This window comes from Nomascus leucogenys, chromosome 25, assembly GCF_006542625.1.
Source record: "Nomascus leucogenys isolate Asia chromosome 25, Asia_NLE_v1, whole genome shotgun sequence".
NCBI lineage: Eukaryota > Metazoa > Chordata > Mammalia > Primates > Hylobatidae > Nomascus > Nomascus leucogenys.
The window spans coordinates 27827763-27898486 of NC_044405.1; the positions used below are offsets into that span (position 1 = coordinate 27827763).

General features: G+C 51.3%; 2 protein-coding genes across 4 annotated transcripts in view; one reads left to right on the plus strand and one right to left on the minus strand.

Moving 5' to 3' along the window:
- Positions 1–27270: 27270 nt before the first annotated feature.
- Positions 27271–59286, minus strand: WDR4 (WD repeat domain 4). 2 transcript variants are annotated; one of them, XM_030806309.1, is made up of 11 exons: positions 59110–59286; positions 56138–56203; positions 53042–53130; positions 42950–43106; positions 41817–41929; positions 38231–38291; positions 33649–33747; positions 32564–32628; positions 31571–31754; positions 30253–30322; positions 27271–28206 (listed from the first exon to the last, which is right to left on the minus strand). In XM_030806309.1, the coding sequence occupies exons 4-11, from the start codon at positions 42962–42964 to the stop codon at positions 28013–28015; spliced, it is 801 nt and encodes a 266-aa protein (XP_030662169.1). In that variant the 5' UTR covers positions 42965–43106; positions 53042–53130; positions 56138–56203; positions 59110–59286; the 3' UTR covers positions 27271–28012. The 2 variants fall into 2 exon arrangements, with proteins under 2 accessions (XP_030662169.1, XP_030662168.1); XM_030806308.1 differs by having other exon boundaries at positions 52990–53130; positions 59110–59276.
- A 1847-nt stretch (positions 59287–61133) lies between these two features.
- Positions 61134–70724, plus strand: part of NDUFV3 (NADH:ubiquinone oxidoreductase subunit V3) — a 17294-nt gene continuing 7703 nt past the window's right edge. The window contains exons 1-2 of one of the 2 annotated variants that reach the window (XM_003280671.4): positions 61134–61269; positions 64557–64677. In XM_003280671.4, the coding sequence (XP_003280719.1) occupies positions 61222–61269; positions 64557–64677 (169 nt within the window). In that variant the 5' untranslated portion in view covers positions 61134–61221. The remainder of the gene's footprint in view (positions 61270–64556; positions 64678–70724) is intronic. The other variant, XM_012501829.2, reaches the window with a different exon arrangement.

Sequence of the window (70724 nt, forward strand, 5' to 3'; positions counted from 1 at the left end):
AAGAGGAGGTAGAAAAAGAGATGGGGTAGAAGCTTATTCAAAGAGATAATAATGAGAACTTTCTAAACCTAGACAAAGACATTAATATTCAAGTACAAGAAGGTTACAGAACACCAAGCAGATCTAACCCACAGAAGAGTACCTCAAGGCATTTAATAATCAAGCTCCCATAGGACAAAGAAAGGATCCTAGAAGTAGCAAGAGAAAAGAAACAACTAACAATAGAGCTACAATATGACTGGCAGCAGACTTCTCAGTGGAAACCTTACAGGCCAGGAGAGAGTGGCATGATGTATTTAAAGGGCTGAAGAAAAAAAAAAAAACTTTTACCCTAGAATAGTACATCTGGTGAGAAAATATCCTTAAATACTTTCCCAGACAAACAAAAACTGAGGGATTTCACATTCTTTTAAATGCTGTATAGTAGCCCATAAAATGAATGTACCATATTTAACACATAATGTTTAACACATTATTAAATGCCTAGGGGCATTATTAAATAATGAAGCATGCCTATAAAAACTAGAAAATAGCCTCAAAGGGGTGAATCTAAGAGGAGGTAGACAAAGAAACAGGGGTAGAAGTTTATTCAAAAAGATAACAACAAAGAACTTTCCAAACCTAGAGAAAGAGATCAATATTCAAGTACAAGAAGGGTATAGAACACTCCTCACCAGACTTGTCCTACAAGAAACACTAAAGAAAGTTTCTTCAATCAGGAAAGGACGTTAATGAGAAGAAAACTTCTGAAGGTATGAAAGTCACTGGTAATAGTAAGTACATAGAAAAACATAGAATATTATAACACTGTAATTATGGTGTGTAAACTACTTTTAAGTAGAAAGACTAAAAGACGAACCAATCAAAAATAATAACTACAACAACTTTTTAAGACAGACAGTACAATAAGGTATAGATAGAAACAACAAAGGGTTGAAAAGCAGAGCGATGAAGTTAAAGTGTGGAGTTTTCGTTAGTTTTCTTTTTGCTTGTTTATGCAATCAATTTTGTCATCAGTTTAAGATAATACATTATAAGACAGTATTTGCAAGCCTCATGTTAACCTCAAATTTAAAAAAATGCAATGAATAAGAAATAATAAAAAATGCAAGAATGAAATCATACCACCACAGAAAATCACCTTCACTGAAAAGAAGACAGGAAGGAAAGAAGGAAGACCACAAAACAACCAGAAAACAAATTACAAAACTGCAAGAGTAAGTCCTTACTTATCAGTAATACTAAACTCTCCAGAAAAGACATAGAGTGGCTGAAAGGATTTAAAAACAAACAAACAAAAACCAAAAAAAGACCCAATTATCTGTTGCCTACAAGAAACACACTTCATCTATAAAGACACACATAGAGTGAAAATAAACAGATGGAAAAAGATACTCTATGAATGTGGAAACTAAAAGACAGCAGGATAGCTACAGTTCTGTAAGACAGAACAGATTTTCAAGAGAAAAACTAAAGAAGAGGCAAAGAATGCTATTATATAAATAATAAAGGGGTCAATTCAGCAAGAGGATATAACAATTGTAAATACATATGCACCCACCACTGGAGCACCCAGATACATAAAGAAAATATAATTAGAGCTAAAGAGAGAGACCCCAATACAACAATAACTGGAGACTTCAACACCCCACTTTCAGTATTGAACAGATCTTTCAGACAGAAAATCAACAAAAATAATCAGACATAATCTCTGCTATAGACCAAATGGACCTAATAGATATTTATAGAACATTTCATCAAACAGCTGCAGCATATACATTCTTCTCCTCAGCACATGGGTAGTTCTCAAGGAGAAATAATATGCTAGGTCACAAAACAAGTCTTAAAACATTCAAAAAACTGAAATAATATCAAGCATCTTCGCTGCCCACAATGGAATAAAACCAGAAATCAGTACCAAGGGGAATTTTGAAAATTATACAAATACATGGAGATTAAACAATATGCTAGAACTGCTTGAACCCAGGAGGCGGAGGTTGCAGTGAGCCAAGATTGTGCCACTGCACTCCAGACTGGATGACAGAGCAAGACTCCATCTCAAAAAAAAAAAAATTTAAAAAAAACAAAAACAATATGCTCCTGAGTGACCAGTGAGTCAATGATGAAATTAAGAAGAAAACTGAAAATTTTCTTGAAACAAGTGATGACAGAAACACAATATGGGATAAAGCAAAGCAGTACTAATAGGGAAGTTTATAGCCATAGGGTCTACATTTAAAAAAAAAAAAAAGATGCTAGGTGCAGTTTAATCCCAGCACTTTGGGAGGCCAAGGCGGGTGGATCATGAGATCAGGAGTTCAAGACCAGCCTGGCCAACAGCGAAACCCCATCTCTACTAAAAATACACAAAAATTAGGCATGATGGTGGGAGCCTGTAATCCCAGCTACTCGGGAGGCTGAGGCAGGAGAATCACTTGAACCCGGGAGGCAGAGGTTGCAGTGGGCCGAGATTACACCATTGCACTCCAGCCCAGGCGACAATGCAAGACTCTGAAAAAAAAAAAAAAAAAAAAGAGGAAAGAGAGAGAAAGAAGAAGGGAGGGAGGGAGGAAGGAAGGTAGTTAGTTCAGTTAAACAACGTAACAATGCATCTTAAAGAAATAGAAAGGCAAGAGCAAACCTAACCCAAAATTAGTAGAAGAAAAGAAAACTCAAAGAAGAAACAAATGAAGTAAAATGAAGAAAACAATACAAAAGATCAATAAAATAAAAAGCTGGTTTTTTGGAAAGATAAACAAAATTGACAAACTTTAGCCAGACTAAAAAATAAAGAAGATACAGATAAATAAAATTATAGATGAAAAAGTGGGTTATTACAACCAATATTGCAGAAATTCAAAGGATCATTAGTGGCTACAGTGAGCACTATATGACAATAAATTGGAAAATCTAGAAGAAATGAATAAATTCCTAGACACATATAACTTGCCAAGATTGAAGCATGAAGAAATCCAAAACCTGAACAGACCAATAACAGGTAACAAGACTGAAGCTCTAATAAAAAGTCTCCCAGCAAAGAAAAGCCCAAGACCCCATGGCCTCACTGCTAAATTCTACCAAACATTTAAAAAACTAATACCAATCCTACTCAAACTATTCCAAAAAATAAAGGAGGAGAGAATACTTCCAAACTCACTCTACAAGGCCAGTATTATCCTGATACTGAAACTAGACAGACACATCAAGATAAGAAAACTACAGGTCAATATCTCTGATGAATATTGATGCAAAAATCCTCAACACAATACTAGCAAACCGAATTCAGCAATACATTAAAAAGATCATTCATTATGACCAAATGGGATTTATCCCAAAGATGCAAGGATGGTTCAACATACGCAAATCAATCATCACTGTGCTACATCGTATCAACAGAATGAAAGACAAAAATCATAAGATCATTTCAACTGATGCTGAAAAATCATTTGAGAAAATTCAACTTCGCTTCATGATAAAAACTCTCAAACAACTGGGTATAGAAAGAACACATCTCAACGTAATAAAAGCCATATACAACAGACCTACACCTAGTATCATATTAAATGAGGAAAAAGTGAAAACCTTTCCTCTAAAATCTGGAACATGACGAGGATGCCTAATTTCACCACTGTTATTCAACATAGTACTGGAAGTCCTAGCTAAAGCAATCAGACAAGAGAAAGGAATAAAGGGCATCCAAACTGGAAAGGAAGAAGTCAAATTATTCTTGTTTACAGATGATATGATCTTATATTTGGAAGAACCTAAAGACACCACCAAAAAAAAACACTAGAACTGATAAATTCAGTAAAGTTGCAGGATACAAAATCAACATACAAAAATCAGTAGCATTTTTATATGCCAACAGTAAACAATCTGAAAAAGAAATCAAGTAATCCATTTACAATAGCTACAAATAAAACACCCACAAACTAATCAAAAAGTAAAATATCTCTACAATGAAAATTATAAAACATCGATGCAAGAAATTGAAGAGGACATAAAAAAATGGAAAGAAAGTCCATGTTCAACCCAGCATGGTGTCTCACACCTGTAATCTCAGCAGTCTGGGAGGCCAAGGCGGGCAGATCGCCCGAGGCCAGGAGTTCGAGACCAGCCTGGCCAACATGGTGAAACCCTGTCTCTACTAAAAATGTAAAAATTAGCTGGGCGTGGTGGCAGGCACCTGTCATCCCAGCTACTCAGGAAGCTGAGGCAGGAGAATCACTTGAACCCAGGAGACAGAGGTTGCAGTAAGCCGAGATCGCGCCACTGCACTCCAGGCTGGGTGACAGAGCAAGGCTCTGTCTCAAAAAAGAAATTCCACGTTCATGGATTGAAAGAATCAATATTGTTAAAATGTCCATACTTACTCAAAGCAATCTATAGATTCAATGCAATCTCTATCAAAATACCAACGACATTATTCACAGAAATATTTAAAAAATCCTAAAATTTATATCAAACCAGCAAAGACTCAGAATAGCCAAAGCTAAACTGAGCAAAAGAGAACAAAACTAGAGGAATCAGATTATCTGACTTCAAATTATACTACAGAGCTATAGTAACCAAGGTGCTGGGATTACAGGTGTGAGCCACCACACTTGGCCTTGGCTCCTGTGTTTTTGTTTCTTTTTTTTAATTTTTAATTCTTGTGGGTACATAGTAGGTATATATATTTATGGGGTACATGAGATATTTCGGTACAGGCATCCAATGCATAATAATCTTATCAAAGAATATTGAATTTCTATCTCCTCAAGCATTTATCTGTTGTGTTACAAACAATCCAATTATACTCTTTTAGTTATTTTGAAATGTACAATTAGGCTGAGCACTGTGGCTCATGCCTGTAATCCCAGAATTTTGGGAGGCTGAGGCGGGTGGATCACCTGAGGTTGGGAGTTCAAGAGCAGCCTGGCCAACATGGCGAACCCTGTCTCTACTAAAAATACAAAATTAGCTGGGCGTGGTGGTGCGTGCCTGTAATCCCAGCTACTCAGGAGGCTGAGGCAGAAGAATCGCTTGAACCCAGGAGGCGGAGGTTGCAGTGAGCTAAGATCACACCATTGCACTCTAGTCTGGGCAACAAGAGCAAAACTCCGTCGCAAAATAATAATATATATATGTATATATAGGTATATAGAGTACAATTATTATTGACTACAGTCACCCTGTTGTGCTATCAAATACTAGGTCTTATTCATTTTGTCCTTTTTTTCCCCCCATTAACCATCCCCACCTCCCCTACCCTCCCACTACCCTTCCTAGCCTCTGGTAACCATACTTCTACCCTCTTTGTCCGTGAATTCAATTATTTTGATTTTTAGATCCCACAAATAAATGAACACATGTGATGTTTGTGTTTCTGTGCCTGATTTATTTTCTTTAACATAATGACCTCTAGTTCCATCTATATTGTTGCAAATTACAGGATCTCATTCTTTTTAATGGCTGAATAGTACTCCATTGTGTATATGTACATTTTCTTTATCCATTCCTCTGTTGATGGATACTTTGGTTGCTTCCAAATCTTGGCTAGTGTGAATAGTGCTGCAACTGACATGGGAGAGCAGCTAACACTTGGATAGACTGATTTCCTTTCTTTGGGTCACATACCCAGCAGTTTGATTGCTGGTAGTTCTATTTTTAGTTTTCTGAGGAACCTCCAAACTGTTCTCCATAGTGGTTGTACTAATTTACCTTCCTACCAGCAATCTATGAGGGCTCCCTTTTCTCCATCTCCTCGCCAGCATTTGTTATTGCCTGACTTTTGGATAAAAGCTATTTTAACTGGAGTGATATGATATCTCATTGTAGTTTTGATTTGCATTCTCTGATGATCAAGGATGCTGAGTACCTTTTCGTATGCCTGTTTGCCATTTGCAAGCCTTCCTTTGAGAAATGTCTATTCAAATCTTTTGCCCATTTTTAAATCGGATTATTAGATGTTTCCTATAGAGTTACCTGAGCTCCTTATATATTCCGGTTATTAATCCCTGTCAGATGGTTAGTTTGCAAATCTTTTCTCTCATTCCGTGGGATTTCTTTTTATTTTTGATTGTTTCCTTTGCAGTGGAGCTTTTTAACTTGATGTGATCCCATTTGTCCATTTTTGCTTTGGTTGTCTGTTCTTGCAGGGTATTACTCAAGAAATTTTTGCCCTGACCAATGTTCTGGAGTTTCCCCAATGCTTTCTTTTCTTTTTTCTTTGAGACGGAGTCTCACTCTGTCACCCAGGATGGAGTGCAGTGGTGTGATCTTGGCTCACTGCGTCCCCCACCTCCTGGGCTCAAGGGATTCTTGCGCCTCAGCCTCCAGAGTAGCTGGGATTACAGACGTGCCACCATGCCTGGCAATTTTTTTTTTTTTTTGTATTTTTTTGTAGAGATGGGGTTTCACCATGTTGGCCAGGCTGGTCTCGAATTCCTGACCTCAAGTGATCCACCTGCCTCAGCCTCCCAAAATGCTGGGATTACAGGAGTGAGCCACCGCCCCTAGCCCCCAATGTTTTCTTGTAGTAGTTTCATAGTGTGAGGTTTTAGATTTAAGTCTTGTTTAAAAAATATATATATTTCATTTTTTTTGAGACAGGGTCTGGCTCTGTTACCCAGGCTGGAGTGCAGTGGCACAATCACAGCTCACTGCAACCTCCACCTCCCAGGCTCAGGCCATTCTCCCACCTCAGCCTTCCAGGTAGCTTGGACTACAGGCACATGACACCATGCCTGGCTAATTTTTGTATTTTTCGTAGGGAAGGGGTTTCACCATGTTGCCTGGCCAGATTTAAGTCTTCAATCCATTTTGATTTGATGTTTGTATATGGCGAGAGATAAGGGTCTACTTTCATTCTTCTGAATATGAATATCCAATTTTCCCAGCCCCATTTATTGAAGAGATTATCCTTTCTCCAACGTATGTTCTTGGCACCTTTGTCAAAAGGGAGTTCACTATAGACGTATAGATTTGTTTCTGGGTTCTCTGTTCCGTTCCATTGGTCTATGTGTCAGTTTTTATGCCCGTATCTTACTGTTTTGGTTACTATAGCTCTGTAGTATAATTTGAAGTCAGATAATCTGATTCCTTTAGTGCAGATGCCATGTTAATCTGATGGTCAAGGTTAACATCACCACCACCAGTGGGCCACATTAAAGCTGTGTGCCCTGGCAGGATGCAGTGAGAGCTCCGCGTCGCTTTCACCATCTTCCTGCCCAAGAGGCATCACCTGAGCCTCATCGTGGGGAATCGTCAGCCCAACCCGCAGTGAGGGGCGGGGGGCTCCACAAGACACCTGGCCCGTGATCATCCAAGGGCAAAGTCCTGAAAGTCAAGGAAAGATGGAAAAGCCGTTCCAAGGAACAGCTCGGAGAAGGAAGAGACATGACCACTAAATGCAACAAGGGATCCTGGAAGGGACTCTTGTGCTGTAAAGGACGTCGCTGGGGCCATTGAGGAAACTCGAACAGGGCCTGTGGATCAGATAATCGTGATACATCAGTGCTGATTTCCTGATTTCTGTGTCCAGGTGTGGTTACGTAGGAAAGCATCCCTGTTTGTAGGTAGTTCACACTAACATATTTGGTGGTGGGTTATCATGGTGGCAACTCAATTGGTTGAGGAAAAAAACAAACCCTTTGTGATATTCTTATGAGTGAATCAGCGAGTGAATGAATGCTAACCCCTCACCACAGTACAGGAAGGTTACAACAAATGCAGTCATAAAGACTGGCTTCAGCCATCCTCTGCAGCCAAACCCATGTGACGGGCCTACAAGTCATCCAAAGTGTGCTCATTCATTCATTCAACATACATTCATTCATTCCTTCCGCATATAATATTAAGCACCTCTTGTGTGGGGGGGACTGCACAAGGTTCAGGGATCCAAGGACAAAGAAAGCCATGTCTTCTCTCAAGGAGACAACAGCCTAGTCCCTTGTAAGGTTTGACTGTTTTTTGTTTTTGTTTTGAGACAGAGTCTCGCTCTGTCGCCCAGGCTGGAGTGCGGTGATGCAATCCTGGCTCACGGCAACCTCCACCTCCTGGGTTCCAGCAATTCTCCTGTCTCAGCCTCCCAAGTAGCTGGGACTATAGGCACCTGCCACCACGTCTGGCTAATTTTTGTATTTTTCAGTAGAGGCAGCGTTTCTCCTTGTTGGTTAGGCTGGTCTTGAACTCCTGACCTCAGGTGATCTACCCGCCTCAGTCTCCCAAAGGGCTGGGATTACAGGCATGAGCCACCGCGCCTGGCCAGTTTGTTTTGTTTTTTGAGACAGAGTCTCACTCTATCATCCAGGCTAGAGTGCAGTGGTGCGATCTCAGCTCACTGCAACCTCCCTCTCCCGGGTTCAAGCGATTCTCCCACCTCTGCCTCCTGAGTACCTGGGATTACAAGCACCCACTACCACACCTGGCTAATTTCTGTATTTTTAGTAGAGATGAGGTTTCACCACGTTGGCCAGGTTGGTCTTGAACTCCTCACCTCAGGTGATCCACCCATCTCGGCCTCCTAAGTGCTGGTATTACAGGCGTCAGCCACCGTGCCCGGAGTAGGGGGTTGACTTTGGAGGCATGCCAGTTCCAACCCTGGCCCCAGCACTTTCCTGTGTGTGACCACAGGCAGTCGTGGAGCGCCGGGCGCCTCACTCATGGTGTGACAGTGATAGCAGCTTCCCTAGGTGGCAGTGAAACTTCAGTGAAGCGGCCGTGAAAACACTTCCCACGGTGGCCGGCAGGTACTTCGTCCTAGGGAAATATTTTTCTTCTCATTTCCATGGAAATGGCCTTCAGAGTTCTCAGAATCGCTCTCCCCAAAACCTGAAAATCTTAAAGGGGAAACTATTTTCAGAACAAAAAGAGCCACCTCTCATGACTGACACTGCCCCTTGCTGTGGTCCCCTGATGAGAACCAGGGCACTGGTGGGTAAGGTGTGGGCAGTGCCTGCCAGAGAGACAAGCCCAGTGTTTCCAACGTGAAGTAATACTTAGAAACTAAACAGGAGTTCCAAAAATTTTAAATTTGAAGTAGTTTTTTTTTTTTTTTTTTTTTTTTTTTTTTTTTTTTTTTTTTTTTTTTTTTTTTTTTTTTTTTTTTTTTTTTTTTGGAGATGGAGTTTCACTCTTGTTGCCCAGGCTGGAGTGCAATGGCATGATCTCCACTCACCGCAACCTCTGCCTCCCAGGTTCAGGCAATTCTCCTGCCTCAGCCTGCCGAGTAGCTGGGATTACAGGCATGCGCCACCACACCTGGCTAATTTTTGTATTTTTAGTAGAGAGGGGGTTTCACCATGTTGGCCAGGCTGGTCTCGAACTCCTGACATCAGGTGATGCACCCACCTCGGCCTCCCAAAGTGCTGGGATTACAGGCATGAGCCACCGTGCCCGGCCCTCCTGCTTCTTTTTAATGCTGTGTATATTTCTTTGGATGAATGTGCTGCAGTTTGATTTTTCATGGACATTTGGTTTGTTTCCAGTCTGGAGCTATTGAGAATGGAACTGCCGTGAACATTTTTGTGCGAATCTTTTCAGGGACATTGCTTTCATCCGTTTTGGGTAAACACCTAGGAGTAGGATTGCCTGGCCATCGGTGCATTTATGACTTTATTAAAAACTGCTGATTTTGTCTTTTTTTTGTTGTTGAGACAGTCTTGTTCTGTTGCCCAGGCTGCAGTGCAGTGGCACAATCATGGCTCACTATAGCCTCCAACTCAAATGATCCTCTCACCTCAATCCCCCAAAGTGATGGGGTTACAGGTGTGAGCCACTGTGCCTGGCCCAAAACTGCTGGTTTTCTGAAGTGGTTGTGCCACATCCTTGCTAACTTGTTCTGTTTCCTTTGTGCATTTTTTTTTTTTTTTTTTTTTTTTGAGACTGTGTCTTGCTTTACTGCCTAGGCTACAGTTAAGTGGCATGGCTCACTGCAACCCCTGCCTCCCGGGTTGGAACGGTTCTCCTGTCTCAGCCTCCCAAGTATCTGGGATTACAGGCGCCCGCCACCATGCCCAGCTAATCATTGTATTTTTTTTAGTAGAGACAGGGTTTTACCATGTTGGTCAGGCTAGTCTTGAACTCCTGACCTCAAGCAATCCACCTGCCTTAGCCTCCCAAAGTTTTGGGATTACAGGTGTGAGCCACTGGGCCCGGACTGCAATTCTTCTAAGCTGCTTTTTTTTTTTTTTCCCCCCCCGGCTTCAAGTGATTCTCCTGCCTCAGCCTCCTGAGTAGTTGGGATTACAGGCATGCGCCACCACGCCCGGCCAAATTTTGTATTTTTAGTAGAGATGGGGGTTTCACCATATTGGCCAGGCTGGTCTTGAACCCGACCTCAAGTGATCCACCCACTTTGGCCTCCCAAAGTGCTGGGATTACAGGCATGAGCCACCGTGCCCGGCCCTAGGCTGCTTTTAGCCATCAACGTGTACTGAGAGCAAGGACATCTAGAGTCGAGTCAATAGTGGAGACACACCACGGAAACGCAGCCACCAGACTGCATCAGAGGCACCTGTCCTTGCCCTGCCTTCCTCTGACCGTCTAGTGAATGTGCAGGGTGGGGAGCGGGCCAGGGTTAGGTGCATCGTTTTTAGTTCGATTGCATAGCAGTCTGAAACAGAGGAGAATGCTTCTTCCAGGACCGCGTGTCATTCTGTGTCTGCTTTGAAATTTGCCATGCCTTTTCCCCACACTTACACGTGCCGTCTGCCAGCCCCCTCCAACTGCAAGACTACTCAGTATCTGATGCCTCTGCCACCCTCGCTGGGGCTGTGGCCCCGAGATTTGCTCTGGATGCCTCAGCGGGTCCCTCAGGACCTGCAGGGACAGTATCCAGCACAGCATCAGGACAAAGTGCTCTTGGCTTCTAGTTCTAGAACAAGCGGCTCGTGCCAATCAACCCTGCTTCCAGCTTTTTCTGTCTTTATTTTTTGACCTGAAAATGTGCATTTACCTGTTACTGGGGAGACTGGCTAGCCAGTCAGGGAGCACGAATCCTAAGTGCACACACATTCCTCTGTGCGAATAGACCACAGCTTGCTTTTCATCGTCCTGGCCACATCAGGAAACAGCACCCGCAGCAGCTTTGCAGACCCCTCCCCTCAATTGCTCTTGTATTCAACCCCCACCCCCTGCAATTTCCCTGTAAGGATGACCCTGACTTCTGACACCTGACGTTGGCTTTGCCTATTTCTGAATTTGGTTGCAGAATCACTCAGCATGTTCTAAGGGCAGAGAGTCATCGATGTCGCTGTGAGTACATGTTGCCTTATCGAGGGTGCTGCCTCCCCGTGTCAGGCTGTGGTGCTGCTGGGAGTTGCTTTGCATGTGTCACATCTGACCCATGCTCCAAGGAGGGAGTCTGGCCACAAAATGAATGGATGAGTGCTCTGGAATTAGAACTTCAAGTTCTCTCGAGTCTCTACTAAAAATACAAAAATTAGCCGGGCGCAGTGGCGGGTGCCTGTAATCCCAGCTACTTGGGAGGCTGAGGCAGAAGAATTGCTTGAATCCAGGAGGCAGAGGCTGCAGTGAGCCGAGATCATGCCACTGCACTCTAGCCTGGGTGACAGAGCAAGACCCTTCTCAAAAAAAAAAAAAAAAAAAGGAAGCAGATGTGGCCGGGTGCGGTGGCTCACGCCTATAATCCCAGCACTTTGGGAGGCCAAGGCGGGCGGATCACAAGGTCAAGAGATCAAGGCCATCCTGGCCAACGTGATGAAACACCGTCTCTTCTAAAAATACAAAAATTAGCTTGGCATGGTGGCATGTGCCTGTAGTCCCAGCTACTTGGGAGGCTGAGGCAGGAAACTCCCTTGAACTCAGGAGGCAGAGATTGCAGTGAGCCGAGATTGCACCACCGCATTCCAGCCTGGCAACAGAGCGGGACTCCGTCTCAAAAAAAAAAAAAAAAAAAAAAAAAAAAGGAAGCAGGTATGGAAACACCAATAACGTGGAGAAGTCTCAGAAGCATCACACTGAGCAAAAAAACCAGACATGAAGACCACATGCCACAGGACCTCATTTCTGTCACGTTCTAGAAGAGGCAAGTGCATCTGCAGTGATAGAAATGGGAACAAGGGGTGCCTTTGGGTGTGCAGGACCCTGGGCAATTTTTTTTTTCAGGGCCCCTGACTGTATAAACAATTTAGTTAAAAAACGTATCATGGGCCGGGCGCAGTGGCTCACACCTGTAATCCCAGCACTTCGGGAGGCCAAGGCGGGTGGATCGCCTGAGGTCAGGAGTTTGAGACCAGCCTGGCCAACATGGTGAAACCCCATCTCTATTAAAAATAGAAAAATTAGCCAGGCGTGGTGGCACACGCCTGTAACCCCAGCTACTCAGGAGGCTGGGGCAGGAGAATCACTGAAACCTGGGAGACAGAGGTTTCAGTGAGCCGAGATGGCGCCACTGCACTCCAGCTTGGAGACGGAACAAAACTCTATCTCAAAAAAAAGAAAAAGAAAACCTGGCAGATACCTCCTTAACCTTGTGCTCAAGGTCAACATTGCCAGTCATGAGACACTTGGACATGTGGACCCCTGGTGTGGTGCCCTGGGAAGGACACAGCGCCACTGCATGCACTTCCCGCCGAAATATGTAGCCTGATGACATGACGTCAGGCCAAACGTGGAGACACATTCCGCAGCACTCACCCCTCAGAGGTGTCATGGCCACTGAGGCCAGGACGAACTGAGGGACAGTCACAGCGTGGAGGGGACTAAGGCGACAGCAAAGGGCAGCCTGGGAGCCTGGCTTGGGTCCTGGGACAGGAAGATGATGGTGTGGGGACACTTTTTAAAGTATGGAGTCACTTGGCCTGGCTGTGTTTGTGCATGAACCAGCAGAGAGGGAAAATGGTCAGGTCATAGCGGGAGGGCCGCAGGGGACATCCAGGGGCAAGTGAGACCGGGAAGGACTCCTGCCTGATTTTCCTGCCTTCCTGAATTTGTGTTTGCAGAGGTGGGGAGGGGGGATGTAGTTTACATACAGCAAAACAGAGAGACCTCAAGATGCTGTTGGGTGAGTACTGTCAAACGTGCACACCATGTAACCGTCACCCCAGGCAGGACGTGGAGCGTTTCCATCACCCCTCAGGCTTTGCCCTGTGCCCCACAATCGTACTTCCCAGTGCCACGCTTAGACCGGGTAGGCCGGACGCCGTGCCTCAGGGCTGGGGTTGACCAAGGAGGAAGCAAATACTTCAGCAGCCCTACTCGGGCCGCGCTCTAGTATTTCTTTGGGATTTTCCAAGTCCATCTTTGGTGCTTGGGAATGGTTGGTCCCCATCTTTCCCATGTAGGGCACTCTCTAATCCTCTATACCCTACCTCCCAGGGTCAACCAGTCCATGCCTGTCTTGGGCTTCAGCAGTGTGTGTGTGTGTGTATGTGTGTGTGTGTGTGTGTGCATGTGTGCACACATACCCTTTGGTGTTCTGCTGTTCCACCTTTCTGGTTAAGCACCCAAAGGTGGTGGGGTAGTGGTGGGGGTCCTTCACCCTGTGCACTCCAGGACACACCCCCATCCCCTCTGTAGGCTCCACTCCACACCACCTGCCCACCTCCACACCTATGACCTTCTCCCCTCTCGCCTCTGATCAGGATGGTGATGTTGTGGCGAGGTCATGCTCTCCCAGGTCCATCTCCAGGCCTGTAGACAGAAAGACAGACCTTCCTCGCACAAGTGAACCTCTCTTCTCGCTTGACCCAGAGCCCTGCTGGAGGCGGCCCGGGAGGCAGGGGTGTGGGCGACACTGGGAATGCAGCCATCGTGGCTGAGGAGTCCAGGTGGGCCCATGACCGCAAGTCTCCTGCTTCTACTAAGAATTTTTTTTTTCTTTTCAAGACGGAGTTTTGCTCTTGTCGCCCAGGCTGGAGTGCAATGGCCCACCTCGGCCTCCCAAAGTGCTGGGATTACAGACATGAGCCACTGCGCCTGGCCGTATCCAGTTATCTGTTGATATCAGTATGGATTTGGGGACATTTATGCTATTATAAACCAGTGCTATGGTCATCGACTCATTCCAGGTTTGGCCACTGGGATCTCCCTCAGGCTGGCCCCTGGGTTCTTTCAACAATTCCCCATCTTTTTCAAGCACATCCTCATTTTCTGCATCTACAAAGTACTCCAGGCTTAGCTAGGATTTTGTCTGCCCCAGTCCTGGAATAAACCAGTTCTCCAAGGATTGCCAGTTTCATACGTTGGAGAATAGTGCTAGAAAACGAAGATCTGAGTGCAAGGTGAGCTCACTGTGGCTGGGATATCATCGTTTCTAAGCCCTTTGAGCTTAAAGACCTAGAAAAGATGTGCACGTAATAACCCAAGCAGGCAGACTTCTGCATTTATTCCTGTATCTACCTGCATATACACATGGTAAAAACCACGGGTTTACACAGATACCTTGGAGCCAACCCAACACCAAGGTCTTTCCTTGGCCTCCCTCTGGCTCGCACTGTCCACTGTAGATTAGATTTACCCGTGTGGTCAATCCTCATGTGCACATACATTTCAGAACTGCTAGCCTGGACCCCTGTGTGAAAAACATTCACGATCTACGGCAGGGGTGTCCAATCTTTTGGCTTCCCTGGGCCACACTGAAACAACTGTATTGTACCACACATAAAATACACTAACATTAATGATGACTGATGAGCTAAAAAAATCGCAAAAAAATCTCATAATGTCTTACAGAAGTTTACAAATTTGTGTTGAGCTGCATTCAAAGCTGTCCTGGGCCACATGCAGCCCGCAAGCCTCGAGTTGGACAAGCTTGATCTCCAGTATTCTGTCCAGTTCTTTTTGTCTTTAAACTTACGGCATCCATCAAAATCCTGTTTTCCAAAGTTACTTTTTTTTTTCTTTTTAGATAGTCTCGCTCTGTGGCCCAGGCTTGCGTGTGATCTCAGCTCACTGCAACCTCCACATCCTGGGTTCAGGCCTCCTGCCTCAGCCTCCCCAGTAGCTGGGACTACACCATGCCCAGCTAATTTTTGTATTTTTAGTAGAGATAGGGTTTCGCCATGATGGCCAGGCTGGTCTTGAACTCCTTACCTCAGGTGATCCTGCCTCAGCCTCCCAAACTGCTGGAATTACAGGCGTAAGCCACCGTTCCTGGCCCACAGTTACTCGTTTCTTTCCTTCACCCTGGATTCAGGGTGGTGGTTATTCCTTTTGAACAGTGAAGTTCGCTTGTTACTGTTTATATCCATTTGGAATTTCTCCCACAACCTGGTTGATCTTCATTGTTTATTTTGGGGGGCTGTGAAACATCACTGTGATTCTAATGGGGCGCTTCACAGAAAGTCTCCTTAGAAAAATGTTGCCCCGCCCCATCCCTGCTACTCCATTCCTGTTCCCTACTTTCTGCCCCACTCCCATCCACCCCTACAGGCAACCACTCTCTTTAGGTCCTGGTTTATCCTTCCTTCCTCCAGAGCACCCGAATAACTGCTTCTCTCCCCATCTCTCTTACCTGAAGGGCACACGCTGCAGACACACATCTGCACCTGCTTCGTGCTCAGCAGCAGGTCATGGGAACCACCCCACATGGTCACTCATCTGTCACGGCTGCACAGTGCTCCTTGTGACACAATGCACAGCCTATAACCTTTTGGGTGTTTGCATATTGTTGGACGTGCATCTTCAGGGCAGACTCCACCAAGCACTGCTTCTGGGTGTGGGTCAGACTCGGGACCTGGGAAAGGTCCCTTTGGTAAGGACCCTGTGGTCCGGTCCAGACCGGGGTGAGGTGTGGAGGAGGCTCTACACAGCCATTTGCAGCTCAGCCAGCGCCGGGTGGCGGCAGGGAGGCCTGGGCTTCCGCACTGGCTTCTGGCGTCTTCTGGGCACCCACGCTTTGTCCATGAATGGAAAGCAACGCTGACGGCTGCCAAATGCGTCCAGGACGTTTCTGAAACTCCTGTTCCTCTCCCTGTCCCTCTGTTCCTCTCCCTGTCCCACTGTCCACCTCAGTGACCTCCTCTCTTTGCAGCTCTCACCCCACACTCTGCCACTGCCACATTTTCCTCTGCGCCCAGCCTCTGCCTCCACCTGAAACTTTCCTGGAAATCTCAAAATGTAATTCCAGGTCCCGCTGCCCTGGGCAGCACATCCCCCTTCAGAATAAAGGGCACCAACCGTCCCCTGGCACCTGCCCAAGCCATACTCCTTGCTCCCCTCCCCTGTCCCTGCAGCCCAAGGGTCCCCTCGGCCACCCCAAGTCCCCACCTGGGCTTCCGTCGCACCCCCGCTGCCCTCCCTGCCCCTGGCCAGCAGCACCTTCTCCACCAGGGCCCCTCTGCTCACAGCGCCCCCCGCCCCCATCTCCCCAAGGGGCGGGGAGCCAGGGCATGGCCCTGAAAGCCTAGCCCTGGCCTTGACCTCCCCGGAGCGCCCTCCCCGCCCTCCGCCCTCTGCCAGCCCCAGCCCCTGCCCTGGCCCCGTCCTCTGCTGTTGGCCTTGGGGTCGCGCCCCACGGACTGGGCTGCGCGTGGGGGTCCTGGCGGCCTGGGCCGTCCCGCGCCTACGGGGATGGGCGAGGTCCTTCTCGGGGCTTCTCTGACCGATTATCCAGTCACCTGAGGGTGCTGCTTCCCCGTGGCCGCCCCGGGTTTCTGTGCAGCCGAGGCCTCCGCCTCCGCGGCCGAGTGATCCCGAGAAACTCCGGGGTCCAGAGAGGCGCGGGATCTGCTCCCCGGTCCCAAACGCACCGGCTGCGCCTTAGGAGGGACGGCCTCCACCCACGGCGCTGGCGCCCAGGGGCCGCTCCTCGGACTACAGCACTTGCTCGTCGCCCTGCGCCCTGTTAAGTTCTCATTACCAGCAGCCTAGACTAGGGCCGGGATCCTTCTGGCCTCCTTCCACAGCCCGCTGCACGTCTCACCCACTTCCCCGAGGTGCTGTCATTGTTTATTTAGCTGGGACCCTCAGCCTCCGTGGTTTAGAATCGTCAGAAACCCCGGTTCATCAGGTCACTATTGATTCTGGTTTGCATAATCCTTTCTCAACTGTGTGACTGTTCCCTGTCAAACTTGTTTGCTTTTGAAATGGAGTCTCTGTCACCCAGGCTGGAGTGCAATGGCACGATCTTGGCTCACTACAGCCTCCACCTCCTAAGTTCAAGCGATCCTCCTGCCTCAGCCTCCCAAGTAGCTAGGACTACACACACCACCAGGACCAGCTAATTTTTGTATTTTTAAGAGATCGGGTTTCACCATGTTGGCCAGGCTAGTCTCAAACTCCTGACCTCAGGTGATTACAGGTGTGAGCCACCACGCCCAGCCACACAGAGGTTTTTAAAGGCAAAATGAAGTCCGGGCACCATGGCTCACGCCTGTAATCCCAACACTTTGGGAGGCTGAGGCAGGCAGATCACTTGAGGTCAGGAGTTCAAGACCAGCTTGGCCAACACGGTTAAACCCCATCTCTACTAAAAACTCAAAAAAATAGCCAGGCGTGGTAGACACCTGTAATTCTAGCTATTCAGGAGGCTGAGGCAGGAGAATCTCTTGAACCTGAGAGGCTGAGGTTGCAGTGAGCCAAGATTGCACCACTGCACTCCAGCCTGGGCAACAAGAGTGAAACTGTCTCAAAAAACAACAAAAAAAATTCTGCTTTCTGGCTGGGTGTGATGGCTCATGCCTATCATCCCAGTACTTTGGGAGGCCGAGATGGGAGGATAACTTGAGCCCAAGAGTTGGAGGCCAGCCTGAGCAACATAGCAACATCTCATCCTACAGGTTTTCTTTCCTGTTCCCATCTCTTTATCCTCCTCAGCTGCTTCCTCCACTCCGTTCTCCTGCTCAGTTTGCTCTCCAGGGTTTTTCATTCCGCTCCTTAGCAGAATGTGTTCCTGTTGCTTTCCACGGTCAGTTCTCACTCCCAAGGCCACTGTGTTCTTCTCCCTAATGGTGCCCTCTCCCAAATCTGATGGAAGCAAGCCCCTGCCTGCTCTGGAGGTCCCCAACCCCCAAACGTGGTGGGTGGGTCGCTTGGTGCTGCCACTGACTCCTGCCCCCAAGAGCTGCCTCTCGTTTCAAGCTGATGCACTTCTTGCTGTGACCTCACAGGAGGAATGGCATGTCCCACCTGTCTCGAGGGGTTGCTGTCTGACATCAGCGCAGGTGTAGAGAGGAGGGGGCAGGGGTGAAGGGCCATCATGGTGCAAACCCCACTTCCTCCGAGGAGGAGCTGAGCAGAACAGGAAGTGTCGGGCCTTCAGGTCCCACGCCTCCGGCTGAGGCTTCCATACATGACCCAGGGCAGACTGGTAGCGAAGTCCCCATGCTCAGCCAGGAGCCACCGCCAAGGCCTCCAGTGCACCAAGGGGTGACATGCAGAGGCCCCGCCGCGTCCACGGTGGTTTTTCAGTGGGCAGCACTTGCCTGCCCCGGCCTGGAGTGGCCCTGCTCATGGCCCCAGCCCAGGGGTGTCTGGCAGGAAGGGGTCTCCTTTGAGACCAGTAAGGGGAAGTGCCTGCCATCCGCGAGTAGAGCCTCACAGAGTGCTGGGAGCGCCTGTGGCTGAGGATGGGGCTGGCCTGGGAGGATGAGGGGCTTCGAGGCCACGGAAAGGAGGCGGCTGGGCAAAAGGAGGGTTCCTGGGGCCACCTCTGTGTACCTGCTGTGCCTGCCTGAGTTAGGCCCTCCTGTCTGCACGCCACCCCTGCTGGCTGCAGTGACTCCATCTCCAGACCAACTCTGTGTATGAGCATGTGTGGTGTGTCTGTATGGTGTGTAAATAGTATGTGGTATTTGTGTATGTGCGTATCTATGTGGTGTGGGGTTTGCATGGCGTCTATATAGTGTAGTGTGTGTGTGCATGTATGATGTGAGTGGTACGGTGTGTTTGTGTGTGCATAGCAGTAAGTGGTGTGGTATATGTTTGTGGTGTCTGATGCTGTGTGCATGTGTGGGGTGTTTATGTACATGTATGGTGTAAGTGGGACAGTTCTGTATGTGGTGTGGTGCGTGCATTTGTGGTATGGTGTGTCTGTGCATGTGTACATGTATGGTGTGAGTGGGATGGTGTATGTGCGTATGCATGTGCATGTATGGTTTATGTGTGTGTGGCATAGTACGTGGTATAATGTGTGTGTGGTGTGTGGTGTATGTGTGCACCTGTATCTGGTGTCTGCACATGAGTGGACGTGTGTGCCTGTGTGGTGTGTGTATAGTGTAATGTGTGGTGTGTATGTGTGCAATGCACATATGGAGTGTGCATGTGTGGTGTGAGTGTATGCATATGTGTGTATGTGCACATATGGTGCATAAGTGCATCTGTGGTGTGGTGTACTGTGATGTGATGTGTGCTGTATGAATATATGTATGTGCATATATATGGTGCGAGTGTGTGCTATGTGATGTGTGGTTGTGCGTGTGTGCATGTGTGTGTGGTATGTATGAGGGTATGTGCATATATGGTGCATGTGTGTGGAGTGGTGCGGCATGTGAATGTGCATGTATGGTGTGAGTTTAGTGTGTGGCACATGTGTGGATGTGTGCTATGTGAGTGCATGTGGTACTTGTGTATGTACACGTATGGTGTGTGTGGAGTGTGCACATGTGATGTGTGGTACATGCATAAGTACATGTATGGTGCGTGTGTGTAGTGTAGTGCAGTATGCTGTGGGTGTGTGTGCATGTATGGTGCACGAGTGTTGTGTGATGTGGTGTGGCACATGCGTATGTACGTGCGTGGTGCACGTGTGTGTAGTGTGGTATAGTGTAGCATGGTGCATGCTCCACACTCCTCTGGGACCCTCAAGCTTTCCTGCCTCCTCTGTGGGGACCCCTGGGTGAGGTCTTGCTGTAGAGGAGGGCACTGCTGTGCGATTCTGGTCCAGATGATTCAGCTGGTGACCCTGGCCTCCCCATGCCAGGCTCCTGGAGGCCATTCCCAAGGCCCTGGGGGGAGAATTGAAGCCACGCCCCTGGGTCCCGCACCCACCTGGCCCCTACCCCTGAAACTGCACTCTTGGGGCCAGCCCTCCCCACACCACCTCCACCCCTGGCACTACGCCTTGCACCACTGCCCCCATACCCAATCCCCCCTCCCCCGGATCTGGGAGCTGGGATTCTGCCCTGCTGTCCCCGTCCGGGGCCCCTCTCCTCTGCAGGTGCCTGAGTTGGGAGAAGGAGGGGTGGTTGTGAAGGGGAGGGTGAAGGAGATGGCCCAGGAGCACAGCCTGGGGGCAAGTTCCCAGGGAGGCACTCGCTGTCACCCACCTTCCTCGTGACAGTGGCACAATGCCCACAGGCTTGGGGCTGAGGCCAGATTCTGGAGGCCTCACAGAAACAAGAGCTGCTAGAAGCTATGGCCCATCCAGCGTCACCCCAGCATTTCACCATGAGCAGCTTCACGAATCCATGCCCAGCTCACTGCGGAATCCCTGGGCGCCAGCACTTCAACTCCACATTTTAAGAAGGAACTCCCGCCCCATCCAGCTCGCTGCAGAATCCCCAGGGCCCAGCGTTTCACCATGAGCAGCCTTGAGACTCCACATTTTGGGAAGGGGCCCCTGCCCCATCCAGCTCACTGCACAATCCCCAGGGTCCCTGCCAGCCTGGCACGCAGCGTGCCCCTCAGTATTCTGGGGATGAGTGGGGAAGTCCCTTTGCTCGGAAGAGGTCCCTGGCTGCGTCCCTGCAGGGTGGTGGCTGAGCCCATGCCTCAACCCCAGGGCCAGTCCCCGCCGTGTGCCATCCTGAGCAGGGCCACAGAACGGATGTCCCACATGGCCAGGACCCCTGTGGCCACCTGACCCTGGGGGGCTGTGGCCCTCAGTGAAGCGGGTGACCGGGCGGGCTGTGGGGTTTGGTGTCAGCTCCGCAGCGTCACTGCCGCTCAGCATATGAGTTTCCACTCCCAGCACTAAATGAACAGCTGAGCAACTGTAGATGCCCCCGAGTGCTGGGAGAGGGGATGCTCAGCCACCCAAGGGCCTTTGCCCCAGGGGAGCAAAATCGGGGCATTTCCTGGTGGGTGTGGGCTGGGCTGGAGAAGCTGGGCCTCCTGGCAGGGGCTGGCATGCTGTCCAAACACTGCATGGGCAGCCAGATACTCCTCACCTGGGCCTCGGGCTTCTCACCTGAACCACAGGGTGGTAACCCCTGCCCCTCAGGCAGCAACAATGTGACCTGCCTAGTGCACAGTGAGCCTGAGGCAACACGGCCACCACCAGGAGACTCCCTGGGGAAGAGACCCCCTTGCAGAAGTTCTGCACAGGGCCTGTGGCCGTCCAGGAGATGGGAGGGGCCCTGTCTACACCCTGTCTGGAAGGGGAGTGGGGTGAGCGGGCCACTTGGCCTCCTTGGTATAGGTAAGGCCAAGGCAGCTAGAATTTGGGACAGAATACCCGCAAACGGAAGGGGAGCTACAAAGACGGAAGGAAATACGCACCAGGGTCCCATCGGGGTCTTCAGATGAACACCAACCTACACATTCTGTAAAACCCCAGGATGCCAAAGAGTAGCTTTTGGGAAAGAACAATCCTCTGGAGGGTAAGACAATTCCCACCTTGCACAGAAATCACCCTCGTCCTTCCAGCCAGTGTGCAGACACTTCTGAATACCCAGGATTCTGCAGGGACAGCAGGAAGGTCACACCTTGGAAGGACTAAATCATCCCAAGGAAAGGCTACTCCAGCCTCACTCTAGTGAGCTTAAACCTGAAAAAGACCAAATTAATCTACATGAGGCTTAACAGCCTGCCAGAAAGCGTAATATTCTTTAAAGTTCACACTCAATAATGTAAATCTCACCATGTTCCTAGTCAAAAATTTACTAGACAGACTCAGTAGCAGAAAAACATATCCCATAAGCAGAGGACAAATCACAGATGCTCCTCAACTTACGATGGAGCTACATCCCAATAAGCTCATCGTTGGCCGACAGATCACATGCAAGTGGTCCACAGATCGCACATAAGTGGTCCACAGTCAACAGAAACAGACCTAGATATGACAGCGATCATGAATTAGCAGAAAAGGAACAATTATCTTAAATTTGCTCCATATGCTCAAGGGTATTTTTAAAAGCATGATTATGATTAGAAGAGAAATGGAAGACACTGGTGTGCTTTTTTTTTTTTTTTTTTGAGACAGTCACTCTTGTCACCCAGGCTGGAATGCAGCAGTGCAATCACGGCTTGCTGCAGCCTCAAACTCCCAGGCTCAAGTGAGCTTCCCGAGCAGCTGGGACTACAGGCATTGCCACCACACCTGGCTGATTTTTTTTTTTTTTTAGACGGATTCCTGCTCTGTCACCCAGGCTGGAGTACAGTGGCGCGATCTCGGCTCACTGCAACCTCCGCCTCCCAGGTTCAAGTGATTGCCCTGCTTCAGCCTCCCAAATAACTGGGACAACAGGCGTGTGCCCAGCTAATTTTTTATATTTTTAGTAGAGACAGGGTTTCACCATATTGGCCAAGCTGGTCTCAAACTCCTAACCTTGTGATCCACTGGCCTCGGCCTCCCAAAGTGCTGGGATTACAGGCGTGAGCCACCGCGCCTGGTCTTTTTAATTTTTTTTAAAGATGAGGTCTCACTGTATTGCCCAGGCTAGTCTCAAACTCCCGGGCTCAAGAAATCCCCCTGCCTCAACCTCCCAAAGTGTTGGGATCACAGGTGTGAGCCACCACCCTAGCTGGAAGACATTTTGTAAAATACCAAAACCAAATTTATAGAGATGAAAAAACACAATGGCTCATACAGAAAATGGCCATGGCTTAACAGCAGCTTAAAAGAAAGATCAGTCAGCTTGAAGACGTGGAAACAGAATCCAACGAAAATGAAATGCACACTGAAGAAGATAAGCAGAGACTCACGGACCCAGGAGTCCAGAGCAAGCAGCCCATTCGAGCACCTGGGACTGCAGGGGGCAAGGGAGGAGTCTGAATAGCTGGAATATTTCCAAATTGCATAAAAATGACAATCCTACAAATCTTCACAAACCCCCAAAACACACACACACACCGTAAAGCTTCTCAAATTACAGAAAACCAGGGATAAAGAGAAACAATCAAAAGCAGCCAGAGAATACACACATGATGACCATCATGTATCAGCCAAGAGACAGAAACATTTAACACGAAGAATGATTCAACAGGAACAGAGGGTTCCACTAACATGTAAAGAGACTTCCGAGAACAGGGGTGCTGAGGCCTCGGGAGAACCTCCACCGCCAGGACTGAGACAACAAACCTACAAGCATTGAGTCTGGATCTCGGTGAGAACGTCGGCTGAGACGCAGCTCTGACCTGAGTGGGGCTATGATGTGCCGGGTTGCGCAGTTGGCTGAGGTGCAGCAGGCCAAGGCCTCCGGGGTGGGAGTGCCAGCGAGACTCACCCAGAAGCTCTCCCTGGGGCAGGAGGGAGGCAGACCCCCTGGGAGATGGACAGAGGCAAGGAAGCTTAGCAGGAATCCTTCCCACCGTGGTGAATGAACCTGGGTGTCGCTAAACTCCTGGAGACTGTCACTGAGAGCCCCCGCCCCCACCATGAGGCTGGCAGGCACACACACCACGGAAGCCAGGAAAAGCAAGCACACTGGAACCAGGAGGGCAGGCCCCTCCCTCCTGTGGAGTCCCTCCAGCTCCTGCCGGTGACAGAGCCAAACACTGTGCCAACCTGCAAAGGAGGGTACAGGGAGGGCCCAGCTCCAGGGTCACAAGGCAGGGCTGAGAAGGGTGCACTGGGCACAGAGAGGCAAGACAGGGATAGCTGGAGACACTGTGTGGGGGCCACACACATCTGCACGTGCACATACAATCACCCTCCCACTGTGAAGCACAAAACACGGCTCAACAAATCTAAACAGAGGGGTCAGCAAAGTATATTCTGAGACCACAATGGAATTAAAACCAGAAACCACCACAAAATCTGGAGGAAAACCCTAAATGTTTGGAAATTAAACCATACTTCCAAATAACCCACAGACCAATGATCTCACAAGGGAAATCAGAAAGAAAAACCTATCACGTCAACATCTATGGGATGCAGGAATAAACACAGAAAGCCCTCCTTCCCGGAGGGGCCCTCACAGCTGGTCAGCTGCTGCTGGCTGCAGGCCTCAGTTCTCTGCCATGGTAACTTTTGTAGGCTAGCTGAGTGCCCTCGTGACCTTGTGGCACATTTCCCCCAGGGTGAGTGATCTAAGATGGGTAAGCCAAGGTTTTGGTAAGGTGGCCTCAGAGAACTGGATCAAGGTTAGGTCTGGATCGAAGGTGGGCAGTGTCACTGGCTCCCTGAAAAACTCCACACCACACACTATGGGCCTTCCAAGTTGATCATGAGCCGCCACAGCCGCAAACACTAGACGTGAGGATGCACTGCGTTTTCCACACTGGGGTCGGGGTCTGGGATGAAGAACTGGCAGTATCTTCTAAGAAACGTGCATAACTGAGAGCCAGCAATTCCACGCGCAAGTACACGCCCAACAGAAATGCTTACAAATGTTCCAGAAGACGGGTGCTGGCCGGGGGCAGTGGCTCACGCCTGTAATCCCAGTGCTTTGGGAAACCAAGGCAGGAGGACTGCTTGAGGCCAGAAGTTCAAGACCAGCCTGGGCAGCAGAGCAAGACACCATCTCTACAAAAACTACAAAAATTAGCCAGCATGCAAGCACACACCTGCCGTCCCAGCCACTCAGGAGACTGAGGGGGGAGGATCACTTGAGCCCAGGAGGCTGAGGTTGCAGTGAGCCGAGGTCACACCACTGCACTCCAGCCTGGGTAACAGAGCGAGACCCTGTCTCTAAAAATAAAAAATAAAAAAAAAACAAGACAGGTGCCAGCATGTTCATCACTGCACTATCCCTAACAGCCAAACTGTGGAAACTACCCAAATGCCCATCAATAACAGAATGAACACGCTGTGGAATTTTCACACAATGGATATTTGGCATCGCACTGAGAATGAACAATCCACAACCACAGGCAACAAGGTGGATGAGCCTCACAGAGTGGAGCAGAAGCAGCCAGAGCAACAGAGGAAAACTGAGGTCAGGCCGGCCAGCATGCACGTGGCAGTGCCTAGAAGGGAACATGGGCATGGGGGCTTCTCAGCAGGTGCTAAGTGTCCTGCTTCTCGTGGGTAGTCACACACATGCATTCAGTTGCTGAAATCCCAGTTCTAGCATTTCACATGCACTTTTCAGATGTACAGTACGCATACTGTAATCAAAATGAAGAAAGAGGGGCTAGGCATAATGGCTCATGCCTGTAATCCCAGCACTCTGGGAGGCCAAGGTGGGAGGATTGCTTGAGCCTGGGAGGTTGAGGCTGCAGTGAGCTGAGATCACACCACTGCACTTCAGCCTGGGTGACAGAGACCGTCTGGAAGTAAGTGCTCAGAATTAAATACAATAGATTGGGTGCAGTGGATGACACCTATAATGCCAGCACTTTGGGAGGGCGAGGCAGGAGGATCACCTGAGGTCAGGAGTTGGAGACCAACCTAGCAAACATGGCAAAACCCCGTCTCTACTAAAAATACAGAAATTAGCCGGGCGTGGTGGCAGGTGCCTGTAATCCCAGCTACTCGGGAGGCTGAGGTAGGAGAATCACTTGAACCCGGGAGGTGGAGGTTGCAGTGAGCCGAGATTGTGCCACTAAACTCCAGCCTGGGCAACAGAGCAAGACTCTGTCTCAAAAAAAAACAACAACAAAAAAAAAACCAGATACAATGACCAAATTTTCATCATCAATTAAAGAGGTAGAACAAAGTCCAAGGAATGTCCCAAAAGTAAAATACATAGAAACTAAAAACATAACGGAAGAGAGCAGAGGAAATTGAAGGAATGAGATCCTCCCAGATGGCAAAAAGGGTGGTGACATCTCACAGAACAGACCCAGCTGCGAGGCAGTCACAGGGGACAGGAAGGCGGTGGGTGCTGCTGTTCTGGGTGAAGGGGCAAGAGACAAAACTCTAAATACATGCAGAGCTGGGTTCAACCCATGCAACTGTAAGAGGTATTTCTGGGACGACTTCAGGCAGGTGAACAGGAACCAGTCTGTCAGTCAAGGTACCAGCAAGAAGGCGGCTGCGCCATCCACTGAGACACAGAAACGGCTATTGGCAGAGGAAGCAACCCAGGACCAAGGCAGGATGCTGAGGAATAGCAGGAAGCCAGCCCTGCTGGGGAGGAAGCAGAGCCTCAGAGGAGCCCCGCAGTCCTCGTGGAGAGACGCAGCCCTGTGAGGAGGCTGTTCAGTCTCAGTCCCAGCCACTCCACTCTGCAGCTGTAGCACAAAGCAGACACAGATGAGACGTGGACAGACAGGCATGGCTGCAGCCATAAAAGTTTAGTCTCAGACAATGAAATGTGAATTTCATGATTTTCATGTCATGAAATATATTTTTAATTTCTTTTCAACCATTTTTAAAATGTAAAAAAGCCATTCACAGGCCATCTATCAGGCCGTGGGCAGGATGCAGCACATGGGCCTGTCTGCCAGACCCTATTTTAGGTGAAGATGCCAGCAAGACCAACCTGAACCTCTCCTAAAACCAAGACTTTCAAAGCAGACTATGAACGAGAGAGCATGCCCTGCGCCAGATGCCCTGGCAGCGTGAAGGAGGCCAGGCTGCTTGTACAGGACAGTGGCCCAGCATGGCCCCTGCCTTCTGAAACCCTCGATCCCCAGCAGAGAGGAGTAGGCCTCAGCGTTGCAGACAGCACTGTTTCCAGATCAATGTTAAAAGGAAAACAAGGCACTTATGAAAAATTTGAAGCATTCCAGCTTTTGATACACAGGATTCTGAGTCCCCAGAGATCCCCCACATCAAAGTCATCGCCAGCATGAACCTGTTCCTGTGTGGAGACTTCATCAGGAGCCGGCCCGAACGAATTAGGTGATGCACCCAGAAGCCTACCCCTCGCAGAAGCCTCTTCCCAAATCACGCGGCGCGCACCTCACTCACACACAGCGCGCGATCACGCGGCGCGCACCTCACTCACACACAGCGCGCGATCACGCGGCGCGCACCTCACACACAGCGCGCGATCACGCGGCGCGCACCTCACTCACACACAGCGCGCGATCACGCGGCGCGCACCTCACTCACACACAGCGCGCGATCACGCGGCGCGCACCTCACACACAGCGCGCGATCACGCGGCGCGCACCTCACACACAGAGCGCGATCACGCGGCGCGCACCTCACACACAGCGCGCGATCACGCAGCGCGCACCTCACACAGCGTGCAATCACGCAGCGTGCACCTCACACACAGCGCGCGATCACGCGGTGCGCACCTCACACACAGTGCATGCACCAAGGTGTTTTGCCTTGCTAATCGGTGATTGAAATTCAGCAACATCCCTGTGGCTCTGGAGTGTGTGCCAAAGCCAAATCAAATCATAACAACATCCTCAATCACCTCCCTGTAAACCGGGTGCCAGCCAGGCCCGTGTGCTCACACTTCCTGAAACAAGTTCACCGTCTGCGCCACCGATGCCGGACAGAGCTCCCTGCGACTCCGAAACGTGTTTCTCACTTCCCACAAGGGAGCCACTCTCCAGGGGCAGCTCCTGAGCACAAGGGGTATGGCTGGGGCTGGGGTGGGCTGAAGCATTCGTGGGGAGTTTCAACAGCCTGTGTGGCGAGCAGCTACTGCGGGGCAGCACATCACATGGACGCTGAGACGGCGGGAACAACATGAAAACGTCCACCATGCCAGAAACGTCAGCCCACAGACGCTCCTAGACGAAGACGCAGCGGACATGAAGGGCGGTATGAGAACAGCAGAAACACAGCTGCTGCCACCACAGGCTGACACGCAGCCTCCAACATGAAAAGAAAGTGCTTCAAGAGCTTCCACTCCAGTGGTCTGGCTTCCCTTCAACCAGAAAGGGGGCACAGGCACCCAGCAAGAATATTCTTTCTAGAGCCCAGGGGACAGTCCCGTCCTCTGAGCTGGTCACAACTGACGTCACCTTTTCCTTCTTAAAGGGACATGCCAGGATGCAGGGGAACAAAAAGCTTTCCCTGATTTGAGGTGAGAGGCACCACTGATCGCCATGATCAGCAACTCAACGTCGCCTCCCCCGGCCTCATCTTCTTGGCATGCCCATTGGGCCCAGGCGGGGGACTCCGGTGCCGCTGCTTCTTCTCTAGCTGCTGCTGCAGTCTCTCCTCTTTCTTCTTCAGGTAGGAGGTCATGTTGTCAAACGTGGCCTTGTAGAGACTGCTGAAGCTGGCATCTGCGCCGGCAGAGCCTGTGATGGGGGAACAAGGGCAGGTGCCAGGTGGGGCAGGAACATGGGACTCGGCCACTACAGCGGGCCCCCTGTAGCAGGGAGTTACCTCTTGATTCCTGGAGTCCTCGGTGGACCGTGGAGGGCACCTTCTGGGATGGCTCCCCACGGTGCCCACCTCCTGGGACCCACACCCTGGCTGGACCTGAGGACTGGCTCCTAACAGAACGGGGCAAAGACGAAAGTATGTAATGGAAACCAGGGCACCAAGGCTGGGCCTCCACCCCGCCAGCACTCTCTGCTTGCAAGCCTGGAGAAAGCCACTACTGCACCATGAGCCGCCCTGTGGAGGGGCCCAGGTGGCAGGGAACCAGGAGCAGAGGCCTCTGGCCAACAGCCAGAGAGGCCCCCTGTCCTGCCAACAACCCAGACTGAGCGAGGTCGGGCCCTGCCTGGTGAAGCTGAGGTGGCTACCTGCAGAGACACAGCTCACCTGAGTCTGGACCCGACCCACAGCAACAAGTGAGACAGGGTGGGGTGCCTTAAGGCATCGAGTGTAGGATAGCATGTTCTGCAGCCACAGCGAATGGACACGGATTTCATCTACTTTATCTAAGTGCCAAGGATTGGGGGCAATGACTGACCACAGGCACACGGAGACAGCCTCAGCCTGGCCAGGAAACCACAGGCCCAGCCGGTAACCCGCACACCAGCGATTGCCTGAAGCCTGCCCTTCCGGCAGGTGGCGCAGCCTCCCCGCCCCTCCAGCGACTCTGCTGCTTGTGGGACACTTGAGCAGCAGCCCTCCCCCGTCCCTCTCCCAACAAGGCCCCCAAGTCTGCGCCAGGAACAGGACGCTCTATCTATGGAACATCTCAGGAGAGTGAGCCCAGGCTTCAGCCTGAGACTGTTGTGCAAGGTGACACTCAACAGGTCCGTGCTGTCCGTGGCCTAGAGCATGGGGGCCATAAGCACTGCAGATGCCCAGCCATGAGCACTGCCGCCTGCAGCCCCTGACGTAGCCAGTGACAGGCTCACTCTGAAGTGTTCTTAAAGCAGATCCCAACCATGCTGGGGATCCCAACCATGCTGGGGGGCCCAACCCTGCCCGTCTCAACCCTAAACATCCTAAGCAAAACAGGAGGGAGAGAAGCCTCAGAGGCAGAGCCAGTGTGCCGCCACTTAGGAAGCTTGGCAGAAGGCGGTCGGGCCACCATCGGCGGAAACTCCTCCGACCTCAGTTTGAATCCCTCCAGAGCTCCAAGGAACCTCAGTGCTCACTGGAGTGGGGTTTGGCTTTGCAAGACTTCTTCAGAGCAGCAGCTTCTTGTCATGAATGAGGCACCTGGATTCCATGCTGGGCTAATCCATCCTGCAGACACCATCGCCTCCAAGACTGCGCAGTGCTGGCACAATGACGCACCCAGAACTACGGTGTGTTGTGTCCCCAGAAGGCAGGGTAGAAAATGTTCGTCTAGCTCCTCCCTCAGCCTGGCTGCTCTCCTTCCTGCAGCTGCAGCCACACAAGTTGCTGACTAGATTGCCTCCCCTCAGCTGAGTGTTCCCGTCAGGACAGTAACCATCCTGCCCCTGATCAGCCTCCTGAAGACCCCGGGGCCTCTAGCTGGACACCTACTAAACACCTCCCAGTGAGGCCCTGCACTTGCTGACACACACTGCAGTGGGATCAATTCCCTCAACACCGTGGACCAGGCCTGAGGCAGCACAGCACCCGCTCCCTCTGGGAGCCACCAGGTGCCAGCCCTGTCCTGGGGACCTTCAACGCCCAACTCTGAAGGCAGGTGGGGAGCGGGGGATGCTGCTCAGACCCTGAGCCCCCTGTTCCTGAGTGGCTCTTGTTAGCCTGACTCCCATGGGGGGGCTCCTTCTTCTGCTGTGCGCCACCCACCTCCTGCCCTGCCCCGCTTTCTGGATGGGGACACACGCTTACCCTCCCTCTTTATCCGCACACCAGGTCCCCCGGGCGGGTCACAATGTGTGCTTCTACTTTCTCTGGGGACCGCGCTGGGTGTGACCCCCAAGGGCAGCCTGCACCCGTGCTCTCACCTTCCAGCATGGCCCAGTTCCCACGAAGAACACCAGAGACTTTCTTTAACACAGCGCTCTCAGGAACAGACTGCAGGCGACAAATAGGAAATATTCATCAGAAAGAGGCGTGGAAACCCAGCACCAGGACGCAACACACGCTGGCCAGAAAGGCTTGCAGGGGAGGTCCCCTCCTGGTGCCTGGGGACCCCCATTTGCCTTCCGTGGAGACCTGGGGAGGCAGCCCCCGCAGCTGGCCCATGATGCCAGGGCAAGCTCTTCACATGCAGTTCATCAACCTCAGGGGCCCAGCAGGTACGACAGGCACCCACTGGGGCATCATGTGGCCTGCCACTTATCAGGTAAAAAGAACTGGATGGCTTAAAAGTGCTTCCAGGCCAGGCACGGTGGCTCACGCCTGTAATCCCAGCACTTTGGGAGGCCAAGACGGGCGGATCACCTGAGGTTGGGAGTTCGAGACCAGCCTGACCAACATGGAGAAACCCCACCTCTACTGAAAATACAAAATTAGCCAGGTGTGGTGGCGCATGCCTGTAATCCCAGCTACTCGGGAGGCTGAGGCAGGAGAATCACTTGAACCCAGGAGACGGAGGTTGTGGTGAGCCAAGATCGTACCACTGCACTCCAGCCCGGGCAGCAAGAGCGAAACTCCGTCTCAAAAAAAAAAAAAAAAAAAGTGCTTCCAAAGTGCTCAAATGAGCTTTGGTAAATGGGTACCTACTCCATTCAACTCCACAGCAACCCTGTGAGACGCGGGGCGGGCAGAGACATCGCTCCCATGTTACCAGGAGCAATGCAGACAAGGCACAGGGTTCGCCCCATCCCCCAGCAAGGAAGCAGCTCGGCCCACCGCCCTCGCCCAGAGACCCCACCGTCTCCCCGGAGGAAAGCAGCTCAGCCTGCCGCCCTTGCCCCCTCCTCTACCCGGGGCTCCACGTGCTCCTGAGGGCTCAGCCAGTGCCCCAGGCCCGAGGCTGTGCTAACCCAGCCTCCAAGTGTTAGTCCCACACACCCTAGCCACACTCAGTGCCAACTTCATCGCTAAGTGTGGTGTGGGGGGGCCACACACTCCCCCAAAAAAAGAACTGCTGCAGACATCACCACATAGGACAAGCCAGCCAGGCCGGCCAGGCACCCGGCTCCCTTCACCCAGGGTGGAAGCCCCAGCCACTGCCACTCAGGACACAGACCCTGGGCCCCAGAAGTGGCTGAGTTGAAAGAGGCTCACCTATGGACCCAAAAACCACAGCTGCCGCCCCACACCCCCAGGCTTATGGAAGGGCAGGGCATAGGACATCAGGAAGGTGCCGAGTCTCACCTGCCACTGGTCGCCCACAGGCCTGTAGAGCACCAGGGGGGCTTCCTGGCAGTCCTGTAGCACCCACAGCCCCTGGGTCTCCTCGAAAGCCACATCCCACACTTGGTGCTGGAACGTCAGCTGCTGCCTATACACCAACTGCTGTCTGCAAGCGTCCAGCTGGAAGATGTAGACCACAGGAGTGCTTGCCACAAAGAAACAGAGCACGATTACTAGGACTGCAGGCCCACGGGCTCCGCTCTGCAGCCAGTGCCCCAGACGGCACAGCCCTCGCCAGTGCCACCTCAGGAGAGCCTACGCTGAAAGCCCCAGCTGCGCCACTCCCAAGTGCTGGCGCCAGGGAAACCACGGTGTGACGTACGCTTTTTTAAGTCCTAAGCTCTGGGGTGGCTTGTGGTGCAGCAATAGCTAACCAGCACGGTACAGGCGGGCAGGGCAGGAGGACGCAGGCCCTGGGCTCAGGCGCAGCTCTCCTCTCACACCTACGTACTTCTAGAACGAGCTAAGAGACCTCCGCAGGCTGTCATAAGGACAAGATGAAAAGTGCTGAAAGCACCAAATAGAACACCTTTCCCGACACACAAAAGTCGCTCGGGAAGAAGCGGCAGAACTGCACTCCACCCCTAAACCCACCTTGTCAGCACCGCCAACCCCAGGGGGTTCCCATCCAACCAGCCCCGAGCCGGGAGTGAGGTGATGCCACCACGACTGGCCCAGGGGAAAGTCTGTCATCTCAGAAGGCCAGGCAGAGGCTGCTGGTGCTCTTTACGCCAGGGAAGTTCAACGTCAGGTTGAAGGGCGCTGGCTGAGAGGAGCCCCCACCCTCACAAGCAGCAGTCATCAAAAGTGACATTCTCAGAGGGAGGGTGCTAGACCAATACCACCACCGTCCAAGACCTCTTCATTGAGGACGTGGGCCAGTGGCCAACCCGCTAACTCTTCCCCCTGCAGGTCTGCAGAACCGGAGGCCATAGAGGTGCCGCCGCAGCTTACCCGTCGCACAGGAGCGCCACGCAGTTCTCCTGGCACCAGAACGCAATCCTGGACGCGGCAAACCTCTAAAAGGAGAAGAAGCCCATTAACTTCAGGCCACCTGCAGGGGCCCGACGCTGGGCGCTCTGATCCAACAAGAGCAAGACCGAAGGACGCTCACGCCCCCACATATCAAGGAAGAGGAAAGAGCACTGGAACATTCTGGAATCAGTGAGGAAAGAGGGTAGCCGATTCCGTTTCCCAAGCAGATGACAAAAGCCCCCCAGTGGCTCTGGCACTCCCTGCGGGGCCTGCGACAGCCTCCAAAGCCCACAAAATGGGTCAGTGAGGAGAGGAGGGAGTGGGGGACACAGGGGAAAGGAAGAGATGAGAGCTACACACACAACTGCCCTGTGAGCTCCCACACTTCTTGGCAGAGGAAATATTAAAAATAAAGAAGAGGCCGGGGCACAGTGGCTCACGCCTTTAATTCCAGCTACTCAGGAGCCTGAAGCGGAGGTTGCTGTGAGTCGAGATAGCACCACTGCACTCCAGCCTGGGCAAGAGTGAGACTCCATCTCAAAAAAAAAAAATTTTTTTTTAATGAAGGAAACTTCCAGGAACCCGAGTCCACGTGAAGCATGGAGGAAAAGGCCTGGTCTTCTCTTACACAGCTGCCTGGCAGGGGGCAGAGGCCACACCACACCGTTCTCTAGGAAACGGAACAGACCGTTTAGCGGGAAACTTCGCCAAGGCCTGGGCTATCAGGGTGTCATGAGATTGCTCCAAGCTGGCCCCGCCCCTGCCCCACCTGGCTGGCAGACCCACAAAGGTGCATGCCCAAGCACCTCCATTCCTTCCACTTCAGAGCAGGATTAGAGGCCTTCCTGTACGTTAACTGTTTGCATGCAACGGGGAGACAAATTATTTTCCACTGACATGATGAGCCACCTTCAGAATTTGAAATACGAGATTTCCCTCACACAGGAGGAAGTCTGGCATTGAAAACAAACGTTTCCAACAGCGAAGTGACTTTTCCACTCAAGGCAGGCGATTGCAGGCGTCTACAAGCACTCAGTTGCCCAGGAGTGAACAGAAGCAGCTACCTGGGGGGCCTGCGGGTCCACCAGCTCCTGCAGACTGGCCAGGTGACAGCAGTGCAGCTGGCGGCCGCTCCTGTACTCCCAGAGCCTCAGGGTGCCGTCCTGAACAAACCAAACACAGAGGTTAGCACGCGGTCGCGGGGCTTCCGTCAGGTAGGGTGACAGAGAGGACAGCTGCGTGTGATCGGGGCGCCACTCAGTGACAGCCATGCCACCCACCCTCAGGAATTAAAGGCTCTCTGCTCTGACTGCGTAAATCGCTCATGCAAATCATCAAGGACAACGGTGGGGAACAGAAGGGGACCGATTCCCTGTTTCTCGAGTGCTGATATGCCCAGGCAGATGACAAAGCCAATGAGGCAGATCCCAGCAAAATAAGCCAAGGCCACTAGATGGCCAGGTTGTCATCCGCCAGGAGGCCAGACCACATCTGCTGTGCCCGGGCCAGGAGTAGACACGGGCATGCACACAGGTGCAGACACTTCAGCAATCATGCATTCCCACGGGGAGACACGTGTGGGCTCATGAGTGCGTGGCCACTGCTCCACTTCACTAAGAATGACAGGAAGGACATGGTCATCAGCAACCGTCCCATGACGACTGGTACAACCCTTCAGGAAGCTGACACAGGAACCAAGAGCCTCCATGCTCCAAAACCATCATAAATGGAAAAAACGGTTTCTCTTTTTTTTCTTGGTTTTATCTGTTGTTATTTTTTTGTTGTTTAATTGAAATGGGGTCTATTCCACACTGCCCACTGCACTGCAGTGGCTATTCACAGGCTTGCTCCTGGCTCACTGCAGCCTCTGACTCCCAGGGCCCAGGCAATCCTCCCCTCTCAGCCTCCGAGTAGCTGGGACTACAGGCATGAGCCACCATACCTGGCTTAAAAAAAATTCATTACAGCACTAATTAAGTGGAGAGAAATAAATCAATACTCACTAAATCTAATGAGAGAGTGTCTGTGCACTATTTGTGAGTATTTTTAAATGACTAAATGAAAAAGATGAGAAAAGTAAATACCCCAAACAGCTAACAGTAGATGCATATCCTCTGGGTGCTGAGGTAAGAGTGGATGCATGAATGCACACACGCACGCATGCACATACACGCACACACACACCTTTCTACAAATGTGGCAGATAAACATGGAGACCAACACACACATCTACAGGCATTTCACTCACCCTCAAACCTCTCTATGATGACAAGAAAAACATGTTTAATAACCACGAACCCACTAAGACAAAGACAACAGGCAAGAACAGAAGGTAGCCGCGGAGAGATAGCAAGGAAACCTGGGGGCTGGAGGCCGGGGAACAAACGCAGCAGCCACAGAGAAGCCGGAGAGGTGCCAGGATCTGCCAAAGACCAAACCGGGCCAGGCAGCCTGAAGACCAAGGTGGTGAGGGGAGCTGTCAAATGTCTTTCCAAAGAGAAATGGGACCTCCCTGATGCATCCTCAGCCCCAAACTCCAGGCCAGCAGAAGGCTCTGGGGAAACAGAACCGAGAGGCCCGTCTCCGGGATGCCAAATACTCACTGAGAAGAGAGCCACCTAGCCCCTTCGCACTCACCTCCCAGAGCCCCAGGGGACAGACCTGGTCAAGAGTGAAGGCCGGGACACTGACCACCCAGAAGAGACCGACTGACCCACACGTTCTATGGGGTCCACAGGCAAGGGGGTGCTGCCCACACTCAGACACCTGCTCTGAAGCCCCTCGGGCCCCACCCTGGGCGCACGCACCCAGCCTCCGAGGCCGGCTGGCGCTGACTCCCATCACACACAGGCAGATGGCATCGCCAGACATCCGAGGAAAACCTCCAATGAGAAAGGCAGACGACACACTCCAGAGAAGGGAATCAAACACAAGGCCATGAAGAAATCGAAGAAAGAAAAGTCCATGCTCATCTCAGTGAGATAAGAGACACGTGCACTATACGAGAATGGGTGGCTGTAAAAAAGAACGCGCCGAGGGCAAGAAAGAACTGAAGATTCGAGATAATCCTAATAAAACTCAAGTCTCCACAGAAGGCTGGAAAGTAAAGTTGAGGCAATCTCCCAAGAAGTAAGACTACTCCTAAAGGAGTAGAAATATGAGATTGAACAGGAAAGAAAAAAACCAGAGAATTATGGCCCGGCATGGTGGCTCTCGCCTATAATCCCAGTGGGCGGAAGTGGGTGGATCACTTGAGGTCAAGAGTTTGAGACCAGCCTGGCCAAGCTGGCAAAACCCCATCACTACAAAAGTATAAAAAATTAGCGGGGCGCCGGGCGCGGTGGCTCACGCTTGTAATCCCAGCACTTTGGGAGGCCAAGGCAGGCAGATCGAGATCAGGAGATCGAGACCACGGTGAAACCCCGTCTCTACTAAAAATACAAAAAATTAGCCGGGCGTGGTGGCGGGCGCCTGTAGTCCCAGCTACTCGGAGAGGCTGAGGCAGGAGAATGGCGTGAACCCGGGAGGCGGAGCTTGCAGTGAGCCGAGATTGCGCCACTGCACTCCAGCCTGGGCGACAGAGCGAGACTCCGTCTCAAAAAAAAAAAAATTAGCGGGGCATGGTGGTGTGTGCCTGTAATCCCAGCTACTCAGGAGGGCTGAGGTGGGAGGATTGCTTGAGCCCGGGAGGCAGAGGTTGCAGTGAACCGAGGTCACGCCACTGCACTCCAGACTGGGTGACAGAGCGAGACTCTGTCTCAAAAAAAATAAGAATCAGTGCCGGGAGCGGTGGCTCACACCTGTAATTCCAGCACTTTGGGAGGCCGAGGCGGGCGGATCACGAGGTCAGGAGATCAAGACCATCCTGGCTAACACAGTGAAACCCCGTCTCTACTAAAAATACAAAAAAAAAACATTAGCCGGGCGTGGTGGCGGGCGCCTGTAGTCCCAGCTACTAGGGGAGGCTGAGGCAGGAGAATGGCGTGAACCCGGGAGGCGGAGCTTGCAGTGAGCCAAGACTGCGCCACTGCACTCCAGACTGGGCGACAGAGCGAGACTCCGTCTCAAAAAAAAAAAAAAAAAAAAAAATCAGAGAATTAAAGTGGTTCAACTAACACAAGCTTTAGAAAAAGTGAGCAGGAGGCAGGGGTAGAGAACAGAAGGTAATTATGTAAGAAAATGCCCCAGGTCAGAGGATACTGAAAATCACTGGCTGTGTGGCCAACTCCTCTCCGGGGCCCACCAAGTCACCTCAGCGGCTCTGACATCGCACACTGGGGCAGAGAAGGCCAGGCAGGAGAGCCCAGCTGTCACCCCACGGACCCACGGCAGACGGCTGCAGGTTTCTACAGGAAGCGCCTGGGGAAACCCACAGGAGCAACCAGCTGGAGAGCACAGTGTGCAAGGCCTCCCAAGCTCCGAGGGAAACCGTTTCAACCAGGACTTCTACGCCAAACTAACAACCAGGCCTCAAAGGAGATTAAAGGTATTTCCAGAAAAGCAAAGTCAGAAAACACTGACCTTCCTCGCGCCTTCTGGCAGCTACCAGATGACACGTTCCACTCAAACAAAGCAGTAAGCCATGAGGGACAGATGGGGCCTGGGGAGGCTTCTCTGCCCGTGGAAGATTTTCCTCATTATCATGAAAAAGACTGGAAGGTGCACAACAAACCGCTGACCCTCTGGAGATTACGGCCACAGTTTTCTTCTTCTCTCAAGTCGCGTGGCTGTGCGTTAATTTGAAGAGCAGGAACAGGAGGCTTTGAATGAAGCCCAATCAGAGAAGAAACGTAGAAGCGGCCGGAGGGTCCGTCAGCCATCATGCCACACCACACAAAGGACCAACACAGACAACACGGGGAAGGGCAGCAAAGAGGAAGGTGGTGGTGTGTGGGCAACAATTCCGCAAGAGGACAGAATCAGACCCTGTGAGGAATCCAAGGCCCTCACTTTGGCAAAATCACTAACAATCCTTCTAACATATTCCGCACAGGAAACACGTCTCTCATCACTAAACTGTAAGGCTTCCAGGACCCAACTGCTGGGACACAGAAGTTGTACCCAGCAAGCAAAAATGCACTGTGGTAACCTGGGTGCAGGGGCTCGAGCCTGTGGTCCCAGCTACTAGGGAGGCCGAGGAGGCAGAACGCTTTGAGTCCAGGAGTTTGAAACCAGCCTGAAAAATGTAGCAAGACCCCATCTCAAAAAAAAAAAAAAAAAAAAAAAAAGAAAGAAAGAAAAGAAAAGAAAAAAAAATGCAGCCCGTAATGGGATGGACTGAGACTCCTCCAGGAGTCAGAGAGGCCCCCGGTCTACTGTTTCTACCTGAGATCCTGATCCCCAACACTACCGTCGATGGAGCAGCCGCCCTCTCCGAAAGGAGCCTTCCACACACCCGTTCTAGTTCATCCCACGGACAAACACACACGCACCTACTCACGCCCCACACACAGTCCTGAGTGAGCGGCCACAAGCGGGGAGCGAGCCGCAGGCAGCTCTAAGATTTGAAAACAAGCACCATCTAGTGGACAGCCACAGACAGCCAGGGGCCAGCGATCCAGAGGCGCCAGTTCCAGGAGGCGCCCACCCCACCCTCCCTGCAGGCTCAAGAATCCAGAGGTGAGTGACGCTGGGCAGAACACTTACCCCAGAGGAGGACAGAAGCAGCCCGGGCTGAGTTGGCACCACGGAGATGCGGCTAACAAACCTGTGAGGGCGAGAGACAGCAGCAGAGTCAGCTAGCCCAGCGCCCGCAGGGACGGGGAGGCCTGGGGAGGCCGCCTGTTCATCTAAGGAAGAGAAGCCTCTGCCTAAACCCCCTGATCCAATAAAAACAGCCAACATGGGAAATATCCGTTAACCCTAACCTGGTTAGGGTTAACCAGGTGAAGGCCCCTGGACACGGTCGGGGAGGTGAGTGAGGTCATTCCTGGGTCCCCAGCAGCACAGCAACCTCTAACCCAGGCCGCTCCTCAGCCATGCCTGCCAGGGACCCAAGCACCTCTGTGCCCCACTGCAGCCCCCTCTGCAGCAGCTCTGCTCAGCGGCACCTCCACAGGCCCCCCAGTACCCACCCTGGCCCAAGGCACCTGCACTGTGATGAAAGGAGCCTTGAGGGAGACTCAAAGACACAGCACAGGGAGGAGGGTGGAGGGAGGAGGGAGGAGGGCGGAGGGAGGAGGGAGAAGGGCAGCCAAGCCCACAGACAGATTCCTATCAGGGTCCTGACGGCCCCTCAGCAACAACTCTGAGTGACCTGGCCAGAGAGCTGTCTCTGCTGGGCCCGGCCCAGTCCTCCTGTGAGGGGTTGGCCTGCAAGCACAGGACTCAAAGTCACAGGGACCCTCCCATCAGAACAGCCATAAGAGTGACCCGAGCAGCCCAGCTCGCCTAGAAACCCATCTTGGCTCAGGCACCTACAAGGGTGAGAAGGCCCCTTTTCTTCCCGCTCTAACACAGTGGCCTCAAGCAATCCCTCAGGTATGGGGTTCCCAGGGACCCTGGAATGGGGTGGCCCGTGAGCCTCACTTCATCTCCGCCAGTCATGGCCTCTGCTACCTTGGGCTAGCCATCACGTGAACCGGGCCCAGTCCCGCAGCCACCGCCCTGCACGGCACCACAGCACTGACAGCAGCCCACGGCCCAGGACAGATAGGGCACAGGACGCCCCATGCAGAGGGCACGAGTGGCCTCACAGTTCTCAAGTTTGAAAGGATGGGAAACCACAGTTTCCAGGGGTTTGAAACAAAATCTCAAAACATAATTCGTCCAATCACTGCAGTATCTACTGAGCACCTACTCATGCCAGGCACCACGCTGAGGGCTGCACACAGCAACAGGCCCAACCGACCCACAGAACCACTCAGACGCAGCGGGAGACAGCCAGTGAACCAACCGATACTGCAATGTCAGCAAAGGGCACAGAACAGCACATCCAGCAGAAACACAGCTCCAGCCACACACGGGGGCCATGGGGCTTTGTTTTCAATTTGCCAGCCACTGTGTTGAAATGTAAACGGGCAGGCCGGGCACGGTGGCTCACGCCTGTAATCCCAGCACTGTGGGAGGCCGAGGCAGGCGAATCATGAGGTCAGGAGATCAAGACCAGCCTGGCCAACATAGTGAAATCTCGTCTCTACTAAAAATACAAAAAAAAAATTAGCCGGGCGTGGTTGCAGGAGCCTGTAGTCCCAACTACTTGGGAGGCTGAGGCAGGAGAATCACTTGAACCTGGAAGGCGGAGGTTGCAGTGAGCCAAGATCATGCCACTGCACTCCAGCCTGGGCGACATAGGTAAGAAAGAGAAAAGAAAGGAAGGGAGGGAGGGAGGGAGGGAGGGAAGGGAAGGGGGAGGGAGGGGGGGGGGGGGGGGGGGGGGGGGGGGGGGGGGGGAGGGAGGAAAGGGAAGGGAGGGAGGGAGGGAGGAGGGAAGGGGAGGGAGGGAAGGGAGGGAGGGAGGGGGAAGGGAAGGGGAGGGAGGGAGGGAAGGAAGGGAGGAGGGAGGGAGGGAAAGGAAGGGGAGGGAGGGAGGGAAGGAAGGGGAGGGAGGGAGGGAGGGAGGGAGGGAAAGGAAGGGGAGGGAGGGAGGGAAAGAAGGGGAGGGGGGGGGGGGGGGGGGGGGAGGGAAAGGAAGGGGAGGGGGGAGGGAGGGAGGGAAAGGAAGGGGAGGGGGGAGGAGGGAGGGAAAGGAAGGGGAGGGGGGAGGGAGGGAGGGGGGGGGGGGGAGGGGAGGGGAAGGGAGGGAGGGGGGAGGGGAGGGAGGGAAAGGAAGGGGAGGGGGAGGGAGGGAAAGGAAGGGGGGAGGGAGGGAAAGGAAGGGAGGGAGGGAGGGGAGGGAAAGGAAGGGGAGGGAGGGGAGGGAAAGGAAGGGGAGGGAGGGAGGGAAGGGAGGGAGGGAAGGGAGGGAGGAGGGAGGGAGGGAGGGAGGGAAGGGAGGAGGGAGGGAGGGAGGGAGGGAAGGGGAGGGAGGGAAGGGAGGGAGGGAGGAAGGGAAGGGAGGGAAGGGAAGGAAGGGGAGGGAGAGAGGGAGGGGAAGGAAGGGGAGGAAGGAAGGGAGGTTGGGAGGGAAGGGAGGGAGGGAAGGGAAGGGAGGAAGGGAAGGGACGGAGGGAAGGGAGGAAGGGAAGGGAGGAAGGGAAGGGGGGAGGGAGGAAGGGAGGGAGGAAAGGGAAGCGGGGGGTGGGAGGGAGGGAAGGGAAGCAGGGGGGGGAGGGAGGGAAGGGAAGCGGGGGAGGGGGAAGGGAAGCAGGGGGAGGGAGGGAAGGGAAGCGGGAGGGGGAGGGAAGGGGGGAGGGAGGGAAGGGGGGGAGGGAGGGAGGGAGGGAGCAGTTGAAGTTAATTTTAATACTATGTTTTTATTCAATATATCTAAGTGATGAGGCATTTCCCTAGAAGGGTGAGAAGCGTGTTCCCGTCAGCAGAAACCTCCCTCACGTGCCTGGCAAGGCAAGGGAGCTGCAGAGACACCAGGGAGAGATGGTGAAGGGGAGGGGCCGGGGGGCTGCAGGCCAGAGAACTCCAGAGCTGGATCACTAGCGAACTACATGCAAGTCAGAATAAGCTATCCTGAGGCACACACCAGTGACTGGCCTTCTTAAACAGGAAATGTTTGCATCCATTCAAAACCAGGAAAACACAGGCAACCTCGGCATTGAATTCCCTCCCTCCAATTTCTTCTACTGCCTCAAATAATATATTTTAAAACATTTCAGCCAATTACACTAGGCGCTTTTCCTTTGTGTAAATTCTAATGAGCTTTTTGCGTGAGAGAAAAGGGGGCATTCAGAAACACCTCCATATGGGTCCTGGCAGAGCTTGCTGCCACAAGACGCCACCGCCTGGCTGCAGAGGCCGCTTAATTCTTGGACAGCTGAAATCACTAAAGTTCATCCTGCCCCCAACACACCCACCGCCCACCAGCGAACAACTCCCGGGCATGGTGCAGGGGTCTCCACGCTGAGACAGGGGTTTCCCGGAAACAAGCCCTCCCATTCGGTCAGAACCAATGCGAAGTCACCAGCACAGACTACGGGTAACAGTGCAGAGTGAACCCCACCCTTTCGCGGCTTCTGCAGGCAGTACCATGGCACCTGCAGTGACCAAACACCAAGCACGGGGGCTGCTGTCACCCGCGTGGGGCCTCGCAAGCTACAACGGCACCTGCTGAGCCGCAAGCTGATGCTGTTTTCAAACAGAGCTTCTTTCTGCTGGAGGGGCAGGAAGGGGCACTCACTCTGTGTGCCCCAAGCAGAAGGACTCGATGCTGTGGGGCGCCGCGGCCCAGCTGACTCGGATCTTCTCGTCCCGGTCGGCAGTGAGGATGAAGCAGTCATCAGGACTCACAGCCTGCATCACAAGGGGCCAGAAAAGAAAAAGCTGCTCACCTGAGTCTTCCGAATCAAGTCCCTCATGGAAGCAGGCAGGGAGGCTGCGGCCTGGCCGCCAAGAGGACAGACCAGCGTGGCTCCTCTCCTCCTCCCGTCCCTACGTCTAATCGCTGGCCCTCATTCTCCCTCCCCAGAGGGTCCCCGGCCACCTCCAGCCCTCACTCCTCAGCGCTAGAGCAGGCTTCTGGGGTGGGGCAGTGCCACCCCTGCCTGCCCATCTCCCAAACCTCGGCAAATCCAGGCCCCACTCCCATTTCCACCCACCCCAGGCCTGCTGCACCCTCCTGCCCAACACTGGGTTGCCTTCCTTGCCTTCCTGTCCCCACACCCATCTGTCACCAAGTCTCAGTGAGGTTCCCTTGCTACCCCACACTCGCTATTGTTCCTGACTGTCCCTGCGTGCCTCCAATCCCAGCTCCACCACTTGGGCTGTGGGCCTGGGCCCTCTGGGGCTCCAGGTGTCTGTCTGTGACACACGGGGCACACAGAGTGGGGTGACAGGGGCTGCTGGGACCAGCGCTGAGGTGATGCTCCTATAGCACTTGGCACAGCTCCGGGCCAAGGAGGCGGAGCCAGAGGCTCGTGGCTGCACCTGCTCCTCCCACACCTTCACTTCCAACCTGGGGCTACCCTACTGGCCACCTCCTGCCTCACTTGCCTTCTTCATTCTCCCTGCTGTCTGCTCCACCTTCCTAAATCCTGTTTCCACCACTCCCCTGCTCCCAAATGTGCAGAGGGCTGTCCCTGCTATGGGGGAGCCCCACTCTCCCCACCAAACGCTGGGGCACAGACCGGGCAGACATTGATTCAGCCTGTACCCCACATACCACGTCCCCCACATACTGCATCTAACAGCACGGACAGGTGCCTGAGCCTTGACAGGGTAGACGTTGACTCAGCATATGCCCCACGTACCAAGTCCCCCATGTACCGTGTCCCGCACCTGCCATGTCCCCCACCTACCACGTCCCCCACCTACCACATCTAACAGCATAGACAGGTGCCCCAGCTCTAGATGGCCACACCCGTGTGGCTCCAGCACCGAAAAGGAGTAGACGTCTCCAGACTTGTCGGCCACCAAGACCTTCTCCTCAGAGGCTATGAAGGTCAGGGCTGTACACCTCCTTGCCACGGTCCTAGAAGGCCAGAGAGACACCCCCATTAGCTTCCAGGAGCAGCACATGGTCCTCGACAGCCTGGCAGGCCACGTGGGCGGTGGCAGACACCAGTACCTGGCCATATGCTCTGTTTTCCAGCTGCTGAAGGTGGTGCCAAAAAAATTAAGCAATGCTAACAACTGGAACAAAGTCAATGCCTTCAACAAATTTACTTTCACAACGTTTTTAAGAAAATTGCTCCTGGCCGGGCGCGGTGGCTCACACCTGTAATCCCAGCACTTTGGGAGGCCAAGGCAGGTGGATCACGAGGTCAGAAGACCAAGACCATCCTGGCTAACATGGTGAAACCCCGTCTCTACTAAAAATACAAAAAATTAGCCGGGCGTGGTGGCGGGCGCCTGTAGTCCCAGCTACTCGGGAGGCTGAGGCAGGAGAATGGCGTGAACCCGGGAGGCAGAGCTTGCAGTGAGCCGAGATCGCGCCACCGCACTCCAGCCTGGGCGACAGAGCGAAACTCCATCTCAAAAAAAAAAGAAAAGGAAAGAAAATTGCTCCTGATGGTGGGATCTAGGTGGTGGATAAATGGGTGACAAAATCCTCAACTTTCCTGTGTGTTTGAAAACTGTCAACAAGAAATGGGGGAACGGTTCCATAACCCCAGAGTCTTCATCGTGCATTGAGGGAGACAAGAGCCCTCTCCATAAATGCCAAGTGTGCTGGGGGCCACTGTCAAGGACAAAGGCAGGCACCAGCCTCCAGGGGCCCACCCAGCCTTGCCGTTCCCCTGACCCACACTGATCCCTGCTGCTCATTCTGCTGCGTCGAACCAGGAGTCTCAGACAGAGAGCCGCGCCCCGTGCCCTGCAGAGGGATGGAGGGGCTCGGCCACCCTCGGGGCAGGACCCAGCCCAGGGCAGCAGCGAGGCAGCACCCTACCCTCCTCGGGAGGAAGCACGGTTATACAGTGTGTGAGAGGACTGCACTCCCCCCAGTCCACATCCAGATCAGCACATCCATGAATCCAACCCTGACCCAGAGTCATGGATACGCCAGAGTTCCGGATGCAGCACGTTTGCACACTGGTTCAGTAAGAACCAAAGTCACAGTTCGCTCCCTCTCCTTCACCAGGGCTCAGGGCTACACTACTTCCTGGGGCTCACACTTCCACATCATTTCTACTGGAATCGTCCCGTATTTATGTCCTCTCCACAAGGCAGGGACCCATATGTTCTATTTAACATAGATATGAGTTGTAGCACAGCTTCCCACACACGCAGTTAGCCACAGGGCCTCACTGCAGAATGGTAGCCAGCCCTGCTTCCCCACCCCCAGGGCTGTGGCAGCGCACACTGCCCAGTACACAGCCAACACCAGGCAGACAAGTACAGAGCGCCCGGCTCACTGCGGCTGGAAATGGAGATGGAAGCTTCAGGAACGCTGTCCTCAATGAGGCCCCTATGTTTCTCTCAGGGGCAGAGGGACTAGAGGACAGAAAAGGGCAGGCAGGACCTTTGGGCCACACCCCAGGCTGGAAGCAGAGTCCGTCCTCCTCTCTCGCAGCTGTGCAGCAGAGCTGCAGAAGGGAGGCAGAAGGGAAGCACAACGGGGTAAACACAGAGAAAACAAGGACAAAGAAAGATAATTACGCTCTGGAGCAAGATTAATCCGAATTCTCAGGGTGCGCTGTAATTTAAACAAACAGCCCTGCACTGCACCAGCGACACAGCCCCCAATGTCCGATGGGCTCATTAAGCAGCTGCCACAAACACAACCATGGTGGCACAGAGGAGCAGCCCAAGAGGACGCCACAGGGAGGGGGGGTTGGACTTGGACTCACGGGGCGAGCTCAGCAGAGGGCACTGCTCCTCGTCCCTTTGTCCTGCCCCAGCCAGAGGCTCCCAGCCTCTCCAGCTGGGCTTATCCTGGCACCGATTCTAGGACGCAGCTGAGCCTTACTTGCAGGCTTGGGTGCTAGGATCCGAGGGAGGTCACAAAATGGGGCAGGTCATTGGACCAATGGCAAGCCGGCCTGTCACCCTAGCTGAGGCACAACCCCGCCCACCCTCTGACCCCCAGCCTGTGCAGGGTCTCGGGTCTCAGCACTCCCTCCACAGTCACTGGGTTCAGGGCCCAGAGACCAGCAGAACCCAGCAAGTAGCCACCCATCTCCACGCCCTCTGTCCTCTGCCAGGAGTCCAGTGGCTGAGCCCTGAACCCCCAGACTGAGTTGGCACTGCCCCGAGGCCCCCTCCAGAGAGCCGCCTGGGCAGCCCCAACAGGGCACTGAAGACACCAGGCGCCATCCACACCCACATTCCAGCAGCCAGGCGCTCTCTCTCCATCCTCTGGGCAGGGCAAATCGGATGGTTTCCCGACTCTGCCTTTCCCACGTGCTGCGGTGGCTCTCACAGGCGTTTGCGGAAACACTGACTCCACTGGGAGGATTTCTCCCTCATAAACACACATGTCAAAATCAATGTATCACTTGTCACCCTGTGTCCTCATCTTCGGTTTGGAAAACCTGGCCTCAGTCCCTCGGGCCAAGAGTCTCCTGACTGCCCAGGTGGCAGGCCCTCTGGCCCTTGCGGTTCTAAACTGCTACCTGGGAAACAATTGTTGCTGCCCACAACTTCCATCTTGGCTGTGCCTCAAAACCCTTCAACAGGAAGCTGACCAGCAGCAGCACAGTAACAAAGCGACCACTGGACAGAGCCTGGGGTCTTGCCCAGCTCAGGGGCATCCCGCAGCGGTGCAGGGCCTCAGTGAAATGCAGATAGGCCACGAGTACATGGAACCTCTAAAACTGAATGGAGGTGGATGTGCTAAGCGTAGGCGGTTTTCTGGGGAGAGGGTGCATCAGATCTAAGAGTCTGAGATCTAAGAGACATAAAAAGCCTCCAGGTGTGGGAAGCAGCCCCCATGTTTGCGGACCAGCCACAGGGTTCTGCCTGCCAGCTCAGCATGGTTCCACTCACCCCAGTCCTCTCCTTGAAAGCAGCTCCTGATAAAACTCGCCCTATGCCCCTCTCCCTGCCCCACTCTCATCCCCCAAATCTACTCTCCTGCCACAATAATCCCCTCCAATTTCTCACTGAGAGAAAGGGTAAAGATTTCACTCCACCCGATGCTGAAAAGTTCACAAACCCACAATTCTAAAGGAATTTTAAAAAGATTATTGAGGAATTTGCAAGGGATGTTGAAAGTGGCAGTAACTTCATACCTGTACCCACTGTCCTGCAGTTCAACTAGAGAAAGGGGAGGCGGCAACGCGTGCCCTACGCCAAGGTCAGGAGAAATCCCAAGCCACACCATCGAGGCTGGATTTTGTAATCTGCTGCCTGAGCTGCATCAAATCACATGGTCCGTCTTCCACACCACCTACAGCAAACATTTCCTACACGAAGTTATACCGCTGACATCACTTTCAAAACCAAGAGCAGGCCGGGCGCAGTGGCTCATGCCTGTAATCCTAGAGCTTTGGGAAGCCAAGGTGGGCAGATCACCTGAGGTCAGGAGTTTAAGACCAGCCTGGCCAACATGGCAAAACCCCATCTCTACTAAAAATACAAAAATTAGTCAGGCGTGGTGGCTCATTCCTATAATCCCAGCTACTCAGGAGGCTGAGGCAGGAGAATCGCTTGAACCCAGGAGGTGGAGGTTGCAGTGAGCCAAGACCGTGCCACTGCACTCCAGCCTGGGTGACAAAGAGATACTCCGCTCCACACACACACACACACAAAAAGTGAACGCACAAGTAAAGGGGCACTGCCAGGAGCCAGCCACTGCTCCTTGCTCACATGCCGCAGGCTGCCCATCCCTCATCCCAAATGCTCGGGACCAAAAGTGCTTTGCACTTCAGATTTGTTCCGGTTTTGGAATATTTGCAAATACTTACTGGCTCAGCATCCCTAACCTAAAAATCCAAAATCCGAAACATTCCAGTGAGCATTTCCTTTGAGCATCTTCCCCATGCTCACAAAATTCCAGATTTTGGAGGATTCTGAATTTCAGATTGGGGTACTTAAACCAGTTGCACTGCCCACTCTTGGACCTGCACTTTTTTTTCTTTGTAGAGACGAGATCTCACTGTGTTGAGGCCAGACTGGCCTCGAACTGCTGGCCTCAAGGGATCCTCTCGCCTTGGCCCCTCAAAATGCTGGGATTACAGGCGTGGGCCATGATGCCAGCCTCCCGGAGTTTTACCAGGTGCTTACATAAAGAGAATCGCACCAGCAAACGACCTTCAAAAGATGAGTCAACACAGCAAGACATCTCCCCTCTTGGCAAAGCACCTGCAACCAAGGATGAAGAGGCCCCGCCACCCGCCCAGGCTGCAGCGGTATCTGCATCCACCACGAGTCCCAACTCATGGAGCTCTCAACCTCAAATGACCTCCTCCAAGAAGCCAACTGCCACAGGCAACCACATTGAGTGCAGAGAATTCTAGATTCCTCCCTCCTCTGGGCCATGCACGATGCCAGGAGCAGAGGCCCCGTCCCTCTGGAGGAGTCAGAACCCCTGGAGGAGCCCTGGGCCTCCGTGCTTCCATCAAGGTGAAGAAGCTCCTCTGTTAGGAACCAGGACACAGTGGGCAGGCTGACTGGACATCCCCTTTCTCCCAAGTTCAAAGTGAGACACTACCTCCGGACAGCGAGCCCACACTGAAGTAAAGTGACATTCCATCCACGTCTCCATCTTTCTGGCAACCTCAGAACTTCACAGCCACAGCACTGTCCAGACTTGAAAGAGTTAGCGTCTTCAAGACACGAGTGAGCTCCCTGCCCGCTCGTCCCCACCACCAGCCAGGCCTGTGGCACACACAGCCAGACCCAGCCTCCCCTACCCTCTGCGGGCAGTGGCTACTCCTCAAATGGTGTCTGGTACCAGACATCAAAAGCCTTGGCACAGGGTACACCCTCTGCATAGTGAAGAATTAACCTTGCCTTTGGCCTCATCTCTAAGAGTAGGGGCCTTGGGCCCCACAGGCAGCCTAAGTACGTGATTTAGGGCAGGGGCCTGGGGCCACAAGGCATCCACTCCACCTCTGGAGGTGCTGGGAACTAAAGGTCAGCCACCCTGACAGCATGTGATCAACCCCAAGAAAACCGCTGGACATCAAGGCTTGGGAAGCTTCACAGTGGTGTTGTCACACATTGGTGCCAGTAAACCCACAGTGTCCACACCTCTGCTGTCCCAGTTGTTCTGGCTCAAACTTCCCAGAGTTTAAAGGTAGGAAGAGGTACAAGGAAACAGTAGCATTTGAGCAGTGGAACAGTGCAAACAATGTAACAACCCAGCTACAGGGAATGACACAGTGTTGTCAACACTGCCCTGGGTGGTGAAACAGGCTACAGGCTAGCACATGCCACAGCTACAATGTAACACATGCAAATCCTGTAACCCACGTGCAGAGAGGAGGAGGGCCTGGCCCCAGTGCTCATCCCATACTCTGGCTCTGGGTGGTGAAATTCAGGGTGGTTTTTGTTATTGCTCTCATTTTGTACTTCTCAGTGGTTTCCAATTTTCTGTATGGACCAAAACCAAAGGATAAAAAAGGCAAAAAGGTAGCATAGGAGGGCACCGAACTGTACTCCAGGGGAAGCAGACAAGTGAGAATTCGCTCCCAACTTCTACAACCCCACTCACCATAGCTGAACAGGAACCCACACATTCCACTGTTGTCTAAGTAACTGGATCACGTCTGAGATCCATGTACACATCAGCACATGGATCTCAGCTCTGCACCTGTTCTTGACCCCAGGGCTTTGAAGTTTTGTCAGCTAAGGCAAGGGTACTGGAAAATGCTAATCCAGTCTCAGTGGTTACCGGTGCAGCTCACCTTACACACCTGTGCCACAGAACGGCCGTGTGAGAAAGGCCATGTGAGAGCCACACTTTGGGAGATGGGCTTATTTTGTAAAAACAAAGTGTCCAAATATAAAGAGCTCCTACAAACCAATAAACAATACCCCAGTGGAAAAACACAGGATATGGGAAAAAAAAAAAGTTTCTAAAACACAAATGATTCTTAAGTATATAAAAAGTTGCTCTTCTGGCCAGGCGCCAGTGGCTCACACCTGTAATCCCAGCACCCTGGGAGGCCGAGGTAGGTGGATCACCTGAGGTCAGGAGTTCAAGACCAGCCTGGCCAACATTGTGAAACCCCATCCCTACTAAAAAAAATAGAAAAAATTAGCCGGTCGTGGTGGTGCATGCCTGTAATCCCAGCTACTCAGGAGGCTGAGGCAGGAGAATCACTTGAACCCGGGAGGCGTAGGTTGCAATGAGCCTAGATTGTGCCATTGCCCTCCAGCCTGGACAACAAGAGCGAAACTCCACGTCAAAAAAAAAAAAAAAAATGCGGACCACCGGTAGAGGGACAGTCAAGAAAACAGCTGTAGCTGGGCTCAGTGGCTCACGCCTGTAATCCCAACATTTTGGGAGGCCAAGGTCAGCAGATCACCCGAGGTCATGAGTTCAAGACCAGCCTGGCCAAAATGGCAAAACCCCATCTCTACTAAAAAGACAAAAATTAACTGGGCACGGTGGTAAGTGCCTGTGATCTCAGCTGCTCGGGAGGCTGAGGCAGAAGAATCACTTGAACCTAGGAGGTGGAGGTTGCAGTGAGCCGGGATTGGGCCACTGCACGCCAGCCTGGGTGACAGAGCGAGACTGTCTCAAAACAAAGAAAGAAAGAAAGAAATTGCAGAGCTTATGGCCTAGCCCAGATGAAATGAATCACAAAGTCTGTGCTTTCACAAGACACCCAAGTGGCTCTTGTGCACTATGCCTATGCCAGAGCTCAGCCAGGGCCTTTACTTCAGGAAAAGAATTACCAGGCCAGGCGCAGTGGCTCACTCCTGTAATCCTAGCACTTTGGGGGGCTGAGAAAGGTGGATCACCTTGAGGTCAGGAGTTCAAAACCAGCCTGGCCAACATGGTGAAACCCCTTCTCTACTAAAAATACAAAACATTAGCCAGACGTGGTGGCACATGCTTGTAATCCCAGCTACTTGGGAGGCTGAGGCAGGAGAATTGCTTGAACCTGAGAGGCAGAGGTTGCAGAGAGCTGAGATCGCGCCACTGCACTCCGGCCTGGGAAAGGAGTGAAACTCTGTCTCAAATTAAAAAAAAAAAAAAAAATTACTATCAGATTCTCTTAGATCATTTCATTTTTAACTTTTGAGAGTCAAAGCCCCCTTTAAGAATCTCATGTGAATAATGAAAGCTCTCTACGGCAGCCAGTGTCCAAAAGGCAAGATGAACTGTTATGTGCTTAACTGAATCCTCCAAACCACAACTCCTATGTTGAAGCCCTGACCTACCTAGGACCTCAGAATATAACTGTATTTGGATAGGACCTTTACAGAGGTGAAACAGAGGTCATTGGGGTAGCCCTGACCCCATCTGACCGGTGTCCCTTCAGGAATAGGAAATGAAGACATAGACACAAAAGGACAACTCTGTGAGGACATAGGGAGAAGACGCCATCAGCAAGCCAAGGAGAGAGGCCTCAGAGGAACCAGCCCTGTCCTGCCAGCCCCTTGATCTTGGTTTCCCAGCCTCTACAACTGTGAGAAAATTATTATTTAAGGCCCCTAGACTGTGGTATCTTGTCAGGCAGCCCAAGCAGACTAGGACAACTACTATCTTCTTTCAACACGGAGAGGTGAAAACCTGTCCATCCCTCCTTCCCACAGGTTGTCCGAGAAACCCAAAGTCAAGGCCAACCTACTAGAAAGCCCCTGCCACCTGCAGAGATCCCTGTGGAGGGGCTCAGGGCAGGACACCTCAAGGCCACCTTGAGGCATTCACCCTGAATCCTGAAAACACTTCCCATCTTCTCTATTCTAGGTCCTAAATGACTTACTCATGTTGTGGCTATCTTAGCAAGAGGATGCCGTTCACAGGCCTTTCAAGATAAAGATGACACGATCCACAGCAGTCAGGTGGAAGCAGCCATTTATTATCAGTTATAACTCGGACATGTGGGGACATGCATTTAAAAGTCATTTTCCTACTGGGAAACCATCACTGCCTATGGGAAAGGAGCCAGAAGGCAGGTAAGAAGGGAGACTGATGCATACTCTTTGGTTTAATTTTGTTGTGTTTTAAGTTTTTAAACCATGTGCATCTATTACCTACCTGATACACAAAGACACAAAAACATATTGTAAATCACATATACATAAAAACATATATAGTAAAACCCATATACGCAAAAACACATACAGTAGAAATGATGCAGCATTTCAGGGCTTTCTTTTTAACCTGACTGGAAGAGAGGACAGAGCAGGCATTCATTGCTTTTGATGCCACCTAGAATTTGGCTTTTTTTTTTTTTTTTTGAGACGGAGTTTTGCTCTTGTCACCCAGGCTGGAGCACAATGGCACGATCTTGGCTCACTGCAACCTCCGCCTTCCAGGTTCGGGAGATTCTCCTGCCTCAGCCTCCCAAGTAGGTGGAACTACAGGCATTCACCACCATGCCCGGCTAATTTTGTATTTTTAGTAGAGACAGGGTTTTGCCATGTGGGCCAGGCTAGTCTCAAACTCCTGATCTCAGGTGATCCAATCCGCCTGCCTTGGCCTCCCAAAGTGCTAGGATTACAGGTGGGAGCCACTGCACCCAGCTGAATTTGGGTTTTTACTCTTCTCTTTGAAAATAAGATGAGGCTGGGAGCGGTGGGTCATGCCCTGTAATCCCAGCACTTTGGGAGGCTGAGGCAGGTGGATCACCTGAGATCAGGAGTTCGAGAGCAGCCTGGCCAAAGTGGTGAAACTCTGTCTCCAGCAAAAAATACAAAAATTAGTCGGGCATGGTGGTGTGCACCTATAGTCGCAGCTACCCGAGAGGCTGAGGTGGGAGAACTGCTTGAACCTGGGAGGCGGAGGCTGTAGTGAGCCGAGATCACACCACTGCACTCCAGCCTGGGTGACAGAATGAGACCCTCCTCAAAAAAAAAAAAAAAAAAAAAAAAAAAAAAAAAAAAGATGAAATAAAAATCTTAAAGACAGGCCGGGCATAGTGGCTCACACTTGTAATCCCAGCAGTTTGGGAGGCCGAGGCCAGCGGATCACCTGAGGTCAGGAGTTCAAGACTGGCCTGGCTAACATGGTGAAACCCCATCTCTACTAAAAATACAAAAAATTAGCCGGGCATGATGGCAAGTGCCTGTAATCCCAGCTACTCGAGAAGCTGAGGCAGAAGAATCGCTTGAACCCAGGAGGTCGAGGTTGCGATGAGCAAAGATCACGCCACTGCACTCCAGCCTGGGCAACAAAAGCGAAACTCCACCTCGAAAAAATTAAAAAAGAGGAATAGGGAAGGTGGAAGAACCTTTCCGGACTTTGCCAGGTAAGAGGGCAAGGCACAGCAATATCTCCATTCTTGCCAGTTACTGGCCTCCCCATCCCCACGGATCCACTCCCCATCCACTCTTCAGATACTCAGACATATATGCACTAAACCCATCCAGCTTAATACTATGGTACAGACCCCTCCACAGACCCCAAATCCCTACCACTCTCCAAGGCAGGCTCACAGCCTTGTTCCTGCTAATCACAAGGACAGAGGACCGCCCTGGAAAGCAGGGGCACCCACACTGCAGGCAGAGGGACCAGCAGCAGGGCCCGGCTCTGTCTTCCAAGCCCACTGACCGGAGTCTGCTACCTAACTGTTCACCGCCCAACGTGGGACAGAACAGCACCCCTGCGCCCTCCCAGAGCTGCTGTGAGGATCAGATCAGCCAACACACATACGGCACTGAAAGTGGTGTCTGGCACCGAATTGCGCCTCCGCGTCAACCACTATCACCATGTTATGGTCACTATTGCTACAGGCATGCAAGGACAAGGTGTGCATTCGACATCTTAAGAATCCAGCGTTAGCATCTCATACCTGACACTCAGACATTGCCATGGTTTTGTACGGAAAAGAATCAGACGCTTACTGTCATCAGTTAAAGCAAAATAGCTGCCAGACTTGGAGAAGGTGGACGCCAGAATCGCAACGCTCCCCTGGTCCAAGGGCGCGTCCTCCCTGAGGAAGAGAGGAGAAAGACGGTTAAGCTTCACCTAAGGAAATAAGACTGCATTCCTTGATGGCCAGCGTGGTAATTTCTAACATGGGAGGAGGTAGAAACTTAAGGGGTTCACGTAGCCAAAATAAAGACATATTAAAGGGACATGGGGAAGCTCAAAACAGCTCTAATTTTATCAGCATGAAGCCTAACTAAACAGAAAATCTCCCAGCATACATGCCAGAACCCAGAGAGCTAAGCTAGAAGAACCCTCAAAGACACATGGCCCTCTTCCTTACAGGCAAGGACTAACCCAAGGCTAGAGGCAGGGATAAACTCACATTAACAATACTAGTAACAGGCCAGGTCTGGTAGCTCAGACCTATAATCTCAGCACTCTGGTGTTGGGGGAAGTCAGGGACCCCAAACGGAGGGACCAGCTGAAGCCATGGCAGAAGAATGTGGATTGTGAAGATTTCATGGACATTTATTAGTTCCCCAAATTAATACTTTTATAATTTCTTATGCCTGTCTTTACTGCAATCTCCAAACTTAAATTGTGAAGATTTCATGGACACTTATCACTTCCCCAATCAATACCCTTGTGATTTCCTATGCCTGTCTTTACTTTAATCTCTTAATCCTGTCATCTCGTAAGACGAGGAGGATGTATGTCGCCTCGGGACCCTGTGATGATTGCGTTAACTGCACAAATTGTAGAGCATGTGTGTTTGAACAATATGAAATCTGGGCACCTTGAAAAAAAGAACAGGATAACAGCAATGTTCAGGGAACAAGACAGATAACCTTAACTCTGACCGCCAGTGAGCCAGGCTGGAACAGAGCCACATTTCTCTTCTTTCAAAAGCAAATGAGAAATATCACTGAATTCTTTTTCTCAGCAAGGAACATCCCTGAGAAAGAGAACGCGCCCCTGAGGGTGGGCCTCTAAAATGGCCCCCTTGGGTGTGGCTGTCTTCTAGTTGAGACTGTAGGGGTGAAATAAGCCCCAGTCTCCCATAGTGCTCCCAGGCTTATTAGGACAAGGAAATTCCCGCCTAATAAATTTTGGTCAGACTGGTTGCTCTCAAACCCTGTCTCCTGATAAGATGTTATCAATAACAAACTTCATTAGCAATTTCAATTTCGCCCCGGTCCTGTGGTCCTGTGATCTCGCCCTGCCTCCATTTGCCTTGTGATATTCTATTACCTTGTGAGGTACGTGATCTCTGTGACCCACACCCTATTCGTACACTCCCTCCCCTTTTGAAAATCCCTAATAAAAACTTGCTAGTTTTATGGCTCGGGGGCATCACGGAACTTACTGACATGTGATGTCTCCCCCGGACGCCCAGCTTTAAAATTTCTTTTGTACTATGTCCCTTTATTTCTCAAACCGGCTGACGCTTAGGGAAAATAGAAAAGAACCTACGTGAAATATCGGGGGTGAATTTTGCCCGATATCTGGCTGAATTTTCCCTGATACTTTGGGAGGACAAGGCGAGAGGATCGCTTGAGCTCAGAAGTTCAAGACCAGCCTGCGTAACATGGCAAAACCACGTCTCTACAAATAACTACAAAAATTAGTCAGACAGCCCTGGCGCAGTGCCTCACACCTGTAATCCCAGCACTTTGGGAGGCCGAGGCAGGTGGATCACGAGGTCAGGAGATCGAGACCATCCTGGCCAACATGGTAAAACCCCATCTCTACTAAAAATACAAAAAAAAATTAGCCGGGCATGGTGGCATGTGCCTGTAGTCCCAGCTACTCAGGAGGCTGAGGCAGGAGAATCACTTAAACCCAGGAGGTGGAGGTTGCAGTGAGTCAAGATCACGCCACTGCACTCCAGCCTGGCAACAGGGCAAGACTCCATCTCAAAAAAAAATTAAGTATGCTGGCATGTGCCTGTAGTCCCAGGTACTTAGGGGGATGACGCGGGAGATCACTTGAACCCAGGAGGTGGAGGCTGCAGGGAGTTCTGTTTGTGCAACTGCACTCCAGCCGGGGTAACAGAGAGACCCTGTCTCAAAAAATAATAATAACGATAAAACTGAGCCACAATACCAATGATACTAAAGAAAGTCACCATATAAAACACATGCTCTACTTTTATATCTCAATTAGCTGAAGTTAATTTCCTACACCTGCCTTCAACCATTATTTCACGGAGCCAATAAGATATGTGATTACTGATAGAAACTAAAAGTATTTAGAAAGTCCTAACACTGTTTTTTTGTTGTTGTTGTTGTTTTTTTTGAGACAGAGTCTTGCTGTTGTCACCCAGGTTGGAGTGAGGTGGCGCAAGCCCAGCCAACTGCAACCTCCGCCTCCTAGGTTCAAGCGATTCTCCTGCCTCAGCCTCCCGAGTAGCTGGGACTACAGGCGCCCACCACCATGCCTGGCTATTTTATTTTTAGTAGAGATGGAGTTTCATCACATTGGCAAGGCTGGCTTTGAACTTCTGACCTCAGCCAGCACCCTGGCCTCCCAAAGTGCTGAAATTATAGGCATGAGCCACCGCACCAACACTACTTTTTTTTTTTTTTTTTTTTTTGGAGACAGTGTCTTGCTCTATCCCCCACGCTGGAGTGCAATGCCGCAATCTCAGCTCTCTGCAACCTCTGCCTCCCAGGTTCAAGTGATTCTCGTGCCTCAGCCTCCCAAGTAGACGGGATTATAGATGCCTGCCACCACGCCCAGCTAATTTTTTGTATTTTTAGTAGAGACAGGGTTTCCTCATGTTGGCCAGGATGGTCTGGAACTTCTGATCTCAGGTGATCCACCCACCTCGGACTCCCAAAGTGCTGGGATTACAGGCATAAGCCACCATGCCCAGCCAACAATGTACTCTTAATGCCTAACTTGAAAGTTACTTTCACATGTCTCTCTTGAGGTGCTACTTATCTGCACCACTGTGTGACAGAAGCTAAGAATTCAGCAAATAAGACAACAATTGCTTCTTAGACCCTCTGGTCCCATTATCGAACCATCAAAGCAGGCCCTGAAAAAGCTTCCCCACATCTCACCCTTTATTTTCTTGTGACTTCTTTTCTGCAGCACTGCAGTCATAGATGAAGAGGCTGTCATCATCACTAAAGAGAAATAACAGAATAATTTTAAAAGGAGTTATCATTAGAGAGAAATAACAAATTTTTTTTTTTGAGACGGAGTTTCGCTCTCGTTGTCCAGGCTTGAGTGCAATGGCGGGATCTCGGCTCACCGAAATCTCCGCCTCCCAGGTTCAAACAATTCTCCTGCCTCAGCCTCCCCAGTAGCTGAGACTACAGGCATGTGCCACCACTCCCGGCTAATTTTGTATTGTTTGTAGAAACGTGGTTTCTCCATGTTGGTCAGGCTGATCTCAAACCCCCAACCTCAGGTGATCCACCTACCTCAGCCTCCCAAAGTGCTCACAGGTGTGAGCCACTGCACCTGGCCCTAATTTTTTTTTTTTTTTTTTTTTTTTTTTTGAGTTGGGAGTCTCGCTCTGTCACTCAGGCTGGAGTGCAAGGGCACGATCTCAGGTCACTGCAACCTCTCCCTCCCGGGTTCAAGCAATTCTCCTGCCTCAGCCTTCCCGGTAGCTGGAATTACAGGTATCTGCCACCACGCCTGGCCAATTTTTGTAGTTGTGGTAGAGACGGGGTTTCGCCATGTTGGCCAGCCTGGTCTCAAACTCCTGACCTCAGGTGATCCGCCCGCCTCAGCCTCCCAAAGTGCTGAGATTATAGACAGAGCCACTGCGTCCAGCCTAACAATGATTTTTAAAGGAGCACTTTATTTAAAAAAAAAAAAAAAAAAAAAAGTTGATTTTTTTTCTCTGTGGAACAAAAAATATTTGCACACTCATTAAATTAAAAGTTGTATCCTTGACAAGAAAACTGTCTAGATACAATATTTCAGGGAACAGTTAACAAACTTTATTTGCTTAATCTCTTATTGGAGTATGTCACACTGCATAGTTCTGTGGGAAAAAAAAAAGTTCAGTGAAACAAATGAGGGATACTCAACAGGAATTAATATGCTATTCTTTTAGGCACCACAAAATCTATGCGACATGGTTATAAGAAATTAGGCCAGGCGCAGTGGCTCACACTTGTAATCCCAGCACTTTGGGACGCCGAGGCTGGCGGATCACGAGGTCAGGAGATTGAGACCACAGTGAAACCCCGTCTCTACTAAAAATACAAAAAAAAAAAAATTAGCCGGGCGTGGTGGCGGGCGCCTGTAGTCCCAGCTACTCGGAGACGCTGAGGCAGGAGAATGGTGTGAACCTGGGAGGCGGAGCTTGCAGTGAGCAGAGACTGCGCCACTGCACTCCAGCCTGGGCGACAGAGCAAGACTCCGTCTCAAAAAAAAAAAAAAAAAAAAGAAATTATGGGCCAGGAGCGGTGGTTCACACCTGTAATCCCAGCACTTTGGGAGGCCGAGACAGGCGGATCACGAGGTCAGGAGATCGAGACCAGCCTGGCTAACACAGTGAAACCCCATCTCCACTAAAAATACAAAAAATTAGCCAGGCGTGGTGGCAGGCGCCTGCAGTCCCAGCTACTCGGGAGGCTGAGGCGAGAGAATGGCGTGAACCCAGGAGGTGGAGCTTGCAGTGAGCCAAGATCGCGCCACTGCACTCCAGCCTGGACGACAAAGCGAGACTCCTTCTCCAAAAAAAAAAGAAATTATGTTCTGATACTGTTGAGTTTTCAGTGGGATTCTGTATACAAATTTCAAAGAGCCATTACTATTTAGAAACATATCTCACCTACCTGAAAGTGTTCCCATGACCCCAAGCACTTACCAACTTAAGAATCACTCATCTTCCATACTGAACCTAAACTCTCTTCGGTTTATCCCATCCTCACCCCCTGGCACGTATCTTGTACATATTTATAGCCTTTAAAGTGAGTGCACCAAAAAACTTTCCATATGGAACCGTGGACTTGTCTTGCAAGTCAGCAACTCCACCAGCCACTAGAATTTCCTCAAAATGCATAGACCGAAGGTAAGCAGATCACGTCTAATATATCCACAGCTCACTCTGGCAGGTATTAGACCGTGAGTCTCTAAAACAAAATCATCTGGGATATGTGACAGGTTTCTGAGAACAATTTTTGTGAGACCTAACTTAACATCGAATTGGCTTTCTGAAACCAAACGAAGAATATACAGTACATCTGACAGACACGTCGTCCGTTTCAAGTATGAAATCACAAATAACCTGGGAAAGGAAACGAGGGGCTGAAACTGACAGCACTACTAATTGCTCCGAGAGTCCTGAATTAGGACTATTCCATCAACAAACATTTACTAAGTTAAAAATCCCCGGCGTCGTCCTAGCACTGGCGATACACTAAGTTAGGAGAATAAAATTACGGAAAGCAAAACCCGAGCCGTGTGAAGGGCCACTAGGGAGGTGCGCGCTGCGAGCTCCACGTGCACCCTTGGGTCGGGTAAGTAAGTGTCGGAGATCACCTGGAGCCCTAAGGAGCAATTAAGCCCAGGTGAGTGGATGCAGGCCGGGAAGAGGGAACAGGCAACCCTGCAAAGAGAGGGAGCGCGCTCGGAGGTCAGTGAGCTCGCAGTAAGCCCCTCCCTTCTCACCAGGGAGACCCGAGACCTGCTTTTTCCCAGTTCTCCAGAGCTTGTTCGGCCCGGCCTCGCTGACTGGTCAGCGTCGCCCCACGTGCTCTGCCCACCCGGTCCCCGCCGGCCCCACGGAGACCGGAAGTGACCCGGCGCTAACCGGGCAGGAACACCGCAGACCAGCCATCTAGGGCAGGGAGCGCGCCGAGGGCCAGGGAGCGGGCGCCGAAAGCGGACCCTCCAGGCGCAGAGACGCGGCCAGGCCCAGACAGCGGCGGAGGGCTCGCGGGCTGGAGCGGAGTTCACCGGAGTCACCCCAGAGCGGGTGCGACCAGGCGGTGCGGGAGAAGCGGGGTCGCCAGGACCCGACGCGCGCCCGCAGCCTGGTCTCCCTGTTCCAAGACCAAGGCCCCCTCACCTGCTTGCTGTGGAGGTGGCCAGGAATCGGCTGCCGCCCCGCACCACCAGTGTCTGACCGCACAACGCCAGTCCCACAGAGCCCGCCATGTACCCGCCCGCCTCGCCGCCATACACATGTGCCAGCCCAGAGCCTCTTCCTGTCCGCACCGGTCGGTGACGCCAGGCGCAGACGCCGAGAGATGACGTATCCCCCACCTACCGCGCATGCTCAAGGACGAGCCTGCCTTGAGCATGCGTGGAAGGTGCTGTGACCGTCCTCCCGGTTGTGGCTGGTGGCCTTCGGTGTTTCGGGCTTGGCAGTTCACTCACCAAGATCTGATGGAATGCACTTCGCACGATTCCAAGTGCTTGCCTAATGTTCGTCCTTTCCTCTAGACTGGGTAGGGCTGGTTCTGGATCTTTTTCCGCTGTAGCTGGAGAGACGTAGGACCTGATAGCTACTAGATGCCTGGTAAATGATCCTTCAAGAAGTGAATGAGCCGGGGGCCGTGGCTCACGTGAAGTCAGCAGTTCGAGACCAGCCTGACCAATATGGTGAAACCCCGTTTCTACCAAAAATACAAAAATTTGCTGGGCGTGGTGGCGTGCGACTGTAGCCCCAACTACTTGGGAGGCTGAGACAGAAGAATTGCCTGAACCCGGGAGGCGGAGGTTGCAGTGAGTCGAGATCGCCCCACTGCACTCCAACCTGGGCAACACAGCAAGACTCTGTCTCAAAAAAAAAAATTTAAGCCGGGCACGGTGGCTCACGCCTGTAATCCCAGGACTTTGGGAGGCCGAGACGGGTGGATCACAAGGTCAGGAGATGGAGACCATCCTGGCTAATACGGTGAAACCCCGTCTCTACTAAAAATTACAAAAAATTAGCCGGGCGTGGTGGTGGGTGCCTGTAGTCCCAGCTACTCGGGAGGCTGAGGCAAGAGAATGAAGCAAGTGAACCCGGGAGGCGGAGCTTGCAGTGAGCCAAGATGGCGCCACTGCACTCCAGCCTGGGCGACAGAGCAAGACTCAAAAAAAAAAAAAAAAATTAAACAAAAAAAAAACCTCTTGGCATGTTTTTTTCCTTCTCCCTTTAGGGACAAAGGATTCCCTTCTCATGATTATCCTAAGATCTAAGGTTATTCTCTTTGCCTCCCAGGGTGGAGGGTGGCAGGTGCCCTTGCATTTACTTGATTCCAGACTCCTCTTTGATAAGGGCCTGAGGGCACCTCATTCCGCCAGTTTATGTTGCCGCCTCAATGAATCGCTAGCTGTGAGTCAGGAATCCCTACACAATCCACTTAAATGACTGTGGCAGGGCCTCTTCTCCTGTGGAAGCTGAAGGTGTGGGCACGTCCATCTCCGATGAAATGCGAATGGGGCTCTGGGCATGCAGGGGAAGGCAGAGAACTCAAGAGGCAGAGAAAGAAGCTAATAACTAATTACACCGACTCCACAATTACGACTAACGTTGGGGCCGAACTCTGCTGTGAAAGTCATTAACATTTAGGTGAAACAAAGCTTCCATTTTCAATCGGCCTAACTCTGGTATTAGCGTTGGCAGGGGCCGTGCAGGAGGGGCAGTGAGCAGTGGTGGCCGCGTTGCCGACAGAGGGTGAGGGAGCTGGGCGCGTGGTGCGGGCGCCGAAGTCGCGAGCTGAAGAGCTTTAAAACCTCTCAAAACACAGAACTATCAATCAAGTAGGACTAGACTGTGCCCCTAGGGAAGGTCGCAGATTTAAGGCTGCGAGGACAAGGGCAAAGAAGTGCGAAGCGTTCGGGTGGACATTCAGGCCGGCCCAGGGCAGACGCCTGAGAGGGGTGCCCAGCAGCCCCCGAAGGTCGCCGCCGCGCCCCCCCCCCCCCAGCGCCCAGGCGCCCGCAGGGCACAGGGATCGGCACCAGCCTGGGACAGGCCCTTCACGCTGTTGCCTGTGATTGGTGGTCCTGATCCGGGGCGTGGCCCCAAGGGAGGCATTTAGCCCTACTGGGGAAGCGCGCGCAGGCCCACGGCCTCTGCTCCGCCCCCAGCTGGCCTGTAATTGGCGCACTCGGCCCAAGGGGCGGGTGTTCAGGCGCGGCTGCGCGCGCAGCTACGGCGGCCCTGCCTAGTGCGCCAGCTGTCACCGCCATGGCTGCCCCGTGTTTGCTGCGGCAAGGACGAGCCGGGGCGCTGAAGGTAAAGGAGGAGGCAGCCTGGGCTGGCTGCGCGGCCCGGAGCCTACGTAGGGGATGGGGCGAGGGGGCGCGGGGCTGGTCAGGCCTGGGCCTGTCCGCGACCTCTAGCCGTCCTGGTTGGGCCGCTGACCCCGCTCGCTGGGGCCAGGACTGACGGCCACGGGGCCAGGCCGGGTGTGGCCGGCGAGCCTCCCGCGGTTCCCCCAAGCCGGTCCGCCGCCGCCGCTGCCCGAGGCCCAGGCCAAAGCTGGCGTGCCCCGTGTCGACGGCCGCTCCCGAGGGCTGCATGCCTGGGCGGCAGACGGGTGGACGGTCCCAGGGATGCTGCCGCGCCTCTGGGGTCAGCCGCTGTGCGGCCTCCCGCACGGCTTCTATGAAGGACAGTGACTTCTCCATTTAGCCAAGAGAGAAAATGAGGAAACTTTCAGGGACCTGGTTAACCTGGTAACTTACTGACAGCCGTTGAGAAGCCAGCTGACATGACCTGACCTGTGAAAAGGGGAAGAAGGGCTTTCTTTTCTGCAAATAAGAAGCTAAGGCCAAGGCGGGGCGCGGGCACTTTGGGATTTTGCCTGTAATCCCAGTACTTTGGAAGGCCAAGCCAGGCGGATCGCTTGAGTTCAGGAGTTCGAGACCAGCCTGGCCAACATGTCGAAACTCCGTCTCTAAAAAAATACAAAAAATTAGTCTGGTGTGGTGGTGCATTCCTGTAATCCCAGCTACTCGGGAGGCCGAGGTGGGAGGATCCCATGAACCCGGGACGCGGAGGTTGCAGTGAGCCGAAATCATACCACTGCACTCCAGCCTGGGGGACAGAATAAATAAATAAAATAAGGCTAAGGCCACTTCACTGTCTTACAAATTTAAAAATGGCTGTTATTACAAAAGCAGTAACTATTCCCTGCAGAATATATGTGTGTGTGTGTCTCTGTGTGTGTGTGTGTGTGTGTGTGTGTGTGTGTGTATATATATATATATATTTTTTTTTTGAGACAGAGCCTCATTCTGTCCCCCAGGCACAGGCTGGAGTTCAATGGCACCATCTCAACTCCCTGCAACTTCCGCCCCCTGGGATTAAGTGACTCTTGTGCCTCAGCCTGCAGAATAATTTAAAAGTACAGATAGGGAAATTCATTGACAGTCCACCATTACTCCTTCAAGCATCTAGTTCCTAAAGATTTTTATCAGCTTTTATATGTTCACATAAGCACATGTACTCATGCTTACAATCATGAACATAAACGTTTTCATGTTTATATGTGCACATACAGGCACCTCTGTTCTGTATCCAGCATCTAGAACATTGTACTGTCTAGCACTTAATAGGCCTTAGTGAGTATATGCTGAGTGAGTTGGCATAATATAAAATATAACATTTATATTGTAGACACTTTTGAAGCAGTTTTTATATACCTACATCATTTTAATGGCCAGATAGTATTTCTTCTACTCTATTTTCTAAGGATAAGAAAACATTTTACAGAAAGAAATATAGGGCTTGGTGGGTGGCTCACGCCTGTAATCCCAGCACTTTGGGAGGCCAAGACAGGCAGATCATTTGAGGTCAGGCGTTCAAGACCAGCCTGACCAACGTGGTGAAACCCCGTCTCTACTAAAAATACAGAAAGAGCCAGGTGCAGTAACTCACACCTGTAATCCCAGTACTTTGAGAAGCTGATGTGGGTGGATCACCTGAGGCCAGGAGTTCGAGACCAACCTGATCAACATGGTGAAACCCCGTCTCTACTAAATACAAAAACTTGGCCAGGCATGGTGGTGCATGCCTGTAATCCCAGCTACTTGGGTGGCTGAGGCAGGAGAATCGCTTGAACCCAGGAGGCAGGGGTTGTAGTGAGCCGAGATTGAGCCACTGCACTCCAGCCTGGGGGTCAGAGTGAGACCCTGTCTCCAAGAAAAAAAAGAAACATGGTATTTTGTAGGTTAGTAAATAATTGGAGAGTACAAAATAAATGCACTGGAGAACGTCTGGTTAGAGTTTTATTAAACCAAATATTGATAGTGATTGTCCTTGAACTCTTGTGTTTTCTTCTTGCAGACTTTTTGTATTTTACAAAATGTCTGTAATATACATACATTATGAAAACCATAATAACCATTAGGAGTATACCATGTGAATGTTTTGCACTTATATGTAGTGGTAATATATAATATTCATATGCACAGTACCTACATGCATACAATCCCAGCACTTTGGTTGTTTTTTTCTTTTTTCTGACACAGTCTCGCTCTGTTGCCCAGGCTGGAGTGCAGTGGCGCGATCTCAGCTCACTGCAACCTCCACCTCCTGAGTCTAAGCAATTCTCCTGCCTCAGCCTCTGGAGTACCTGGAACTACAAGCGTGCACCACCATGCCTGGCTAAATTTTTTTTTTTTTTTTTTTTTTGAGACAGAGTCTCGCTCTGTCGCCCAGGCTGGAGTGCAGTAGCACGATCTTGGCTCACTGCAAGCTTCACCTCCTGGGTTCACGCCATTCTCCTGCCTCAGCCTCCCAAGTAGCTGGGACTACAGGCACCCACCACCATGCCCGGCTAATTTTTTGTATTTTTAGTAGAGACAGGGTTTCACCGTGTTAGCCAGGATAGTCTCGATCTCCTGACCTCGTGATCTGCCCGCCTCGGCCTCCCAAAGTGCTGGGATTACAGGCATGAGCCACCGCGCCCGGCCTTTTTTTCGTATTTTTAGTAGAGACGGGGTTGGCCAGGCTGGTCTCAGAACTCCTGACCTCAAGTGATCCGCCCACCTCAGCCTCCCAAAGTGCTGGGATTATAAGCGTGAGCCACCACACCTGGCCAATCCCAGCACTTCGGGAGGCCAGGGCTTCAGGATCACTTGAGGCCAGGAGTTTGAGGAAGCCAGGAGTTTGAGACCAACCTGGGCAACATAGCCAGATCTCATCTCTATAAAAAATATTAGCCAGGTATGGTGGTACGTGCCTGTAGTCCTAGCTATGTCAGAGAATCGCTTGGACCCAGGAGTTGGAGGCTGCAGTGAGCCATGATTGTGCCACTGCACTCCAGCCTGGGCGACTGAGGGAGACCCCTGACTCAAAAAAGAAATATATATATATATATATATATATATATATATATATATATATATTCATACATAGAAATATATATATATATTCATACATAGAAATATATATATAAATAGAAATATATATATATTCATACAAAGAAATATATATATATATATATATTCACACGTAGTACTAGCTATTATAATGGCATTACTCTAAACATCCATATTCATTAATTCTTTTGTCAGACTATGCTCCAGGAAGCCCAGGTGTTTCGAGGACTTGCTTCTACGGTTTCTTTGTCTGCGGAATCAGGGAAGAGTGAAAAGGGTCAGCCACAGAATCCCAAGAAGCAAAGTCCACCAAAAAGTAAGATTTTGATGGTAGTCATAAGGGAAAGAGAATGCAAAAAGAAAATGGATTAGTCAGCCTTCAAAGCACGACTATGAGTTTTACTAGCTACATAATTTATGCTTCTTCCTTTTCAGCAGTGTCCGGATTATATGAGACAGAAGATCTGTAACAGATTTTAGACCAAACATTTCAGTAATGTCATAGTCTTTGACTCAATATTTAGCCCTGAAATGGTTTTTCCCATATTTTCTAAATGCCAAAGCCCAACCTGAAGTGAGTGATGCCTTGGGTAAAAGTTCTGTGGCATTTAGATGGCCCTGGCACAATGAGGTTGCCAGAAAACCACCTTACTTTTCATCCTCTGATGCTGAGTTTTTTTGTTTTGTTTTGTTTTGTTTCAGTCTCTTTGAGACCCATCTGTGGTTTTCCAGGCTTTGCTTAATCCCAGTCCAGGACTACATCATTGTTTTATGACTGTGGAGACGGAGCTAACAGCAGGCACGATTTTTTCCACTGTGACTCACATTGCTGATGCATGATGTTGCCAGCTCCGTACACAGTAATTTTGACTTTTTTTTTTTTTTTTTTTTTTTTTTGAGACAGAGTCTCGCTCTGGCTGGAGTGCAGGCTAGAGTGCAGGCTGGAGTGCAGTGGCACAATCTCGGCTCACTGCAAGCTCCACCTTCCAGGTTCACGCCATTCTCCTGCCTCAGCCTTCCGAGTAGCTGGGACTACAGGCGCCGGCCACCACGCCCAGCTAATTTTTTGTATTTTTAATAGAGGCGGGGTTTCACTGTGTTAGCCAGGATGGTCTCGATCTCCTGACCTCATGATCCGCCCGCCTCTGCCTCCCAAAGTGCCGGGATTACAGGCGTGAGCCACTGCGCCCGGCCATTTTGACTTTTATCACCAGTTTTTGTACCTTTTTTTTTCCCCCTCCCTGAATACCAGTGCAGCATATACTCACTGAAGGAGAATAAGGAATGCAACAGTGTATTTTAAATGCTTCTCTTCCGGGAATAATTTTATTTTCTACTCACTGCTCATTATTGATGATTGATTATGGTCCAAGTCCATTGCAGTTAGCCTTAATTGTTATGACCCTAGTTTACTCTTGAAAGAACATGTGTGCAGGCCAGGCACAGTGGCTCATGTCTGTAATCCCAGCACTTTGGGAGGCCCGAGGCGGGCAGATCACCTGAGCTCACGAGTTCGAGACCAGCCTGGCCAACATGGCAAAAGCCTGTCTCTACTTAAAATATAAAAATTAGCTGGGGTGTGGTGGTGCGGGCCTGTAATCCCATCTACTCAGGAGGCTGAGGCAGGAGAATTGCTTGTACCCCAGAGGAGGAGTGAGCTGAGATCATACCACTGCATTCCAGCCTGGGCGACAAAGTGAGACTCTGTCTCAAAAAAAGAAAACAAACAAACAAAAACCATGCAGCACAAACTGTTTCTAAATCTTTAATTCTTTTTTTTTTTTGAGACGGAGTCTCACTCTGTTGCCCAGGCTGGAGTGCAGTGGCATGGTCTCAGCTCACTGCAACCTCCGCCTCCTGGGTTGAAGCGATTCTTCTGCCTCAGCCTCCCGAGTAGCTGGGACTACAGGCATGTGCCACCACGTCAGGCTAATTTTTTGTATTTTTAGTAGAGATAGGGTTTCACCATGTTAGCCAGGATGGTCTCAATCTCCTGACCTCATTATCCACCCGCCTCGGCCTCCCAAAGTGTTGGGATTACAGGCATGAGCCACTGCGCCCGGCCGAAATCTTTAATTCTTCTTTTTTTTTTTTTTTTGAGATGGAGTCCCGTTCTGTTGCCCAGGCTAGAGTGCAGTGGCGCAATCTCGGCTCACTACAACCTCCGCCTCCTGGGTTCATGCCATTCTCCTACCTTAGCCTCCTGAGTAGCTGGGACTACAGGCACCCACCACCACCATGCCTGGCTAATTTTTTACATTTTTAGTAGAGACGGGGTTTCACCATGTTAGCCAGGATGGTCTCGATCTCCTGACCTTGTGATCCGCCCGCCTTGGCCTCCCAGAGTGCTGGGATTACAGGCATGAGCCACCGTGCCTGGCCCTAAATCTTTAATCATTATATGGGGTTATAGAATGATAATTGAGTTTGGTCTTATTTTCATCAATATACTATTTTCTCAGTTTGAATGTTTGAAAGTATTTAGATTCTTTTGTTTTCTTCCTCCTTGGTCTGTGCACAGAACACTGGTAAGTTTTTAAATATTTGTATTTATACAAAGAGAGTGCCAGCCCCTGACTGCCTCTCACAGTGTGTCAACTTGAGGCTTGGATTCCACGGGAATGTTATTTAGTTTTGTGCTATGAGTCTTGCCTCGTTTTTCAATCATTGTTTTTTTCTCTTCTTCCTTTTATGTTATTTGTTTTAAGAGAGGGGCTCTGGCTGTCTCTCCCAGCTGGAGTGCAGCGGCACAATCATAGCTCACTACAGCCTCAAACTCCTGAGCTCAAGCAATCCTCCCACCTCAGCCTCCTGAGTAGCTGAGACTACAGGCACATACCACCACGCCTGGAATATCCCTGGCATGTTTTGTTGATGTTGTTGTTTATTTTTTGAAATAGAGTCTTGCTCTGTCACCCAGGCTGGAGTACAGTGGCACAATCATAGCTCACTGCAGCCTCGACCTTCCAAGCTCAAGTGATCCTCCCACCTCAGCCTCTGGAGTAGCCAGGACTACAGGTGCACACCATCACACCCTGGCTAACATTTTAATTTTCCATAGAGACGAAGTCTCACTATATTGCCTAGACTGGTTTTGAATTCCTGGGCTCAAGCAATCTCCCTGCCTCAAACTCCCATAGTATTGGGATTACAGGCATGAGCCACTGTGTCCAGCCTACCTGGCATGTTTTTGACATTCTCTAAATGTTTACTGATGAACAATTCCTTGAATTTCATTACTAACATTATCCTCTCCTTTGGTGAATTTTAGTCTGTGTCTGCAATCCTACATCATAGACTTATGAATTTGGATTAAATGGATTTTAAAATATCATAGCAGAGCCAAAGAGCCCCCTTTTTAGATACATGTGTCTGTGTGTGAGTGGAAACGGAGTGCTTCATTCTGTGGCCATCTGGGGTGTGGTTTGGGGAGGGGAACACTGACCTGGGAGTGGGCCCTGGGCTCTCATGGAGCTCCTGCCTCTGGCCTTGACGGGCCCTGCAGGCCTCTGAGCCTCAGTTCCTTTGTGCTTAAGCAGGATGAGCATGCCAGCCTCGCTGGGTGGTTGTGAGACTGGCTGCAGTGGGATACACGTAGCTACTGTGCACCCTGCAGAGAGCTCTCAGGTGGGAGGACAGTGTTCAGAACTAAGCTCATCAATACACAGAACAGTTGTATCTCGTAATTTTTTTTTTTTTTTTTTTTTTTTGAGACGGAGTTTTGCTCTTTTTGCCCAGGCTGGAGTGCAGTGGCGCGATCTCGGCTCACCACAACCTCTGCCTCCCTGATTCAAGCAATTCTTCTGCCTCAGCCTCCCAAGTAGCTGGGATTACAGGCATGCGCCACCACGCCTGGCTAATTTTTTTTTTTTTTTTGCGATAAAGTCTCACTCTGTCCCCAGGCTAGAGTGCAGTGGCACGATCTCGGCTCACTGCAACCTCCGCCTCCCAGGTTCAAGCCATTCTCCTGCCCCATCCTCCCAAATAGCTGGGACTACAAGTGCCCGCCACCATACCCAGCAAATTTTTCTATTTTTAGTAGAGACAGGGTTTCACTATGTTAGCCAGGTTGGTCTTCATCTCTTGACCTCGTGATCCACCTGCCTTGGCCTCCCAAAGTGCTGGGATTACAGGCGTGAGCCACCGCACCCGGCCAATTTTTTGTATTTTTTAGTAGAGACAGGGTTTCTGCATGTTGGCCAGGCTGGTTTTGAACTCCCAACCTCAGATGATCCTCCTGCCTCGACCTCCCAAAGTTGCTGGGATTGCAGGCGTGAATCACCGTGCCCAGCCATGTATCTCATAATTTTTAAAAGAATTCCTGTACAGGCTGTGGGCATGGGGGTTCACGCCTATAATCCCAGAACTTTGGGAAGCTGAGGCGGGAGGATCAGTTGAGTTCAGCAGTTTGAGACAAGCCTGAGCAACATAGTGAAAACCCATCTCTAGAAAAAACTTTAAAAAGTAGCAGGGTATGGTAGTGTGCACCTGTGGTCCTAGTTACTCAGGAGGCTGAGGTGAGAGGATCATTTGAGCCCAGGAGGTCGAGGTTGCAGTGAATTATGATTGCATCATCCATCGTGGGTGATAGAGTGAGACCTTGTCTCAACAAAAATAAATACTGAGTCCAGGTGTGGTGGCTCACGCCTGTAATCCCAGCACTTTGGGAGGCCAAGGCGGGCTGATCACTTGAGGTCAGGAGTTCGAGAACAGCCTGGCCAATATGGTGAAACCCCCATCTCTACTAAAAATACAAAAATTAGCTGGGCATGGTGGCGGGCGCCTGTAATCCCAGCCGCTCAGGAGGCTGAGGCAGGAGAATCGCTTGAACCCAGGACACAGAGCTTGCAATGAGCTGAGACTGTGCCATTGCACTGCTTCCTGGGCGTTGCAGCGAGACTCCATCTCAAAACAAACAAACAAACAAAAAATCCCTGTACAAAGAAAAATAAATAATGCTTGTAAGTGGACACGTGCAGGCCCATATTTTCCCCTGAAGTGTTGGTAGTTGGTAAGTGTAAGACACAGAGGAACTTCTCACCCTCCATGGCACATTGCCAGATCAAACCTTTCTCAGCCAGAAGTGGCTTTGGAAGCTCTAACAGAAGTTTCCGGCATGCAAGTGAAGGTACCCAAAGCTCTCATCCTTGGAATCACATCTCTAGTCAGAGTGTCTGCCACAGGACAAGACTCTGGGGCGGTGGGACATGCTGTGCCTTATTTCATCAGAGGTGTCCAGCTTTCCCAAACACGTGCATTCTCCCTGAGGAAGGCTGCCGGCACAGATGTCGGGGGCTGGATGTTCTTGGAGGTGCACCTTGGGGAACCGCCGGGCTCTCCAGCTTGCTGCTTTCCTTGAATCCAGTACCCAGGCCTAATTTTGCAACAGTAATAAATTGTTGACTGAGTAATTTCTGTGTAGCTTTTTGAAGAGTATGTCCAGAAGCCAAAGTTAATTATCCATTTGAAGTCCTTGTTTCAGTTTTAAAAGTGAGGAATATCTGGAAATAGAAATTTCACTTAATTTCTATTTACACACAGTATAAATAATGGCTCAGTAAAAAAATAGGCACAGTGGCTCACGCCTGTAATCCCAGCACTTCGGGAGGCTGAGGCAGGTGGATCACCTGGGGTCAGGACGAGACGAGCCTGACCAACATTGTGAAAGCCTGTATCTACTAAAAATACAAAAAAAATTAGCCGGGCGTGGTGGTGCATGACTGTAACCCCAGCTACTCAGGAAGCTGAGGCAGGAGAATCGCTTGAACCCAGGAGGTGGAGGTTGCAGTGAGCCAAGATCACGCCATTGCACTCTAGCCTGGGCAAAAAGAGTGAAACTCCATCTCAAAAAGAAATTACCCAGGCGTGGTGGCACACAACTGTAGTACCAGCTACTCGGGAGGCTGAGGCAGGAAGATCACTTGAGGCCAGGAGGTGGAGGTTTCACTGAGCTGAGATTTGCACCACTGCACTCCAGCCTGGGTGACTGAGCTAGACTCCATCTCAAAAAAAAAAAAAGAAAACGAAATTTTATGTATCCAATTATAACAAGCAGTGCCAGGCACTGTTCTAAGCACTTTTCCCATATCTCATCTTCCCCAGTCCTCAACAACCCAGGGAGTAGATGCTACTGTTATCCCCATGTCATAGACAAGGAAGGTGAGGTGTGGAGGGACTGAGCTGCCTGAGTCATGCAGTGTCCACACAGGTGTCAGCGGAGAAGTCTGGATTTGAACCCAGGCATTCTGGCAGTGCAATTTATATTTTAATCACTGTGCTGTCTTCCTTCTGAAAATTCTTGATTCTCGTGTGTTTATTTAAAAATAAAATGCCGGGCACGGTAGCTCACGCCTGTAATCCCAG

Bases quoted from the DNA above. Each gene is read 5' to 3' on its own strand.
- WDR4 (XM_030806308.1), bottom strand. From the start codon at position 59,198: ATGGCGGGCTCTGTGGGACTGGCGTTGTGCGGTCAGACACTGGTGGTG. The intron at 43,107-52,989 runs GTATGAGATGCT...CTGGCCTTCTAG, and splicing joins TGGCAATGTCTGAGTGTCAG to GACCGTGGCAAGGAGGTGTA. The intron at 31,755-32,563 runs GTAAGCTGCGGC...CTTTGTGGCAAG, and splicing joins GTGGCGCTCCTGTGCGACGG to CACTCCTGTGGTCTACATCT.